Source organism: Lepidochelys kempii, chromosome 21, assembly GCF_965140265.1.
Source record: "Lepidochelys kempii isolate rLepKem1 chromosome 21, rLepKem1.hap2, whole genome shotgun sequence".
Classification (NCBI taxonomy): Eukaryota; Metazoa; Chordata; order Testudines; family Cheloniidae; genus Lepidochelys; species Lepidochelys kempii.
In genome coordinates this window covers 73,149-145,237 of record NC_133276.1, presented here as the reverse complement: position 1 = coordinate 145,237, position 72,089 = coordinate 73,149, and the positions used below count along the sequence as shown (strand labels likewise).

Sequence of the window (72,089 nt, the reverse complement as noted above, 5' to 3'; positions counted from 1 at the left end):
TTGCAAGGGGTGCTTTTTAGTTGGAGTATTAGAGGCGTAATGGGGGGAGGGTTCGGGACGGAGCGCCACCGTGTGGCAGACGCATAAAGAATAGCCTACGTGACATTGCCCACTGAGATGGTAACTTATTTGTTTTTCCTCCTTGTGCTCGGTTTAGAACCAAGGAAAAAAATCAGACTTCAGAATTTCCTCCCCTCATTGGATGGAAAGTGAGCGAGAGCGACCAGACACTGAGCATTGTTGATGCCACGCAAAAGCCGTCCAATTGGGAAAGGAACAGCCACCATCGTCGGTGAGATAAGTGTCTGTTTTGGTGACTGCTCTGCTCATGGCCCACCTTGCTCCTGGTAGGGACATCCTGTTAGCTGGGGCTGGCTTTGTAAGAAAATGTTCCTGACTAGCTGGGGTTACGAGGGAGACAAGGTCCCCATTTTCAGGGGCTGGTCATTTCTCTGGCCAGGAGCAGTGTATCCTCTGCAGCAGAAGGTTAGATCGAGGAGGATGACTCCAGGTGATGAGATGCTTACCTTCCTCCCATGTTTCTTCTTTCTGTCTCTCTCTCTTCTCTAGTGTGTTGGCCAACTCTCTGACTCTCTCTCCTCTCCTCTCCTCTCCTTTCTTTGTGCTGTCTCCCTTCTTAAGACATGGGCAGGCGTGCTAGGTGTTCATCCCCACAGGCTATGTCTCGGGAGCCACGGAGAAATAGGAGGGGACGAAAATCATGCAGGGCAGTGAATGCAAGAGTGGAGCGGTGACTGTTGGTGTTAACTCGGTCTCTGTTCTTCGAGTGGGGCCGATATAGATGGGATGGAAGAGTGAGGCAGGGCTGAGGGAAAGATTTCCAGCACCAAGAGAGCTTTGTATTGTGATGGCTCATGCTTGGTTTTTGCAGCTGCTCTTGCAGAGGACTTGTGCAGGAGCTCTAGCCGGAGGAGAAAGTGGCAGAGGTGGACCTGAGCAGCTCGTGCATCCTTCCAAGGAGACACAAACAGTCCTTATGTTTCTGCCTTCTGCATAACTGGCTGTGAGTAGGAGGTCAGTGCTTTGAATTCCTCATCTATACTCGCTGTTGTTTCCTTCACAGGCCGTGTGCTTCCTTGTTGGGTACGAGGCTCTGGGATTAAGGCTGAGGAAGGGACAAGAGTCTCCTGAGCAAAGTGACTATTTTGGGTGCTGTTACAATGGGCGCCTTCTAGTTGCAGTTGTAAAGTAGTAACAGGAGATGGGTTGAGGGCGGAGCCATGGGATACAGGAGATGTGAAATGAAGAGACTATGTGACACTGCAGACGGAGATGCGAATTTTTTTTGTCCCGTCCCCCTGTCCCCCCCCCCATCGGGTTTCGTACCAAGGAAAAAGAAGTCAAGCCTCAGAGTCTACTGCCTTCATGCAATGGAAAGTGAGTGAGAGCAGGGAGCCTGTGATCGTTGTTTATGCTAGGCAAGAGCTGTCCGTCTGGGAGCCGAGCAGCCGTCACTCTCAGTGAGATAAGTGTCTGGTTCGGTGAGGTCTCTGCTCACGCCCCACCTGAGCCCAGGTAGGGAAGCCCCGTAAGGTAGGGCTGGGTTTGTAAGAAAAGGTTCCTGACTAGCTGTGGTTACAAGGGAGAAAAGGTCCCCATTTTCAGAGGCTGCTCATTTCTCTGGTCAGGAACGGTGTTGCGTCCGCAGCAGAAGGTTGCATCTAGGAGGATGACTCAGGTGGTGAGTTGCTTGCTATCCTACCATGGTTTTTTTTTTCTCTCTCTCTCTCTCTCTCGTGTATGTTGACCAACATGCGCGCGCGCGCTCTCTCTCTCTGTGCTTGCCTATCCTTGTGCTGTCTCCCTTCACAGGACATGGGCAGGCACTTTAGGTGTGCATCCCCACAGGCTATGTCTCGGGAGGCATGGAGGAGTAGGAGGGGACAAAAACCATGCAGGACAACGCGTGCGAGAGTGGAGTGCTGACTGTCAGTGTTAACTCGGTCTCTGTTCATTGAGTGGGGCCAGTGTATTCACTCCCTCATCGGATGGAAAGCGAGCGAGAGCAGTGAGCCCGTGAGCATTGTTGATGCAAGCCAGGAGCCGTCCAGTTGTCAGTGGACCAGTTGCTACTGTCAGTGAGATAAGTGTCTGGTTGGTGAAGGCTTTGCTCACGGCCCGCCTAGCTCCAGGTAGGGACGCCCCGTTAGCTGGGGCTGGGTTTGTAAGAAATGGTTCCTGACCAGCTGTGGTTATGAGAGAGACAAGGTCCTCATTTTCAGGGGCTGCTCGTTTCTCTGTCCAGGAACGGTGTCTCCTCCGCAGCAGAAGGTTTCATCGAAGAGGTTGACTCCAGCTGGTGAGTTGCTTGCCTTCCTCCCATGTTTTTCTCTCTTCTCTCGTGTGTTGGCCAACTTGCTCTCTCTCTCTCCTCTTGTCTTACTGTCTCCCTTTGTAGGACATGGTTAGGTGTGCATTCCCACAAGTGAGGTCTTGGGTGCCATGGAGAAGGAGGAGCGGACGAAAATCATGCAGGGCAGTAGAAAGGGTGCTGAAAGTACCTGAAGAGACAAAGGAACTGAGAAGGGGGAAGTCCAGGGCTGAGTCCAGACTAAGACAGGAGTCTAGTCTGTGAAGAGAAACAACTGGAAGTCTAAGCTGCAGAAACTCTTCACCTTGCCTAAAGACATTTAGGATGAGAAATTACTTCTTAAATCCAGTCTCTTTAAGATCTTTTGCTTAGTATGCATGTGTATTTGTATTTGCTTAGTAATCTGCCTTCTTCTGTTTGCTATCCCTTATAATCACTTAAAATCTACCTTTTTTTCTTCTTATTATTATTATTCAACCCAGTTTGTGCAACTTTCAATGCGGGGGTCAGGTCAAGTTGTGCATATCTTCCTCCACATTGAATTTATGAGCGTATGTTGTATAGATTTTGCAACAGCTCAAGACAGTATTATTTTGGGTGTACTTTCCAGAGGGGAACTGCATTTGAGTGCTGGGCGATTTCCTAGCAGAGTCTTCTTGTAGAGAGCTGTTTACAGACTCAGTGTGATTCTACAGCTGCTGCGTCCCTCCTTACGTGCGTGTGCTGCCAGAGGCTGGAGAGCCTAAGTGAGCAAAACACGGAGAGGGAGTCCAGGCTAGTGGAGCAGTCAGGCTCAGTGAAATCCCAGTACATCAGGTGGCATCCCAGCAGGGGGTCAAACCTCTCCCAGGGTGGGGCCCCTGAGAAAAGACCTCTGCATCTAACTGGGGCACGATAAACGTGCGGGAATCCTTTGTTGCCCTCTCAAGGAATTGTCAGGTGCTATGGAATCTTCCTGAAGTCCAGTAACTTCGTGGAGAGCAACTTGACTGTAACAAGAGATGCTTAGTCCTCAAGTGTCTCTTCCTTCTGTATCACTGGGTGAGCTTCCTTGGTCATGCCAGTCTCGTCGTCCTCTCTAAAGCAGGCCACATTCAGCAGAGGACGGGAGCAGGGGTCTGAGAGTAGCCCTCAGCCTTTGTCTGCTCTCACCAGGTAGCACCACCCACGGCATGTGGAGGGTCCAGGACTCTGCACAGCACTCCAGACTGACCTGCTACAGCTCAGGCTCCTGGGTCCTAACCTCAGCGCTCACTGCCCCCAGAGGGCTCTCTCTGTACGTTACCCCCCACTGGCCACCGGGTGTCACTCCTGCTCCAAGGCAGACACCCCCTGCATTGCTCCAGATGGCCACCGAATGTCACAGCAGTGCTGTGAGAGAGAGGTTTTGTGCATTACTTTGACAGGTCACCGTGTGTTACCATTGCTCTGAGGGAAATGCTTTGTGCATAACTGGGATTCGGCACCCATCCTCACTGTCCCTTCATAAAGGAAACGGTTTGTGCATTAGTGGATTGGCTACCCGGTGTCACTGGTCCTCGACGAAGGAAATGCTTTGTGCAATATCTGGATTGGCCACACAGTGTCAGTGTTGCTGCATGAGGGAAATTCTTTGTGCAATACCCTGAGTGGCCACCTAGTGTCACTCTTGCTCCTTGAGGGAAATTGTTTCTTGATTACACTGAGTGGCCACAGAGAGTCACTGTTTCAAACAACGCGACAAACTACACCGTCACACACACACACAACCCAAGACACCGATACACATGACATTGACACACACACAACATGACACACCACGTTGCGCGTCGCACTGCACGTTGTACATAGCACGCCGCACACGCACAACACATTGCGCACACACAACACAACCTGTCACATGACACACAAAAAGACACACAAAACGTCACACGACACAGACACACAACACTCAAGAAAACGCACACAACACGTCACACACACAACACATCATGACACAGAACACGACACAAAAATTACCCACAAATCACACACAAAACATGATACTGACACACAACACGACACAAAACATCACACACATGTTACACACACACACCACAAAACTCAAGACAAGACACAGCATGACATACAACACGTCTCAAACACAAAACATGTCACACGCACATAATACCGATACACACACACACACACACCCCTTGACACACAACACTCAAGGAAACACACACCCACCCCTTGACACACAACACTCAAGGAAACACACACCCACCCCTCGACACACAACACTCAAGGAAACACACACACACACACCCCTTGACACACAACACTCAAGGAAACACACACACACACACCCCTCGACACACAACACTCAAGGAAACACACACACACACACACACACCCCTCGACACACAACACTCAAGGAAACACACACACACACACACACACCCCTCGACACACAACACTCAAGGAAACACACACACACACACACACACACCCCTCGACACACAACACTCAAGGAAACACACACACACACACACACACACCCCTCGACACACAACACTCAAGGAAACACACACACACACACACACACCCCTCGACACACAACACTCAAGGAAACACACACACACACACACACACCCCTCGACACACAACACTCAAGGAAACACACACACACACACACACACCCCTCGACACACAACACTCAAGGAAACACACACACACACACACACACACCCCTCGACACACAACACTCAAGGAAACACACACACACACACACCCCTCGACACACAACACTCAAGGAAACACACACACACACACACACCCCTCGACACACAACACTCAAGGAAACACACACACACACACACACACCCCTCGACACACAACACTCAAGGAAACACACACACACACACACACACCCCTCGACACACAACACTCAAGGAAACACACACACACACACACACACACACCCCTCGACACACAACACTCAAGGAAACACACACACACACACACACCCCTCGACACACAACACTCAAGGAAACACACACACACACACACACACCCCTCGACACACAACACTCAAGGAAACACACACACACACACACACACCCCTCGACACACAACACTCAAGGAAACACACACACACACACACACCCCCCTCGACACACAACACTCAAGGAAACACACACACACACCCTCGACACACAACACTCAAGGAAACACACACACACACACACACACACCCCTCGACACACAACACTCAAGGAAACACACACACACACACCCCTCGACACACAACACTCAAGGAAACACACACACACACACCCCTCGACACACAACACTCAAGGAAACACACACACACACACACCCCTCGACACACAACACTCAAGGAAACACACACACACACCCCCCTCGACACACAACACTCAAGGAAACACACACACACACACACCCCTCGACACACAACACTCAAGGAAACACACACACACACACACCCCTCGACACACAACACTCAAGGAAACACACACACACACACCCCCCTCGACACACAACACTCAAGGAAACACACACACACACACCCCCTCGACACACAACACTCAAGGAAACACACACACACACACCCCCCTCGACACACAACACTCAAGGAAACACACACACACACACACACACCCCTCGACACACAACACTCAAGGAAACACACACACACACACACACACCCCTCGACACACAACACTCAAGGAAACACACACACACACACACACCCCCCTCGACACACAACACTCAAGGAAACACACACACACACACACACCCCCCTCGACACACAACACTCAAGGAAACACACACACACACACACACCCCCCTCGACACACAACACTCAAGGAAACACACACACACACACACACCCCCCTCGACACACAACACTCAAGGAAACACACACACACACCCCCCTCGACACACAACACTCAAGGAAACACACACACACACACACACCCCCTCGACACACAACACTCAAGGAAACACACACACACACACACACCCCCCTCGACACACAACACTCAAGGAAACACACACACACACACACACACCCCTCGACACACAACACTCAAGGAAACACACACACACACACACACCCCCCTCGACACACAACACTCAAGGAAACACACACACACACACACACCCCCCTCGACACACAACACTCAAGGAAACACACACACACACACACACCCCCCTCGACACACAACACTCAAGGAAACACACACACACACCCCCCTCGACACACAACACTCAAGGAAACACACACACACACACACACACCCCCCCTCGACACACAACACTCAAGGAAACACCCACACACACACACACCCCCCCCCTCGACACACAACACTCAAGGAAACACACACACACACACACACACCCCCCCTCGACACACAACACTCAAGGAAACACACACACACACACACACCCCTCGACACACAACACTCAAGGAAACACACACACACACACACACACCCCCCTCGACACACAACACTCAAGGAAACACACACACACACACACACACCCCCCTCGACACACAACACTCAAGGAAACACACACACACACACACACACACCCCTCGACACACAACACTCAAGGAAACACACACACACACACCCCCCCCTCGACACACAACACTCAAGGAAACACACACACACACACCCCCCCCTCGACACACAACACTCAAGGAAACACACACACACACACACACCCCCTCGACACACACACACCCCCCTCGACACACAACACTCAAGGAAACACACACACACACACACACACACCCCTCGACACACAACACTCAAGGAAACACACACACACACACACACACACCCCTCGACACACAACACTCAAGGAAACACACACACACACACACACCCCCTCGACACACAACACTCAAGGAAACACACACACACACACACACCCCTCGACACACAACACTCAAGGAAACACACACACACACACACACACACCCCCTCGACACACAACACTCAAGGAAACACACACACACACACCCCCCCTCGACACACAACACTCAAGGAAACACACACACACACACACACACCCCTCGACACACAACACTCAAGGAAACACACACACACACACACACACACCCCTCGACACACAACACTCAAGGAAACACACACACACACACACACACCCCCCCTCGACACACAACACTCAAGGAAACACACACACACACACACACCCCCCCCCTCGACACACAACACTCAAGGAAACACACACACACACACACACCCCCCCCCTCGACACACAACACTCAAGGAAACACACACACACACACACACCCCCCCCCCTCGACACACAACACTCAAGGAAACACACACACACACACACACCCCCCCCCCCTCGACACACAACACTCAAGGAAACACACACACACACACACACACACCCCCTCGACACACAACACTCAAGGAAACACACACACACACACACACACACCCCCCTCGACACACAACACTCAAGGAAACACACACACACACACACCCCCCCTCGACACACAACACTCAAGGAAACACACACACACACACACACACACCCCTCGACACACAACACTCAAGGAAACACACACACACACACACACCCCCCCTCGACACACAACACTCAAGGAAACACACACACACACACACACCCCCCTCGACACACAACACTCAAGGAAACACACACACACACACACACACACACCCCCCTCGACACACAACACTCAAGGAAACACACACACACACACACACACACACCCCCCCTCGACACACAACACTCAAGGAAACACACACACACACACACACACCCCCCTCGACACACAACACTCAAGGAAACACACACACACACACACACCCCTCGACACACAACACTCAAGGAAACACCCCCCACACACACACACCCCCCTCGACACACAACACTCAAGGAAACACCCCCCCACACACACACACACCCCCTCGACACACAACACTCAAGGAAACACACACACACACACACACACACCCCTCGACACACAACACTCAAGGAAACACACACACACACACACACACACACCCCTCGACACACAACACTCAAGGAAACACACACACACACACACACACACACCCCTCGACACACAACACTCAAGGAAACACACACACACACCCCTCGACACACAACACTCAAGGAAACACACACACACACACACACACCCCTCGACACACAACACTCAAGGAAACACACACACACACACACACCCCCTCGACACACAACACTCAAGGAAACACACACACACACACACACACACACCCCTCGACACACAACACTCAAGGAAACACACACACACACACACACACCCCTCGACACACAACACTCAAGGAAACACACACACACACACACACACACACCCCTCGACACACAACACTCAAGGAAACACACACACACACACACACACACACCCCTCGACACACAACACTCAAGGAAACACACACACACACACACACACCCCCCTCGACACACAACACTCAAGGAAACACACACACACACACACACACCCCCCCCTCGACACACAACACTCAAGGAAACACACACACACACACACACACACACCCCTCGACACACAACACTCAAGGAAACACACCCCCACACACACACACACCCCCCCTCGACACACAACACTCAAGGAAACACCCCCCCACACACACACACCCCCCCCTCGACACACAACACTCAAGGAAACACCCCCCCCACACACACACACACCCCCCCCTCGACACACAACACTCAAGGAAACACCCCCCCACACACACACACACCCCCCTCGACACACAACACTCAAGGAAACACCCCCCACACACACACACACCCCCCTCGACACACAACACTCAAGGAAACACCCCCCACACACACACACACCCCCCCCTCGACACACAACACTCAAGGAAACACCCCCCACACACACACACACCCCCCCCTCGACACACAACACTCAAGGAAACACCCCCCCACACACACACACACCCCCCCTCGACACACAACACTCAAGGAAACACCCCCCCCACACACACACACCCCCCCCTCGACACACAACACTCAAGGAAACACCCCCCCCACACACACACACCCCCCCCTCGACACACAACACTCAAGGAAACACCCCCCCCACACACACACACCCCCCCTCGACACACAACACTCAAGGAAACACCCCCCCACACACACACACCCCCCCCCTCGACACACAACACTCAAGGAAACACCCCCCCACACACACACACCCCCCTCGACACACAACACTCAAGGAAACACCCCCCCACACACACACACACCCCCCTCGACACACAACACTCAAGGAAACACCCCCCCCCACACACACACACCCCCCCTCGACACACAACACTCAAGGAAACACCCCCCCCACACACACACACACCCCCTCGACACACAACACTCAAGGAAACACCCCACACACACACACACACCCCCCCCTCGACACACAACACTCAAGGAAACACCCCCCACACACACACACCCCCCCCCCTCGACACACAACACTCAAGGAAACACCCCCCCACACACACACACACACCCCTCGACACACAACACTCAAGGAAACACCCCCCCACACACACACACACCCCCTCGACACACAACACTCAAGGAAACACCCCCCCACACACACACACACACACCCCCTCGACACACAACACTCAAGGAAACACACACACACACACACACCCCCCCTCGACACACAACACTCAAGGAAACACACACACACACACACACCCCTCGACACACAACACTCAAGGAAACACACACACACACACACCCCCCCTCGACACACAACACTCAAGGAAACACACACACACACACACACACACCCCTCGACACACAACACTCAAGGAAACACACACACACACACACACACCCCCTCGACACACAACACTCAAGGAAACACACACACACACACACAACACTCAAGGAAACACACACACACACACACACACCCCTCGACACACAACACTCAAGGAAACACCCCCACACACACACACACCCCCCCCTCGACACACAACACTCAAGGAAACACACACACACACACACACACCCCTCGACACACAACACTCAAGGAAACACACACACACACACACACACACCCCCCTCGACACACAACACTCAAGGAAACACCCACACACACACACACACACCCCCCTCGACACACAACACTCAAGGAAACACCCCCCCACACACACACACCCCCCCCTCGACACACAACACTCAAGGAAACACCCCCACACACACACACACCCCCCCCTCGACACACAACACTCAAGGAAACACCCCCCCACACACACACACACCCCCCTCGACACACAACACTCAAGGAAACACCCCCCCACACACACACACACCCCCCCTCGACACACAACACTCAAGGAAACACCCCCCCACACACACACACACCCCCCTCGACACACAACACTCAAGGAAACACCCCCCCACACACACACACACACCCCCTCGACACACAACACTCAAGGAAACACACACACACACACACACACACACCCTCGACACACAACACTCAAGGAAACACACACACACACACACCCCTCGACACACAACACTCAAGGAAACACACACACACACACACCCCCCCTCGACACACAACACTCAAGGAAACACACACACACACACACACACACACCCCCTCGACACACAACACTCAAGGAAACACACACACACACACACACACACACCCCCTCGACACACAACACTCAAGGAAACACACACACACACACACACACACACCCCCTCGACACACAACACTCAAGGAAACACACACACACACACACACACACACCCCCTCGACACACAACACTCAAGGAAACACACACACACACACACACACACCCCTCGACACACAACACTCAAGGAAACACCCCCCACACACACACACACACCCCCCTCGACACACAACACTCAAGGAAACACCCCCCCCCACACACACACACCCCCCTCGACACACAACACTCAAGGAAACACACACACACACACACACCCCCCCTCGACACACAACACTCAAGGAAACACCCACACACACACACACACACCCCCTCGACACACAACACTCAAGGAAACACCCACACACACACACACACCCCCCCTCGACACACAACACTCAAGGAAACACACACACACACACACACACCCCCCCTCGACACACAACACTCAAGGAAACACACACACACACACACACACACCCCCTCGACACACAACACTCAAGGAAACACACACACACACACCCCCCCTCGACACACAACACTCAAGGAAACACACACACACACACACACACCCCTCGACACACAACACTCAAGGAAACACACCCCCCCCCACACACACACCCCCCCTCGACACACAACACTCAAGGAAACACCCCCCCCATACACACACACCCCTCGACACACAACACTCAAGGAAACACACACACACACACACACACACCCCTCGACACACAACACTCAAGGAAACACACACACACACACACACACACACACCCCTCGACACACAACACTCAAGGAAACACACACACACACACACACACACACACCCCTCGACACACAACACTCAAGGAAACACACACACACACACACACCCCCCTCGACACACAACACTCAAGGAAACACACACACACACACACACACCCCCTCGACACACAACACTCAAGGAAACACACACACACACACACACACACCCCCTCGACACACAACACTCAAGGAAACACACACACACACACACACACACACCCCTCGACACACAACACTCAAGGAAACACAGACACACACACACACACACACACCCTCGACACACAACACTCAAGGAAACACAGACACACACACACACACACACCCCTCGACACACAACACTCAAGGAAACACACACACACACACACACACACACCCCTCGACACACAACACTCAAGGAAACACAGACACACACACACACACACACCCTCGACACACAACACTCAAGGAAACACACACACACACACACACACCCCTCGACACACAACACTCAAGGAAACACCCCCCCACACACACACACACACGCCCCTCGACACACAACACTCAAGGAAACACCCCCCCACACACACACACACGCCCCTCGACACACAACACTCAAGGAAACACCCCCCCACACACACACACACACGCCCCTCGACACACAACACTCAAGGAAACACCCCCACACACACACACACACGCCCCTCGACACACAACACTCAAGGAAACACCCCCCCACACACACACACACACGCCCCTCGACACACAACACTCAAGGAAACACCCCCCACACACACACACACACACACGCCCCTCGACACACAACACTCAAGGAAACACCCCCCACACACACACACACACGCCCCTCGACACACAACACTCAAGGAAACACCCCCCCACACACACACACACACGCCCCTCGACACACAACACTCAAGGAAACACCCCCCCCCCCACACACACACACGCCCCTCGACACACAACACTCAAGGAAACACCCCCCCCCACACACACACACACGCCCCTCGACACACAACACTCAAGGAAACACCCCCCCACACACACACACACACGCCCCTCGACACACAACACTCAAGGAAACACCCCCCCACACACACACACACACGCCCCTCGACACACAACACTCAAGGAAACACCCCCACACACACACACACACGCCCCTCGACACACAACACTCAAGGAAACACCCCCCCACACACACACACACGCCCCTCGACACACAACACTCAAGGAAACACCCCCCCCCCACACACACACGCCCCTCGACACACAACACTCAAGGAAACACCCCCCCACACACACACACGCCCCTCGACACACAACACTCAAGGAAACACCCCCCCACACACACACACGCCCCTCGACACACAACACTCAAGGAAACACCCCCCCCCCCACGCCCCTCGACACACAACACTCAAGGAAACACCCCCCCCCCACGCCCCTCGACACACAACACTCAAGGAAACACCCCCCCCCCCACGCCCCTCGACACACAACACTCAAGGAAACACCCCCCCCCCCACGCCCCTCGACACACAACACTCAAGGAAACACCCCCCCCCCCACGCCCCTCGACACACAACACTCAAGGAAACACACACACACACACGCCCCTCGACACACAACACTCAAGGAAACACACACACACACACGCCCCTCGACACACAACACTCAAGGAAACACACACACACACACGCCCCTCGACACACAACACTCAAGGAAACACACACACACACACGCCCCTCGACACACAACACTCAAGGAAACACCCCCCCCCCCCACACACACGCCCCTCGACACACAACACTCAAGGAAACACCCCCCCCACACACACACGCCCCTCGACACACAACACTCAAGGAAACACCCCCCCCACACACACACGCCCCTCGACACACAACACTCAAGGAAACACCCCCCCCACACACACACGCCCCTCGACACACAACACTCAAGGAAACACCCCCCCCACACACACACGCCCCTCGACACACAACACTCAAGGAAACACACACACACACACGCCCCTCGACACACAACACTCAAGGAAACACACACACACACACGCCCCTCGACACACAACACTCAAGGAAACACCCCACGCCCCTCGACACACAACACTCAAGGAAACACACACCCCCCCCACGCCCCTCGACACACAACACTCAAGGAAACACCCCCCCCCCACGCCCCTCGACACACAACACTCAAGGAAACACCCCCCCCCCACGCCCCTCGACACACAACACTCAAGGAAACACACCCCCCCCCACGCCCCTCGACACACAACACTCAAGGAAACACCCCCCCCCCCACGCCCCTCGACACACAACACTCAAGGAAACACCCCCCCCCCACGCCCCTCGACACACAACACTCAAGGAAACACCCCCCCCCCCACGCCCCTCGACACACAACACTCAAGGAAACACCCCCCCCCCCCACGCCCCTCGACACACAACACTCAAGGAAACACCCCCCCCCCCACGCCCCTCGACACAACACTCAAGGAAACACCCCCCCCCCACGCCCCTCGACACACAACACTCAAGGAAACACCCCCCCCCCCACGCCCCTCGACACACAACACTCAAGGAAACACCCCCCCCCCACGCCCCTCGACACACAACACTCAAGGAAACACACACACACACACGCCCCTCGACACACAACACTCAAGGAAACACACACACACACACGCCCCTCGACACACAACACTCAAGGAAACACACACACACACACGCCCCTCGACACACAACACTCAAGGAAACACACACACACACACGCCCCTCGACACACAACACTCAAGGAAACACACACACACACACGCCCCTCGACACACAACACTCAAGGAAACACCCCCCCCCCACGCCCCTCGACACACAACACTCAAGGAAACACCCCCCCCCACGCCCCTCGACACACAACACTCAAGGAAACACCCCCCCCCCACGCCCCTCGACACACAACACTCAAGGAAACACCCCCCCCCCCACGCCCCTCGACACACAACACTCAAGGAAACACCCCCCCCCCCACGCCCCTCGACACACAACACTCAAGGAAACACCCCCCCCCCCACGCCCCTCGACACACAACACTCAAGGAAACACCCCCCCCCCCACGCCCCTCGACACACAACACTCAAGGAAACACCCCCCCCCCCACGCCCCTCGACACACAACACTCAAGGAAACACCCCCCCCCCACGCCCCTCGACACACAACACTCAAGGAAACACCCCCCCCCCACGCCCCTCGACACACAACACTCAAGGAAACACCCCCCCCCCACGCCCCTCGACACACAACACTCAAGGAAACACCCCCCCCCACGCCCCTCGACACACAACACTCAAGGAAACACCCCCCCCCCCACGCCCCTCGACACACAACACTCAAGGAAACACACCCCCCCCCCACGCCCCTCGACACACAACACTCAAGGAAACACACCCCCCCCCCCACGCCCCTCGACACACAACACTCAAGGAAACACCCCCCCCCCCACGCCCCTCGACACACAACACTCAAGGAAACACCCCCCCCCCCACGCCCCTCGACACACAACACTCAAGGAAACACCCCCCCCCCACGCCCCTCGACACACAACACTCAAGGAAACACCCCCCCCCCCACGCCCCTCGACACACAACACTCAAGGAAACACCCCCCCCCCCCACGCCCCTCGACACACAACACTCAAGGAAACACCCCCCCCCCACGCCCCTCGACACACAACACTCAAGGAAACACCCCCCCCCCACGCCCCTCGACACACAACACTCAAGGAAACACCCCCCCCACACACGCCCCTCGACACACAACACTCAAGGAAACACCCCCCCCACACACGCCCCTCGACACACAACACTCAAGGAAACACACCCCCCCCACGCCCCTCGACACACAACACTCAAGGAAACACCCCCCCCCCACGCCCCTCGACACACAACACTCAAGGAAACACAACACTCACAACAGGTCACGCAGACAGGACGTCACACATGCCCCACTGGACGTCACATGTCGCGCATTGCAAGCATGTCGCACACCGTGTGTAGGATGTCACACACAAAACATGACACTAACACACAAACACACACCTCATATGACACAAAACAGCATGAAACGCAACACACAACACATGACACCAACACACAAACACACAACATCTCACATTACATGCAAAACATCACACAACACAACGCACACAACACTACAAAAAAGATCACACAGAAGACACGACACCAACACACAACACCTCACATTACACGCAAAACGTCACACAACACGACACAAAAGGTCACAGAAGACCCAACACACGACACCGACACACAACACGCAAAACGTCACCCAACAGAACGCGCACACAAAACATCACACATAAAACATGAAACACGACACCAACACACACACGGCACGTCGCAAATGGCACTCTCAGCATGTTGCACAATGTGTCACGTTGCACGTCAAGCACAACACGTTGCATGTCACACTCAGCACGTTGCGTGTTGAACGTCATGCACAATACGGACGAAACACAACGGGACATACCACACAAGTCACATGCAACACACGACACTGACACAAACACACAACCCCTCACCCAACACACACAAAACGGCACACCACACCCACACAAGATGACACAAAAAATCACACACGACCCCGAAACACACACAGAACATGACACACAATACCTCACATGACACACAACGGTACACAATACGCACACAACATCACACACATGGCACGTCGCACGTCATGCACAAGTCACACTTTGCACCAACACACACAACATCACACACAACACCGAAAATGGTACACAATATCACACACCCTCAACACAAAACACAGAACATTACACACAATGTCACACACACGACACTGACACACACACAACATACATGAGACATCGCATGTCGCAAATGGCACACACAGCACGTCACACATCACACCTCGCACGTCACGCACAACACGTTGCATGTCACGCACACAATGCATCGCACACCCAGCACCTCGCACGTCACGCACAAGATGTTGCATGTCATGCACACAACGCATCGCACACCCAGCATGTCGCACATCACACCTTGCACGTCACGCACAAGATGTCACACGTTGCATGTCACGCGCACAATTCGTCGCACGCACATCACACATCACATCTCGCACGTCACGCACAAGATGTCACACGTTGCATGTCACGCGCGCAACGCATCGCACACCCAGCACATCACACCTCACACGTCACACACAACACGTTGCATGTCACGCACACAATGCGTCGCACACCCAGCATGTTGCAAATCGCACCTCGTACGTCACGCACAACACGTCACACGTTGCATGTCACGCACACAAAGCGTCACACACCCAGCACGTCGCACGTCACGCAGAACACGTCGCATGAAACACAAAACAGCACACAACACACACAAGTCACACACAACACAGGGCACCAACACAAATACACAATACCTCACCCGACACACACAATGGCACACACACAACACGACACAAAGTATCACACACAAAACATTACACGCGCAACATATGGCACCGACACACACAAACAACCCACGGCACCAACACACACAACACGTGACACGACACACAAAGTGGCACACAAGATGCACAAAAATCACACATGACACCGACACACACATAACATGACACACAACACGTTAGACACACACACACTCAACACAACACTCAAGACAACACAAAATGACACATGTCGCACATGCTACGCACGTGAGATATGCACACACCCACGACACCGACACACACACCTCACAAGACACACAAAATTGCACACAAAACATCACAGAGAAAACATCACACGACCAACACACACGACACGTTGCACGTCATGCAGAAGTCACACTTCGCACACCTACAACATGTTGCACAACCTGTCACACACGACACACAAATCACACACAACACTCATGACACAAAATGTACACAACACGACACACAAAATGACACACAAAACATCACACACATGGCTCGTTGCACGTCATACACAAGTCACACTTTGCACCAACACACACAACATGACACACAACACCTCAAATGACACAGAAAATGGTACACAACACAACACACCCACAACACAAAGCATCACACACAAAATGTCACACAACACACGACACTGACGCACACACAACACACGAGACGTTGCATGTCGCGAATGGCACACAGCACGTTGTACGTCGCACATATGTCACGCGTCGCACTTTGCGCGTTGCATGTCATACATCACGCACAATACGTCGCACATTGCATGCAACAACACAGAGCATGTCGCACATTGAATGTCACACACACAACACGTTGCACATCACACGTCGCAAGGTGCACATCATGAACAACATGTCGCATGAAATACGAAACGGCACACAACAGAACACACAAAGGTCACACAATACATGACACCGACACACAAACACACAACGGCACAACATGACACAAAACATCACACACAACACAGAACACTCAAGGAAACACACAACACACAGAACACGACACACACATGTCTCACGACACACAAAGCAGCACACAACACGACACGCACAAATCACAACACCGACACACACGACCCAACACACAACACGTCACACACACACTCAACCCTCAAGACAACACGCAACACACGACCCGACACACACACACAACAGGACACACAATACCTCATACCACACACAAAACAGGACATGGAAAGCATCACATACAACACACACACACACACACAACAAACACACATGACATGTCACACTTCGCAAATGGCACACGTCATGCGTCACGTCAACCAAAACACGTCGCATGAAACACAAAATGTCACATGACACACAAGTCACAAACAACACCCGAAACTGACACACAAGCACACATCTCACACGACACACAAAATGGCACACAACACGACACACACAAGTCACAAACAACACCCGAAACTGACACACAAGCACACATCTCACACGACACACAAAATGGCACACAACACGACACACACAAGTCACAAACAACACCCGACACTGACACACAAGCACACAAAATGGCACACAACACGACACACACAAGTCACAAACAACACCCGACACCGAAACAGACACACACAAGCACACATCTCACACGACGCTTAAGGCAACACACAACATGACACACAACACGTCTCACAAAGAATATGACACACATCACGTCTCTCACACACACACATCAGGTGACACCGACACACAACACTCAAGGAAACACAACACGACACACACGTCACACAACACACACATCGGCACACAACACTACACACAAATCACACAACACCAACACCCACAACATGTCGCACAAATTCAACACAGTACTCAAGACAACACACAACACGTAGAACACGACACACCTCACACACAATGAGACACACAACACACAACCCGACACACACAATGAGACACAACTTCACACACAACACATGACACCAACACACACAACACGTTTCAAACACAATGTGACATATGTCACACATACAGAAACACATCTCACACATGACACGGACACACTCAAGGAAACACACAACATGGCACACAACACGTCACACGAGACACAACGGCACACAAGACACATTGACACACAAACTCACAACACGACACACAAAACGGCACGCAAGACATGCTGACACACAAACTCACAAGACGACACTCAAGACAACACACACAACACACAACATGTTATGTGAATGGTGGGGTTGTCACTGGGCAGCAGGTGCAGAGTTGGGGTCTCTTGCTCTTTCAGGAGCCGGTGACTTTCGAGGGGGTGGCTGTGTATTTCACTGAGGAAGAGTGGGCTCCTCTGGACCGCACTCAGAGAGCCGTCTACAGAGACGTCACGCAGGAGAACTATGAGAATGTCACCTCGCTGGGTAAGGATTCCTGTCCCCTCGGTTCTTAGAAGGGGAAATGAAGAGTTAAGGTTCACATTGCACCCTCAGTTTTGCCTTGTTTCAGCAACACCCCTACAGGCCAATGACACACAGACTTCGCACTCGACCCTCCCCGCTACAGAACGCTTTGGGAGCAGAGCACAGGCGCAGGACAGCACAACCGCTAACACCGTCTCTTTGTTAAGGCAAAACTTGGGATTAGGTCTGATCTAGGGAACAGAAGCTGCCTACCCCTGGCCTGCACTCAGACACTGAGCCTACTGCGCACAGTCCATCTCAGACTTCCATAATGTCACCAACCCTTTACCCTTCCAATGAGGATTCCTTCCGAGTCAGTGCCTTCACTTACCCCTTACTGAGCCCCGGAGACCCCTAGCAGGTACAGCACCAGCCTGCTGACAATTCTTGTGGCAAGAACATGCCTTTGTGCGCCTTTATTGATGCTACCTACACCGCTCAGCACTGAAATGAGGACTACCTGTTCCTTACAGTTTCACGTGCTCCTCTCTTCGTGGCACAGCTCTGCCCAGCTGCTCCAACTAGTCCCTCCACCGTTCATTTAAAGCTGCAGCTGGTACAGTGCACACTGCTGGAGTGAATGGGGAGAAATGCTGCTGTTCAAATCTGAGGAACGTAAAACACCCAATGGCATGTTCTTAGTCCTTCTTTCTGTTAATAAATTTTTAGGCTGGGGGAGACTATTTGACCTCCTGTGTTATACAGGCTGTGGAGTTTCATCCAGTTACCACTGTAGTACGCAGAATTCTTTGTTTTTGACAAAAACATCTTGCAGAAAGGCATCCTGTCCTGACTTGAAGACTGCAAGAGATGGAAAATTTGCCCCTTCCTTGGGTAGTTTGGTAACCTTGGCACCACCCTTCCTGACCTATTCCCAGTGATATTTTCCAGCTCCAGGGCTAGGGGGTAGGGGTGGAGTTAAGGTTACATTGCAGGGGTGGTGTGTAGTTTAATTCTTCATTTCCTGGTTTTCAGAGGTTTTATTTTTCACCACTATCCACATGCTGGAAGGGCACGAGGTAGGACTAGGCATCCTTAACTGTGCTTAATGTACTTTATGGGCCTTTAATTTCCTTGTTTTTCTTTTTCATGTACTTTTTTGCCACTGTAACTATGTTGACACTACAGTTTTTGCTGCAATTTATGTCAGGTGGGGATGCAATTTTTGACATCGCTAACTGACAGAGCAATGGGCTCAGAGTTAGTTCCAGCACCTCAGGTGACAAGAGGGTCTCTGTGACCCAACCCATCACAGGGGGGGCTGGTGAGGGGTAGGAAGGGAAGCATTCAGGGAGTCAGAGATTGTAGCACTTCACTGAGGCTGCTTTTGCTGAAGTCTTTAATGACCAGTCCCTAGGCAAAGCTCAGAACCAGCACTCCATCCTCCTTCTCCTTGACCTGTCAGCTGTCTGATACCACTGACCATGGTCCTCGTCTTGAAATTTGATCTTCCCTTATCCTCTTCTGCTTAGGGTTAGGGTAGGGAGAAGTAGTAACTGGCTTGTTCTGCAGCATGGGATGTTTATTTTGGATATTAGGAAAAACTTTCCAACTGTGCATATAGATAAGTACCGGAATACGTTACCAAGAGAGGTTGTGGAATCTTGGTCACTGGAGGTTTTTAAGAAGAGGTTAGACCAATGGTCTATGTATACTTGGTCCTGTTTCAGGGCTGGAGGATGGACTAGCTGACATCTTGAGGTCCTTTTACCCCGTGCGTTTCTGTGATTTTATGGTTCATTATCCTAGCCCTTCACTTTGACCTTGTCTCCCTCTGGAGAATGGCGGCTTTATTTAGTAGGGTTTTTTTTAATGAAAAATATGCATGGGTCAGCTTCCCTCTCAATCTGCTTTGTTAGCCACTGAGTGTGAAGGAATGAATTCCCCTTCTGGGATGGGGATGTGATTCCTGTTGAAGTAGCATAGGCCTGTTTCCATTTACATGGAAACATTATCAAGGACTATCCACATATGTATGAAGCACACTGGACAATGGAAGTTTCCTGGAGGTTAATGTGTAATGACTAGGTCCAAGGGAAGCAGAACACGGGAACACAACTGCACTGCACTTTGGGACACAGGTACAAAGGTACAGACTGGGCTTAAATTTGCTGCTATTCAGGGCAAAAAAACAAGGCAACACAGAGAGAGAGAGAGAGGTTGCAGATTGGTCTGGAGCTCAGTCTCTTAAGCCTGAGCTGCAGTGTCTACACCAGTGGTCTGTGTACCCCTGGGGTACGCAGAGGTCTTCCAGAGTTGCTATGGAAAAATCACTCGCTAAGTCAATACAAAGTAAAATTTCATACGACTTGCTTATGCTGATCTATATACTATGCTGTCATAAGAATAAAGGGAAGGGTAAGCACCTTTCTGTATACAGTGCTATAAAATCCCTCCTGACCAGAGGCAAAACCTTTTCACCTGTAAAGGGTTGTTAAGCTAAAATAACCTCACTGGCACCTGACCAAAATGACCAGTGAGGAGACAAGATACTTTCAAAGCTGGAGGGAGGGAAACAAAGGGTTTCTCTATCTGTGTGATGCTTTTGCCGGGAACGGATCAGGAATGCAGTCTCAGAACTTCTGTTAGTTAGTAAGTAACCTAGCTAGAAATGTGTTAGATTTCCTTTTGTTTAATGGCTGGTAAAATAAGCTGTGCTGAATGGGATGTATATTCCTGTTTTTGTGTCTTTTTGTAACTTAAGGTTTTGCCTACAGGGATTCTCTATGTTTTGAATCTGATTACCCTGTAAGGTATTTACCATCCTGATTTTACAGTGGTGATTCTTTTACCTTTTCTTTAATAAAAATTCTTCTTTTAAGAACCTGATTGCTTTTTCATTGTTATTAAGATCCAAGGGTTTGGGTCTGTGTTCCCCTGTACAAATTGGTGAGGATTTTTATCAAGCCTTCCCCAGGAAAGGGGGTATAGGGCTTGGGGGGATATTTTGGGGGAAGACGTCTCTAAGTGGACTCTTTCCCTGTTCTTTGTTTAACACACTTGGTGGTGGCAGCATAGGGTTCAAGGTCAAGGCAAAGTTTATACCTTGGGGAAGTTTTTTACCTAAGCTGGTAAGAATAAGCTTAGGGGGTCTTTTATGCAGGTCTCCACATCTGAACCCTAGAGTACAGAGTGGGGAAGGAACCTTGACATATGCACTGAAATGTAAGTACAATATTTATATTTCGATTATTTATTTTATAATTATATGGTAAAAATGAGCAACTCAGTAATTCATGGTGTGCAGTGACACTTTTGTATTTTTCTGTCTGATTTTATAAGCAAGTAGTTTTTAAATGAGGTGTAACTTGGAGGTACGCAAGACAAATCGGACTTGTGGAAGGGGCACAGTAGTATAGAAAGACACCGGTCTACACAGCTGTTTTTAATGGGCTAGCACCTACAGTGGAGCACCATAGGGAGGCACATCTCAAAGAACCATCATTGATGCACAAGTTGAGTAATTTCTTCTTTTGCTGTTACCTGATCTCACTGGTCGTCTTTACCCTGGGCAGGATTTCCAGTTTCCAAACCCGATGTCATCTCCCAGCTGAAACGAGGGGAAGAGCCGTGGGTCCCAGATCTCTGGGGCTCAGAGGAAAGAGAGATCCTGAGAGGCAGCCGCATGGGTGAGGGATGATTAAACCTACTCAGTGCTTGAAGGAAACAGCTGGGATTCCCAACAAAGACCTTGTGAGATCTCTGGGTTCAGGGTGGTCCCCAGCAGGTGTCATATCCTCAGGGCAGATACTGTTCTTGGCTCCCTACCCATCCTAACTCCTGGCAGTAGTTCCCTCCCGAAGCTCCTTTCTCCCTGGGGCGTGTTTGGATGGGAACTGGATTCAGAATTGATCCCCTCCTCTTGCCCCTTTGGGGAAGAGTTTGGGGAAATTCAGTCCCTGTTTTTTTTCCATCTTCAGCTATTCTCTTGGTTTGTTCCCCCCTTTTCACTTCTGGTTTCTGAGGTTTTTCTTTCTCTGTCCTAGCAGGTGATGGGATGGTGAGAGAGACCATGGAGCAGAATCCTCAGCAGGAAGATGAGCAAGCGGAACTGCATGAGGCGTTATTGCAAAGATGCACAGGGAGTGTGTCCAGGAGTTGTGAGCAGGGAAAAGGCTCTCAGGGGCAGCACAGGCCAGAAAAGCAGCAGGGAAACCAGCCAGTGCAGAAAGTTGGAATATCTGTTAACTATCAGGGAACTCACAAAGGCCTCAAGGAAACCACGGCCCAGCAGAGAATCCTGACGGGGGAGAGAGATAATACAGGCTTTGAGTGCGGGAAAAAGTTCAGGAGGCACTCACACCTTATTTGCCATCAGAGAATCCACACCAGATTAAGATCCTATGGATGCTGTGAGTGTAGGAAAAAGTTCAGGAGGCGCTCACACCTTATTACACATCAGAGGAGCCACACAGGAGAGAAACCCTATGAATGCTGTGAGTGAGGGAAAACCTTCACTGAGCGCTCAACCCTTATTCGCCGTCAGTGGATCCACACTGGAGAGAAACCCTATGAATGCTGTGAGTGCGGGAAAACTTTAACTCTGAGATCAGGCCTTATGCATACTGTGGAAAGTGTAGTATGCATCCAATGAAGTGAGCTGTAGCTCACGAAAGCTTATGTTCAAATAAATTGGTTAGTCTCTAAGGTGCCACAAGTACTCCTTTTCTTTTTGTGAATACAGACTAACACGGCTGTTACTCTGAAACCTATGAATGGTGTGAGTGCAGGAAAAGTTTTACTCGGAGCTCAGGCCTTATTACACATCAGAGGAGCCACACAGGAGAGAAACCTTATGAATACTGCAAGTGCGGGAAAACCTTCACTGAGCGCTCAACCCTTATTCACCACCAGAGAATCCACACAGGGGAGAAACCCTATGAATGCTGTGAGTGCGGGAAAACCTTTGCTCAGAGCTCAGGCCTTATTACACATCAGAGGAGCCATACAGGAGAGAAAACCCAATGAATGCTGTGAGTGCGGGAAATTCTTCCATCGCAGCTCTTCTCTTATTTATCACCAGAGAAGCTGCAACGGAGATAAACACCATGAAAATCTTGTCTAGGGCTCAGAAAAGATTTTTTTTTCCTTTTCCTAATTCCCAAGTAGTGAACTTTAAGGCAGCACTTGTGGCGTCTCAGCTCCTTCAGGTGAGTTCTCTGCTTTTCCCTTTTGCAGCTCACCCTTCCTTGGAGTGAAGCCCACAATGTTTTTTATCAGCTCCTTTGTTCTGTGTCATGGAAGTGTGCATCCCTCCAACAAGAATGCCCATCAGTCCCAGGTGGGGAAGCCAGGAGTGACCTTTACTAGGTACATGGAGGTTAAATCTACCTGGGCCTTGACTCCGCTAGGCTTTTCCATGGAGTTAGCTAGATTGAATTACCAATCCTGATGTAAAAACGCAACTATGTTTTCAATAAAGAAAATAGCCCATGTAGTGGCCAGGGTAACGCAGCAAATTTCTAAGGGGGGAGCTTTTCTTGACCTGCTGCTCACAAACCAGGAAGAATTAGTAGGGGAAGCAAAAGTGGATGGGAATCTGGGAGGCAGTGACCATGAGTTGGTTGAGTTCAGGATCCTGACACAGGAAAGAAAGGTAAGCAGCAGGATACAGACCCTGGACTTCAGGAAAGCAGACTTCGACTCCCTCAGGGAACGTATAGGTAGGATCCCCTGGGGGACTAACATGAAGGGGAAAGGAGTCCAGGAGAGCTGGCTGTATTTCAAGGAATCCCTGTTGAGGTTACAGGGACAAACCATACCGATGTGTCGAAAGAATAGTAAATATGGCAGGCGACCAGCTTGGCTTAAAGGTGAAATCCTAGCGGATCTTAAACATAAAAAAGAAGCTTACAAGAAGTGGAAGGTTGGACATATGACCAGGGAAGAGTATAAAAATATTGCTCGGGCATGTAGGAATGAAATCAGGAGGGCCAAATCGCACCTGGAGCTGCAGCTAGCGAGAGATGTTAAGAGTAACAAGAAGGGTTTCTTCAGGTATGTTGGCAACAAGAAGAAAGCCAAGGAAAGTGTGGGCCCCTTAATGAATGAGGGAGGCAACCTAGTGACAGAGGATGTGGAAAAAGCTAATGTACTCAATGCTTTTTTTGCCTCTGTCTTCAGGAACAAGGTCAGCTCCCAGACTGCTGCGCTGGGCATCACAACATAGGGAATAGATGGCCAGCCCTCTGTGGAGAAAGAGGTGGTTAGGGACTATTTAGAAAAGTTGGACGTACACAAGTCCATGGGGCCGGACGAGTTGCATCCGAGAGTGCTAAAGGAACTGGCGGCTGTGATTGCAGAGCCATTGGCCATTATCTTTGAAAACTCGTGGCGAATGGGGGAAGTCCCTGATGACTGGAAAAAGGCTAATGTAGTGCCAATCTTTAAAAAAGGAGGATCCTGGGAACTACAGGCCAGTCAGCCTCACTTCAGTCCCCGGAAAAATCATGGAGCAGGTCCTCAAAGAATCAATCTTGAAGCACTTACATGAGAGGAAACTGATCAGGAACAGTCAGCATGGATTCACCAAGGGAAGGTCATGCCTGACTAATCTAATCGCCTTCTATGATGAGATTACTGGTTCTGTGGATGAAGGGAAAGCAGTGGATGTATTGTTTCTTGACTTTAGCAAAGCTTCTGACACGGTCTCCCACAGTATTCTTGTCAGCAAGTTAAAAAAATGTGGACTAGATGAATGCACTATAAGGTGGGTAGAAAGTTGGCTAGATTGTCGGGCTCAACGGATAGTGATCAATGGCTCAATGTCTAGTTGGCAGCTGATGTCAAGTGGAGTACCCCAGGGGTCAGTTCTGGGGCCGGTTTTGTTCAATATCTTCATAAATGATCTGGAGGATGGTGTGGATTGCACTCTCAGCAAATTTGCGGATGATACTAAACTGGGAGGAGCGGTAGATATGCTGGAGGGCAGGGATAGGATACAGAGGAACCTAGACAAATTGGAGGATTGGGCCTGTCAAGGTTCCTCCCCCACTCTGAACTCTAGGGTACAGATGTGGGGACCTGCATGAAAAACCTCCTAAGCTTATCTTTACCAGCTTAGGTCAAAACTTCCCCAAGGTACAAAATATTACCCCCGTTATCCTTGGACTGGCCGCTACCACCACCAAACTAATACTGGTTACTGGGGAAGAGCTGTTTGGACGCGTCCTTCCCCCCCAAAATACTTCCCAAAACCTTGCACCCCACTTCCTGGACAAGGTTTGGTAAAAAGCCTCACCAATTTGCCTACGTGACTACAGACCCAGACCCTTGGATCTTAAGAACAATGAACAATCCTCCCAACACTTGCACTCCCCCTTTCCTGGGAAATGTTGGATAAAAAGCCTCACCAATTTGCATAGGTGACCACAGACCCAAACCCTTGGATCTGAAAACAATGAAAAAGCATTCAGTGTTTTACAAGAAGACTTTTAATAAAAAATAGAAGTAAATAGAAATAAAGAAATCCCCCCTGTAAAATCAGGATGGTAGATATCTTACAGGGTAATTAGATTCAAAAACATAGAGAACCCCTCTAGGCAAAACCTTAAGTTACAAAAAAGATACACAGACAGAAATAGTTATTCTATTCAGCACAATTCTTTTCTCAGCCATTTAAAGAAATCATAATCTAACACATACCTAGCTAGATTACTTACTAAAAGTTCTAAGACTCCATTCCTGTTCTGTCCCTGGCCAAGACGACTACAGACAGACACAGACCCTTTGTTTCTCTCCCTCCTCCCAGCTTTTGAAAGTATCTTGTCTCCTCATTGGTCATTTTGGTCAGGTGCCAGCGAGGTTACCTTTAGCTTCTTAACCCTTTACAGGTGAGAGGAGCTTTCCCCTGGCCAGGAGGGATTTCAAAGGGGTTTACCCTTCCCTTTATATTTATGACACGCCCCCCAAATCTCAGCTAGGGTGAAACACTGGCTGGGATTTCTTCCTGGAGCTCTAGGAAAACAGAGTTAATAAGACACATGCATCTCTAAATATACTACCAAGTACATAAAGACTAACAATATTTTCCACATCTCAAGGACGATTTTAACCAGTTGATTCTGGGAAACTTTCACGGGAGAGTGCATCAGCCACTTTGTTAGAAGCTCCTGAGATGTGTTGGATGTCGAAATCAAAATCTTGGAGAGCTAAACTCCACCGAAGAAGTTTTTTGTTAGTTTCTTTGACGGTGTGAAGCCACTTTAGTGCAGCATGGTCGGTTTGCAGGTGGAAACGCCGTCCCCAAACATATGGGCGTAGCTTTTCCAGAGCGTAGACAATGGCATAACATTCTTTTTCAGTGACTGACCAGTTGCTTTCCCTCTCAGACAGTTTTTTGCTGAGAAACACTACAGGGGGGAATTCTTGATCAGGTCCTTTCTGCATTAAAACTGCTCCCACACCACGCTCGGATGCATCTGTGGTTACTAGGAACGGTTTGTCAAAGTCTGGGGCCCTTAGTACAGGGTCAGACATGAATGTCGCTTTAAGCTTGTTAAAGGCCTTCTGACACTTTCCGGTCCACTGAAGAGCATTTGGCTGTTTCTTTTTGGTTAGGTCTGTCAGTGGGGCAGCGATTTGGCTGTTGTGCGCGCGCCTTGGGCGATTTGTGGGCGTGCCGGGGGCGATTTGTGGGCGCGCCGGGGGCACTCCGTGCATGCTTTTTGTGCGCCGTGCGCGCTTTCTGTGTGTCATTTTGCGTGCCATTTGATGTGTTCTGTGTCAACTGTTGCGTGCGTGTGACGTACGTGAAACGTGCTGTGCCACGTGCAACGTCTTGTCTGTGTGTGTCGGTGTCGTGTCATGTGTGACGTGACGTGTCGTGTGTCTGGGTCGTGTGATGTGACGTGTCATGTGACGTGGTGTGTGACGTGTCGTGTTTTCTTGAGTGTTCTGTTTAGTGTGTGTGTGACGTGTCCTGTGAGAGTGTGGTGCCGTTTTGTGAGTTGTGTGTGTGTGTGATTTGTGTGTCCTGTTGTGTGCCATTTTGTGGGTCGTGTGACGTGTTGTGTTTGTGTGAGATGTGTTGTGTGTCGTGTGCCCTTTGTGTGTCACGATGTGTGCACCATTTTTGTGTGTCGCGTTGTGTGAGGCGGTGTGTCATGTTGTGTGTGTCGCTGTCGTGTCGTGTGAGGCAGTGTGTCGCGTTGTGTGTCTTGTGAGGCGGTGTGTCGTGTTGTGTGTGTCGCTGTCGTGTGTGCCGTTTTTGTGTGTCGTGTGTGCCGTTTTTGTGTCGTGTTGTGTCGTGTGAGGCAGTGCATCATGTTGTGTCGCTGTCATGTGTGATTTGTGTCGTGTTGTTTGCTGTTTTGTGTGTCATGTGACGTGTTGTGTGTGTGACGTGTTTTGTGTCGGTATCATGTGCCGGTGTCATGTGCGGTGTTGTGTGTCGTGTTGTCTGCTGTTGTGTGCCATTTTGTGTGTGACGTGTTGTCTGCCGTTGTGTCGTGTGACCCATGTGTTTGTGTATGTGCGACGTGAGATGCGCAACATGCCTGCGATGCGCGACGTGCCGCGTGTGAGACGTGCGATGTCTTGTGCGATATACGACATGCGGTGTACAACCTGTTATGTGCTGGGTGTGCCACCTGCAACGTGCTGTGTGCAACGTGTTGTGTGTGTGCGACGTACATGCGACATGTGCCACATGCGACGTGTGTTGTGTGTGATGTTTTATGTGCTGTTTTCTGTCATGTGACGTGTTGTGTGTGTCGTGTTGCGTGCGTGTGCCACGTACATGTGACACGTATGTGCGATATGTCATGTGAGGTGTCGTGTCGTGTGTGTGTGCCGGTATCGTGTGTCATGTGAGGTGTCGGGTGCGATTTTTGTGTCGTGTGTGTGCGCTGGTATCGTGTCTCATGTGAGGTGTCGTGTGCCGTTTTGTGTGCCGTGTGAGGTGTCGTGTGTCGTGTCGTGTGCCGTTTTGTGTGCCGTGTGAGGTGTCGGGTGCCGTTTTGTGTGCCATGTGAGGTGTCGTGTGTCGTGTTGTGTGATGTTTTCTGTGTCGGTATCGTGTGTTGTGTGTGATTTTTGTGTTGTGTTGTGTGCCGTTTTGTGTGTGTCATGTGAGGTGTCGTGTGTCGTGTTGTGTGCCATTTTGTGTGTCATGTGAGGTGTCGTGTGTCGTGTTATGTACCATTTGATGGGTTATTTAGTTACAGGGGTATACACAATGCAACTCTTTGCTATAACATTGTAACAGGACACAGATAAGTGAAAACAGTGCAAATAACATTCCACTAGTTTTCAGGAGGTTTAAACACCCCATACATTTGTACATTTAACAATTATTTTGCTCTATACTAATACACACATCAATTGGCCTGAATACACTCTGACATAAGCTGCTCTGCCAGCATCACACCTTGTACAAACATTACTGCAATAGTGTGTAGGGCAGCGTGACCTCGGGGGCCTGTGAGCTGGTTTCAGGGGGTCTGCAGGACCCCACAGCTGAAGCACAGAGCCCCCACACCTCCCTCAGGGCAACAGCCCGGAGCCCCAATGCTCCCCACTCCTCAGGGTAGAACCCCAGAGCTGCCCCCCTACCACAGCTGGGTCCTGGAGTTTTTGTAGCATGTTGAGTGGGGGAGGGGGAGTGAAGTGCTCTAGCGAGGTGGGTCACCTTTTTTATAGGGCACAAGTGCCGGAAATCCTTCCTCCTATGCCTATATTTTATTCCTCACCCACAATTGTGCATACTGATGACACGTATATACGCACGTTAAGTTTCCTTGTGATGTTCCTGTTAAGCCTGTGGGTACCACCTTAAAAAAAAACCCTATGCCATTCTTCATTATCTGTTGGTCTAGACAAAAGGTTATAGACTTATGTGTGAATACTTATTTATTTAGGTAACAAGATATAGGTTAACTTTATTTTTCTGGGTAAATGGTCTTAATATAGATATGTTAACTGTCCTTAGCTTAACATACAGCATATGGCCTTTAGGTCTCTTGCGTTACAGCCAAGCTTACTTTAATATAAATCTCTAAACCTATTACAATAAACCAAATACTTAGACATATACGAAAAAAAATATATCTATGCAAGCAAGCAGGTTAGTCCTATTGGCTACACGACTCAGAATCAGGACAAGAGATTCTCCCATTGCATTCTCTTCTGAGCCATTCAAACCTCCTTCACTCATTAGTTTTGAGTCATATTATTTACAAAAGTTCTAGTATTGTCGTAACGGAAAAAACCAAAAAACAAACAAACCAGCCAGCCTCCCCATCTGCAAACAATCCCATCTCAGTAGGAAAAGTCCTACAACAGGCTTTGCCAACAGTTGGAAACTGGGATTTAAACTCCAAATGATCTCACTGTATTTCAGAACCATTCAAATTCCCCATCCAGGTCTGTGATACTTTCATCTCAGACCCTAAATTACTGTTTTAGGAGCAAAGAAAACAAACTGTGATCCACAAACAAAGGGCTGAGAACCCTGAATCATAGGACACATTGAGCGCTGGAACTGTAGAAAGTGGAGAAGATCAATTCTACATGGCTTAAAAAGAGGAAACGCTGCTGGGGTAATTCGGCAGGTGGGACTCCCTCCGACTCATCACTTCACTTGTCACAGAGGTTGAAAACACACACTCTTCCCCCCACCCCCCAAGTCACAGAGTCACCAGGCGATGCTCTGGAACTACTCCATATGAAGCCAGTCAGGACTCTGGGGGAGCATGTCTCCTCTCTCTCAGCACACTGTCACTAGGGCAAGAAGCTTACACAACTTCGACCTTCCTGGGTCTGACCTCGAAGTATTCAGCATCCCCTTCCACACCGTGTGCTTCCCGCAGCGAGTCCGCCCGGATGGGACTCCTGGGGAAGCCAGAGGGCCCTGCCCCCCAGTGACTCTCAACCAGCCGGTAAAAAGAAGGTTTATTATTCAACAGGAGCATGGCGTACAACAGAACTTGTTAGCACATAAATCAGTGACTTTCGATCAAGTCCATCTTGGGGAGTCGTGGGCCAGATGCCCTGGACTCCCTCTCTTCCAGTTCCCCCAAGCACACTGCCAGCTTCCAGCAACCCAAATTCAGACACCCCCATTGCTCCTCCTCCTTGTCTTTGTCTCGCTTTCTGGGCAAAGAGTCACCTGGTCACACCCCATTCCTGGGTCTCAGGTTACGAAGGGCACCGTGTGACAGGTTCAGTCACAGAGACCCCCTTGGGACTGTTACGTGATGTGCTGAAATGACCTCTGAGCCCGTTTTACCTACCAGCTTGGGACTTCCAAAACCCTGTCTTGTTGAGCCAGACATGCTAGCCTGCTGCAACACAGCCCCAGGGTCTGAAGCATGCCCCCAAAGCTGCAGGCTTTAAGTGAAAACAGCTCAGCAGCTTACTTGTCTCCAGCACCCAGACAACAAGTTCCCAATGGGATCCAACCCCCAAATAAATCCATTTTACTCTGTATAAAGCTTATACAGAGTAAATTCATAAATTGTCCACCCTCTATAACACTAATAGAGAGATCATAGAATATCAGAGATGGAAGGGACCTCAGGAGATCATATAATCCAACCCACTGCTCAAAGCAGGACCAATCCCCAATTTTTTTTTGCCCCAGATCCCTAAATGGCCTCCTTAAGGACTGAACTCACAACCCTGGGTTTGGCAGGCCAATGCTCAAACCACTGAGCTATCCCTCCCCCAGATATGCACAGCTGTTTGCTCCACCAGGTATTCATCACTTACTCTAGGTTTATTAGTAAACAAAAATGATGTTAAGTATAAAAATCAGGATTTAAGTGGTTTCAAGTAATAACAGACAGAACAAAGTAAGTCACAAAGCAAAATAAAGCAAAAACACGCAAGTCTAAGCCTGATACATTAAGAAACTGATTACAGGTAATATCTCACCCTCAGAGATGTTCCAATAAACTTCTTTCACAGATTAGACTCCTTTCTAGTCCAGGCCCGATCCTTTCACCAGGTAGTGTTAGTTCCAGCAGACATCTCAGGTGGTAAGCAGGGGATTTCTCATGACTGGCCCCCTTTGTCCTGCTCCACCCCCTTTTATAGCTTTGGCACAAGGCAGGAATCTTTTGTCTCTCTGCATCCAAAAATCTTTTGTCTCTCTGCATCTGTAGATTTGGCTGTATCACTGGGTGAGCTTCCTTGGTCATGCCAGTCTCGTCGTCCTCTCTAAAGCAGGCCACATTCAGCAGAGGACGTGAGCAGGGGTCTGAGAGTAGCCCTCAGCCTTTGTCTGCTCTCACCAGGTAGCACCACCCAGGGCATGTGGAGGGTCCAGGACTCTGCACAGCACTCCAGACTGACCTGCTACAGCTCAGGCTCCTGGGTCCTAACCTCTGCGCTCACTGCCCCCAGAGGGCTCTCTCTGTACGTTACCCCCCACTGGCCACTGGGTGTCACTCCTGCTCCAAGGCAGACACCCCCTGCATTGCTCCAGATGGCCACCGAATGTCACAGCAGTGCTGTGAGAGAGAGGTTTTGTGCATTACTTTGACAGGTCACCGTGTGTTACCATTGCTCTGAGGGAAATGCTTTGTGCATAACTGGGATTCAGCACCCATCCTCACTGTCCCTTCATAAAGGAAATGGTTTGTGCATTAGTGGATTGGCTACCCGGTGTCACTGTTCCTTGACGGAAGTGCTTTGTGCAATACCTGGATTGGCCACACGGTGTCAGTGTTGTTCCATGAGGCAAAACATTTTGTGCATTACCCTGAGTGGCCACCCAGTGTCACTGTTGCTCTGTGAGGGAAGTGCTTTGTGCATTAGTGCAAGTGCCCACGTGGCGTCACATTTGCTCCATGAGGGAAATTATTTGTGTTGTTAAGGAAAAGTTAGCATATGTGACTCCATTTTCGTTTGGGGCCCACCATTGTCTAAAAACAAGCACATCATGCACCAGGAGGAGTGTTCCTTTGATACTGCATTCCTGTGAAAACCCTCCCCCTTGTTTCCAGCCTGTCTCGACTCCCGGTTTCTGTTCTTTGTCTGTTCCTAACTCCCTGCCTCCTGGCCTTGAGGTGAGCCTCCCATCCTGAGAAGAAAGGCTACTGGTGCATTGCTTTAGGACCATGTTGTGTAGCTGAAGTAATGGTCTAGCACGGGGAATGTACCTAGCAGGGATAGGTGGTAGATAAGGGAAGGGTTTGTCTATTGGCTAAGGTTTCCGATGCATGAGGGCAACATGCTTTGCTAAAAGGTATATAATCTCTGTATAACCTGCATTCGGGGTCCCCTCCTGACTAGCAGGGGGGCACCACCCTTGAGTGTAATAAAGTTAGTATCTTTGGGAACTCTGCAGTTGTGGACTTTGTTAGTGTGCCTTAGCCGAGACTCGAACTGTGCGTGACCTTTCGGGTATAATTCGTAGCAGTTCCTGTGCGTGATCTGTCCTGTATAATTTGCAGTAGTTCCTGTGCGTGACTTGTCGGGTATAATTCGTAGCAGTTCTTGTGCGTGACCTGTCGGGTATAATTCGTAGCAGTGTATTACTCTGAGTGGCCACCCAGTGCCACTGTTGCTCCGTGAGGCGAATGCTTTGTGCATTACCCTGGGTGGCCACATAGTGTCACTGTTGCTCCATGAGGGAAATTGTTCATGCATTACCCTGAGTGGCCACGTAGTGTCACTGTTGCTCCATGAGGGAAATGCTTTGTGCATTACCCTGCGTGGCCACCTAGTGTCACTATTTCTCCATGAGGTAAAGTGTTTATGCATTACACTGACTGGCCACCCGGTGTCACACACAGAATGCGTCATGCACACAACACGTCACACGTCGCTCTCGCAGATCACTCGCACGTCACACACCGCATGTCGTACGTCACACACAACAGGTCGCATGTTGCATGTCACAAACACAACACGTCACGCGCACGTTGTACGTCGCTCGTCATGCAGAAGACGTCGCACGTTGCATGTCACACATACAACGCGTCTCACACACAGCATGCCACACGTTGCACCCCGCGCGTCACGCACAAAACATCGCATGTTGCATGTCAAACACACAGCAGTTGCACATCACGCACAAGTCACATTTTGCACCTTCACCCGCACAACTCATCACACGTGCACATGCACACACAACACGTCACACAGACACATGACAGCACATCACATGACACACAGAACGGCACACATGACATACAAATCACACACAATACACGACATGTACACACACACGAAATGACACACATCACACACAAACACACACGACACGACACACGTCACACATGACACACAACATGACAGACAGCGCAGACAGCACATTGCACGTCGCACGTAAAGCCCAACATGTCGAACATTGCATGTCACACGCAGCACATCGCATGGCACACAACACATCGCACACGCAGCACGTCGCATGGCACACAGAACATGTCGCACACATAGCACGTCACATGTAATGCCCAACATGTCACACGTTGCATGTCACACACACATGTTGCACACGCAGCACGTCACACATTGCATGGCACATGCCGCACGTCACACACACAGCACGTTGCACGTACGTTGTGCATTGCACATGACGCACACCATGTCACACACAGAACACATCGAACAACACACAAAACAGCACAGAACACGACACAAAAATGACACACAACACACATTGACACAAACAACACATCACACATACACAAACACCCCTCACACACACAACACGACACACAGAATATCTGTCACACACACGTTTCACGACAAAAGGGCACAGAAGACACAAGACCGACACAGAACACGTCACATGACACACAAAATGGCACACAACACAACAGACAAAAATCACACACAACACGAGACAAAACGGCACACAACACAACAGACAAAAATCACACACAAGACAGGACACTGACACACACACACAAAATGGTACATAAAAGACACACAAAACATCATAGATGACACACGACATCGACACACACGCAACGACATGACACCGACACACACACGCAACGACACCTCACGCGTCGCACACAGAGTATGTCGTACGTCACGCACAACACATCACACGTTGCACACACAACACGTCGCACACACAGCATGTCACACAGACAACATTTGGCACGTCGCACGTACACAGCATGTCACGTGGCACGTTGCAAACGCAGACCCAAGACTTCGCACGTGGTACACACAGGACGTCGCACACACATCGCATCACACATTGTACAGAGCATATCGCACATCGCACACGCACATAACATCGTACACGCACACAGCACGTCGCACACACAACACACACAACCCGTCTGACACACCAAACACGACACACAACCCATCTCACACAAACATGACACACAACACGACACACACACACAACACGACACACACATACCAACACCTGAACATGACACACAACACGTCACACTTTTCACAAGACATCACACACAACACGACACACAACACGTCACAAACAACACGCCACACTTTTCACAACACGACACACAACACGTCACAAACAACACGCCACACTTTTCACAACATGACACACAACACGTCACAAACAACACGCCACACTTTTTTCACAACACGACACACAACACGTCACAAACAACACGCCACACTTTTTTCACAACACGACACACAACACGTCACAAACAACACGCCACACTTTTTTCACAACACGACACACAACACGTCACAAACAACACGCCACACTTTTTTCACAACACGACACACAACACGTCACAAACAACACGCCACACTTTTTTCACAACACGACACACAACACGTCACAAACAACACGCCACACTTTTTTCACAACACGACACACAAACACATCATACTCACACACACAACAGGACACACAACACGCCACACTTTTCACAACACGACACACAAACACATCATACTCACACACACAACAGGACACACAACACGCCACACTTTTCACAACACGTCACACATGCCACCCTTTTCACAACACGTCACACAACATGTCACAGACACACAGTGGCACACATGACACAAATCATACACACCACGACACGCCTCACACGATACAAAATGGCACACAGACACACAAAACACACAAGACACAACACCGACACACACACATGCAACATGACACAAACACATCACACACACACAAACACACACAAGATGGCAGAACACAACACACACACGACACCTCACGAGTCGCACATTGCATGTGGCACACACAGCACGTCGCATGTTGTATGTCACACACACAAAACATGTTGCGTACAACACGTGGCATGTCGCACACATGTCGCACGTCACCCACAAAATGTGACATGTCGCACGTCGCACACACAACACGTGGCACATTGCAACCCGGACCCAACACGTGGCACATCGCACACACAGCACACTGTGCGCCGCACGTTGTCCACAGCACGTCACATGTCGTATGTCATGCGCAGATACAGCACATTGCACTTCGCACGCACACGCAGCACGTCACACACACAAACCCCACACACAACCCGTCTTACACACAAGACGTCACACAAAACTGGACACACAACACGTCACATAAAAGGGGACACACAAAACAGCACACACAACACGTCACACGACACACAAAACGGGACACACAACACATCACATAAGACGGGACACACAAAACAACACACACACACACAACACGTCACACGACACACAATGGCACACAACATGTCACACGACACACAAAACTTCACACACAGACACTAGACGACACACAACACATGGACAAGACGACCCCCACACACATGACACGACACAACACTCGAGATACACAACAGACAACACGTCACACGACACACACACAACAGACAACACGTCACACCCACAGAACGCTACACACAGAAAGGCACACAAGACAACACACACAACACAACACACATGTCAGGCACAACAGGACAGACAAAGGCACACAACAACACACACACAACAGGGGACACAACACGTCAGACACACACAACAGGACACACAAAACATCACACCCACAACACCAACACACACACACACAGAGAACACGACCCACAACACGTCACACACACAGAGAACACGACACTGGCACAGACACACGACACACAGACACACACAGAACACATCACACAACCCGCCTCACACAATCACACACACACAACACGTCACACACACAACACACAGACACACGCACAACGACACACAACACGTCATACACACACGCTGGACGACGCACACACTACAGCCACACAACCCGTCACACACACACATAACACGGGGGCTGGACTGTCGGTGGGGGGGATTAAAAAATGACCCCCGCAGTCACTCCCTGTGCCGGGTTTCTGCCCCCCCGCTTAGCCCCCGCTCCCCTGTCCCCGCTTCCAGCTGTTTGACCCCCCACGCTCCGCACAGTCAGTGTCTGCCCCCTGCCCAGATTCCGCCCCCCGCCCCGCAGGGGAGTTTCGGGCCAAGTCAGGGCAGAGTGAGGGCGCAGCGGCTTCAGCAGATAGTACTGAGCATGCGCCCTCCGTGCTCAATGTGCATGTTCAGTCCAAGCCAGCACGCGCGGGGGCCCATCGCCGGCAAACCCGCCTCCCGGGTCTGACCCTTGTCACGGCGTCTGATAGGCCAGGTGCGGAGGGGTCTGTATGAAGGGGGCGGTCTGTACGAGCTGGGCCTGAGAGTTCAGCAGCGCCCCAGAGCAGGCTGGGAGATGTAGTTCCTGACGCACCTCAGACTGGAAATGACGTTGCCCGAACCGACGGGCGGAGGCCGTTAACGGTGCGCGTGAGGGCGCCCCACTCGCTGATTGGCGGAGAGACCACAGGGTCAGCCGCGCAGAGAGAGACTCCCGGAGCCGGGGGAGGGGCAGATGGTGAGAAGCAGGGGATCGGGGGGGGCTGGAAAATCAGCCGGGGGGGGCAGAGGGTGTGAAGGGCGGGTTAGGTGGGGGGGTGGAAAACTGTTGCTGTGAATCCCTCTCAGCACATGGGGAGCGAGGTTCGATTCCCCGCTGCAATCCGTTTAAAAGGAGTCTGGTCCCCTTCTGCCTGAGCCACGTTTCTGGTCTCGCTGAGACGCGTGTTGATCCGGAGTCACTGCAAGGCAGAACAGGGAGTGACTCCAAATTAACATGGGGGGCAGATACGATATGGGTGTGTCCCTCTGGGGAGGGGGTTTCAGTTGTTGCGAAAGGGGGGAAAGTTACTCAGTTTCTCTTTCTCTGCTCAGGATATTGGGGTGAGCTTCCTGGTTCAGACGCTGCTGCCTCAACTGTGATCTGGGAGCCCAGGCTGAGCAGCTGCTGCTCTCCCAGCGGGATCGGGGCTGGGGAGTGACCGTGAGTAAAGCTTCCTCTGTGCCCAGCCAAGGTGAGGATTTTCTCCAGCTGTAATTAGCCCCATAGGTCAACCCAAGGCTCTGCCCACAACAACATCTGAGCCAGAGACTCCAGGTGATTGATAGAGACCTCAGGGAACGTGCAGGGAATGGGCATGAAAGTGACTCTGCACAAACAGCCCCTCCTCACCCCATGTCTCTCCTCCCTTCAGCAGTTGCAGGAGCTGATCCAGCGACAGGAGAGCGAACCCCCAGGATTGGCTGCCAGCCAGAGACAGGGGAAGGGAGACACAAGGAGAGAGAGAGAGAGAGAAAAGGGCAGTGGGAGAAATAATTGGGGGGAGAGATTACCAGATTTCTGACAGGCCCATGCACACTTATTGCCGCATCCCTGGGCAGATTCACTTTGCTATGAACAAGGTGAGGTGCAGGGGGAGGAAAAACCAGCTCCTGACTCTCCCTGTACCCCCTGCTGTAGGAGTGTGCTGCCCTTGGGACAATGTCAGGGGGAATCCCCCAATGTCACTCCTTTTGTTCTGCTCTTCTCTCCCATTCGGTTCCCAGACTTTGTTACTGGGAGGGTTTCAAAATGTCTCGGTGGTTTAGTGCTAGTGAGTGGGGCCGGTCAGTGCTGTAATCAAGTGACCAAACATTTCCCCAGCATAGAATCGTAGAACGGTAGGGCTGGAATGAACCATGAGAGGGCATCTAGTCCAGCCCCAGCGCTGCAGTGTTTGTCCAACCTGTCCTTAAAAACCTCCAATGATGGGGATTCCACCACCTCTCTTGCTAGTCTATTCCAGTGCTTAATTATATTTTTTTCACAATTGAGTCACGTGGTTGACTCAGATTCAATTTGTGATCCACTATAACCCCCGATCATTTTCAGTAGTACTACCTCGTAACCAGCTATTACCCGCTTCGTAGTTGTGCATTTGGTTTTCCTTCCCTAAGTCTAGTACTTTGCACTCGTCTTTATTGAATTTCATCTCATTCATTCAGCCCACTTCTCCAATTTGTAAATGTTACCTTGAATTCTAATCCTGTCCTCCAATGTGCTTGCAACTGCTATTATCTGCATATTTAAACAGCATGCTCTCCAGTGAGTTTTCCAAGTAATTAGTGAAAATATTGAATATATCGGATCCAGGACTGGCCCCTGGACACCCCAATGCATACATCCTCTCAGTTGGATAGCGAACCACTAATGATTCTTATCTGAGTACAGCCTTTCAACAACATTTTCACCCATTTTATAGCTCTTTCATGTACACCACATTTCCCTTGTTCACTATGAGAATGTCATGGGGGCCTGTGTCAAAAGCCTGACTAAAATCAAGATATGTCGTGTCTACAGTGTCCAGTATCCCTGTGAAAGCAGAACATTAGATTGACTTGGCATTATTTGTTTTTGCAAATCCATGCTGGCTCGGCTAATTCCTTGAGTGCCCTAAAATGAATTTTATGGCTGACTTTAACATATCTAACGTGTACATATTTTTAACTTGTTCTTTCCCTATTGTGGTTTCTGTTTCTTTCTCCTGTTGGTTAATAATAATTAAGACCCTACCTGAATCACAGGATGATCTTCAAATAATTGCAGCTGAGTTTAAAGGAGGCTTGGAAAATTGCAGAAAAGTAATAATGGACCTTTATTAAATGCTGTAATTTGGAAAAGCCACAGCAGACCTATATGTTTAAGAAAAATCTGCTGGAATAATATAAACAATCAACTATTACATTACGCCTGTGAATTTTTTTGGTAACCAGACAATTTGGTGCAGCTACAGGGCCATAACTAGGGTGGGGTGAGTGGGACAGAAACCAAGGGTACAAAGTGGAGCTGGGGAGTAGAAAAATGGGGCAGAAAAATGAGTGCGGACATTTGCGTCACAGACCATGAAATCTGGTCTCCGGCTGCCCAGCTCTGAAGGCAGAGTGGAAAGCAGCAGCTGCCGACAGGTTGCCTAGCTCTGAAGGCAGCGCTGCCACAGAACAGAAGTAAGGGTGGCAGTTCTAAGCCACCCCTACTTCTCTGCCTTCAGAGCTGGGCACCGGCCAGCATGCACCGCTCTCTCACCACCCAGCTCCAGGCAGTGCCGCTGCCAGCATCAGCTCAGGAGTAAGGTTTCAGAGTAGCAGCCATGTTAGTCTGTATTCGCAAAAAGAAAAGGAATGTTATAATTCTTGACGTCTGATTTGTGTCCATTTATTCTTTTACGTAGAGACTGTCCAGTTTGACCAATGTACATGGCAGAGGGGCATTGTTGGCACATGATGGCATATATCACATTGGTAGATGTGCAGGTGAACGAACCTCTGATAGTGTGGCTGATGTGATTAGGCCCTGTGATGGTGTCCCCTGTATAGCTATGTGGACACAGTTGACAAATTTCAAAAACCAGTTGGAGAACACTTCAATCTGTCTGGTCACTCGATTACAGACCTAAAAGTGGCAATACTTAAACAAAAAAACTTCAGAAACAGACTCCAACGAGAGACTGCTAAATTGAATTAATTTGCAAACTGGATACAATTAACTGAGGCTTGAAAAGAGACTGGGAGTGAATGGCTCATTACACAAAGTAAAACTATTTCCCCATTGTTTATCCCCCCTGCCTCCCCCCACTGTTCCTGTTCTTGTCAACTGCTGGAAATGGCGGAGCCTGATTATCACTACAAAAGGTCCGTCCCCGTCCCCCCCGCCTTCCTGCTGGTAATAGCTCATCTTAAGTGATCACTCTGGTTACAGTGTGTATGGTAACACCCATTGTTTCATGTTCTCTATGTATATAAATCTCCCCACTGTATTTTCCACTGAATGCATCCGATGAAGTGAGCTGTAGCTCACGAAAGCTTATGCTCAAATAAATTTGTTAGTCTCTAAGGTGCCACAAGTACTCCTTTTCTTTTTTCAGGAGTAAGGGTGGCAATACCATGGTAGGCTTGCAACCCCCTTTTGGGTCTGGGCCCCTAGTTTGAGAAACGCTGTGGAGAAATAACACTTTTTCATGAACATAAGAATGGCCATACTGGGTCAGACCAAAGGTCCATCCAGCCCAGTATCCTGTCTACCGACAGTGGCCAATGCCAGGTGCTCCAGAGGGAGTGAACCTAACAGGTAATGATCAAGTGATCTCTCTCCTGCCATCCATCACTCCCTCTGACAAACAGAAGCGAGGGACACAATTCCTTACCCATCCTGGCTAATAGCCATTAATGGACTTAGCCTCCATGAATTTATCCAGTTCTCTTTTAAACCCTGTTATAGTCCTAGCCTTCACAACCTCCTCAGGCAAGGAGTTCCACAGGTTGACTGCGCTGTGTGAAGAAGAACTTCCTTTTATTTGTTTTAAGCCTGCTGCCCATTAATTTCATTCTTGTATTTTGGGAACAAGTAAATAACTTTTCCTTATTCATCTGAGAAGTGAGCTGTAGCTCACGAAAGCTTATGCTCTAATAAATTTGTTAGTCTCTAAGGTGCCACAAATACTCCTTTTCTTTTTACGGATACAGACTAACACAGCTGCTACTCTGAAACTTTTCCTTATTCACTTTCTCCACACGACTGATGATTTTATATACATCTATTATATCCCTCCTTAGTCTCCTCTTTTCCAAGCTGAAAAGTCCTAGCCTCTTTAATCTCTCGTCATACGGGACCTGTTCCAAACCCCTAATCATTTTAATTGCCCTTCTTTGAACCTTTTCTAAGGCCAGTATATCTTTATTGAGATGAGGAGTCCATATCTGTACACAGTATTCCAGATGTGGGCACTCCGTGGATTTATGTAAGGGCAATAAGATATTCTCCGTCTTATTCTCTATCTGTTTTTTAATGATTCTTAACATCCTGTTTGCTTTTTTGACTGCCACTGCACACTGTGTGGATGTCTTCAGAGAACTATCCACGATGACTCCAAGATCTCTTTCCTGATTAGTTGTAGCTAAATTAGCCCCCATCATATTGTGTATATAGTTGGGGTTATTTTTTCCAATGTGCGTTACTTTACATTTATCCACTTTAAATTGTTGCCCAATCACTTAGTTTTGTGAGATCTTTTTGAAGTTCTTCACAGTCTGCTTTGGTGTTTAGTATCCTCTGCAAACTTTGCCACCTCACTGTTTGCCCCTTGCTCCAGATCATTTAAGAATAAGTTGAATAGGATTGGTCCTAGGACTGACCCTTGGGGAACACCACTAGTTACCCCTCTCCATTCTGAAAATTTACCATTTATTTCTACCCTTTTTTCCCTGTCTTTCAGCCAGTTCTCAATCCAAGAAAGGATCTTCCCTCTTATCCCATGATGACTTAATTTATGCAAGAGCCTTTGGTGAGGGACCTTGTCAAAAGCTTTCTGGAAATCTAGGTACACTATGTCCACTGGATCCCCCTTGTCCACATGTTTGTTGACCACTTCAAAGAACTCTAGTAGATTACATGATTTCCCTTTACAGAAACCATGTTGACTCTTGCCCAACAATTTATGTTCTTCTATGTGTCTGACAATTTTATTCTTTACTATTGTTTCAACTAATTTGCCCGGTACAGACGTTCGACTTACAGGTCTGTAATTGCCATGATCGCCTCTAGAGTCCTTTTTAAATATTGGCGTTACATTAGCTATCTTCCAGTCACTGGGTGCAGAAGCTGATTTGAAGGACAGATTACAAACCATAGTTAATGGTTCTGGAATTTCACATAGGAGTTCTTTCAGAACTCTTGGGTGAATGCCATCTGGTCCCAGTGACTTGTTACAGTTAAGTTGATCAGTTAATTCCAAAACCTCCTCTAGTGACACTTCAATCTGTGACAATTCCTCAGATTTGTCACCTACAAAAGAAGGCTCAGGTTTGCGAAACTCCCTAACATCCTCAGCGGTGAAGACTGAATCAAAGAATTCATTTAGTTTCTCCGCAATGACTTTATCATCCTTAAGTGCTCCTTTTGTATCTCGATGTCCAGGGGCCCCACTGGTCGTTTAGCAGGCTTCCTGCTTCTGATGTACTTAAAAAACATTTTGTTACCTTTTGAGCTTTTGGCTAGCTGTTCTTCAAACTCCTTTTTGGCTTTTCTTATTACTTTTTACACTTAATTTGGCAGTGTTTATGCTCCCTTCTATTTACCTCACTAGGATTTGCCTTCTGCTTTTTAAAAGATGCCTTTTTATCTCTCGCTGCTTCTTTTACATAGTTGTTAATCCACGGTGGCTCTTTTTTTTTTAGTTTTTTTGTTATGTTTTTTATTTTGGGGTATACATTTAAGTTGGACCTCTATTATGGTGTCTTTGAAAAGTGTCCATATAGCTTGCAGGGATTTCACTCTAGTCACTGTACCTTTTAATTTCTGTTTAACTAACCCCCTCATTTTTTCATAGTTCCCCTTTCTGAAATTAAATGCCACAGTATTGGGCTGCTGCGGTGTTCTTCCCACCACCGGAATGTTGTTATATTATGATCACTATTTCCAAGCGGTCCTGTTATAGTTACCTCTTGGACCAGATCCTGTGCTCCACTCAGGACTATATCGAGAGTTGCCTCTCCCCTTGTGGGTTCCTGTACCAGCTGCTCCAAGAAGCAGTCACAAGAAATTTTGTCTCTGCATTTCTTCCTGAGGTGACATGTACCCAGTCAATATGGGGAGAATTGAAATCCCCACCATTATTGAGTTCTTTATTTTCATAGCCTCTCTAATCTCCCTTAGCATTTCATCGTCACTATCACTGCCCTGGTCAGGTGGTCAATAATAGATACCTACTCTTATATTCTTATTAGAGCATGGAATTAGTATCCATAGAGATTCTATGGAACATGTGGTTTCATTTAAGATTTTTACTTCATTTGATTCTACATTTTCTTTAACATACAGTGCCGCTCTTTCCCTCCCTCCCGAGTACGACCTGCTTTGTCCGTCCAATATATTTTGTACCCCGGAATGATTGTGTCCCATTGATTTGTCCTCACTCCACCAGGTTTCTGTGATGCCTATTGTATCAATATCCTTCTTTAACACGAGATGCTCTAATTCACCCATCTTATTGTTTAGACTTCTAGTGTTTGTGTACAAGCACTTGAAAAACTTATCACTGTTTATTTGTCTGCCCTTTTTTGATGTCAGATTCTTTTATATGTGAATGCTTCTCGTCTGATCTGACCCCTACTTTATCCTCTTCCATCCTCTCCTCCTGACTAAAAACTAGAGAATCTCTATCACTCGACTCTCCTCTAAGAGAAGTCTCTGTCCAATCCACGTGCACCTCTGGAGCCATCGGCTTTCCCCATCTCTTAATTTAAAAACTGCTCTACAGCCTTTTTAAAGTTTAGTGCCAGCAGCAGTCTGGTTCCACTTCGGTTTAGGTGGAGCCCATCCTTCCTTTGTAGGCTCCCCCTATCCCAAAAGTTTCCCCAGTTCCTAATAAATCTAATCCCCTCCTCTCTACACTATCGTCTCATCCACGCATTGAGACTCTGAAGCTCTGCCTGCCTACCTGGCCCTGCACGTGGAACTGGAAGCATTTCTGAGAATGCCACCATAGAGATCCTGGATTTCAGTCTCTTTCCTAGCTGCCTAAATTTGGCCTCCAGGACGTCTCGCCTACCCTTCCGTATGTCATTGGTACCTACATGTACCAAGACCACCGGGTCCTCTCCAGCACTACACACAAGTCTAATCTAGATGCTTTGAGAGATCCACAACCTTCGCACCAGGCAGGCAAGTCACCATACCGTTCTCCTGGTCATCACAAACCCAGCTGTCTATGTTTCTAATGATCGAATCTCCCATTACTAACACCTGCCTTTTCTTGATGACTGGAGTTCCTTCCCACGGCGAGGCAACCTCAGTGCAAGAGGATACCCCAACACTATCTGGGAGGAGGGTCCCAACTGTGGGAAGGTTTCCCTCTGCTCCTGTTGACTGCTCCTTCCTTGGGCCTTTCATCCTCCTCAGCAGCACAGAGGCTGTCTGACCAGAGGTGGGACAAATGTACAGTGTCCCGGAAAGCCTCATTAACATACCTCTCTGTCTCCCTTAGCTCCTCCAGTTCCGCCACCCTGGCCTCCAAAGCCTGTACGCGGTCTCTGAGGGCCAGGAGCTCCTTGCACTGAATGCACACATACGCCACCTGCCCACCTGGGTAGCATATGGGTTACTCACTACATAAGTAGCACATTTTTGCTGGTGTGTAACACATCCATGAAGTTCACTATTTATGCCATGACCAACCCTTGAAAACTGTTTGATTCCCCCTCTCCCCTCCCCCATGATTTAAGTAGTATCCTACTTATTGCCTTCTATGTCCCTTGTTGTCAGACGCTACCAGTGTAGTGCTCTGCTCTTGTTCGATGATGATAACAGTCGGCCGTGTGTGTTTGTGTTCCCTCTGTGTGCTGCCCCGGCTCTGCTCAAATAGCTGACACAGCAGACCCTGAGAGAACCCCCAATGACCACAGATTCTGATAAGGCATGAAGGCACCCAGCCAGGTTGATTGTCAAATGAAGCACAGTAATTTCCCGCAGACTCTATAGGACATACTACGAATATGTGCCCCCTGACATTGACCAGCTTAGTCAGTGGCAGGACTCTCCACTGCCCCCTAGGCCGGACAAAGATGTCCACTCAGGGATGCATTCTTATGCACAGGTACAAGCAGGTTACACATCGCTCCTGACACAGTGAGGTACAGTCCCTCAACGCATTAGGATGCTGCCTCGCCCCGGTGCGTGTTCGTTCGAACAAACAAGTCTATCCATCATATTGTCCTTTTGACCCTGTCTTTAGGATGGGTCTGCCTGTTCCTTATTATCTCTGTGGAATGTTCTAGTACAGGGGGTTCTGGTGCCATCCTGGCACATGTACATATTATTAGTGTTTATATGTGTTTACGTGCTTTTAGCAGCTTCTCCTTGCCAATTTCTGTGAGCAGAGCCTGCCTCTAACTCACAGCACAACTTTGCTTCATGTTAGCGAGGTCTTGACCATTCCTTTAGTTCAGGCCTTAGGCCTCAAACCTGGCCTCTGATACAAGGATTTGTGTGTCAGGGACCCATCTTACTACATCCCTTGCTAGGTGTAACTTATTTTGAGAGTTAATCTTTCTGATTTTGTCCCCACATGCTCACGGTGCTCAATGAGAGTGTGTGTGTGTGTGTGTGTGTGTGTTCGGTGGCGGGGAGGAACAGTAACAGAAAATGTGGAAATGGCAGAAGTGCTAAATAGCTTTTGTTTCAGTGTTCATCCAAAAGTTTAGTAGCAATTGGACATCTAACTTAATGAATGCCAATGAAAATGAGGTAGGGACAGAGGCTAAAATAGGGAAAGAACAAGTTAAAAATTACTTGGGTTGGATGTCTTCAAGTCACCAGGGCCTGATGAAATGCACCCTAGAATGCTGAAGGAGCTGACTGAGGAGATATCTGAGCCATTAGCGATTATCTTCAAAAAGTCATGGAAGATGGGAGAGGTTCCAGAGAACTGAAAAAGGGCAAATCTAGTGCCCATCTATAAAAAGGGGAGTAAGGACAATCCGGGGAATTACAGACCAATCAGCTTATTTTAATTCCCCGGAAAGATAATGGAACAAACAAATAAGCAATCAGTTAGCAAACATCTAGGCGATGATAAGTAACAGCATGGATTTGTCAAGAGCAAATCATGTCAAACCACCCTAAAAGCTTTTTTTTTTTTTTTTTGACAGGGTAACAAGCTTGTGGATAGATTGGAAGCGGTAGATGTGGTGTATCTTGACTTTAGTAAGGCTTTTGATACTGTCTTGCATGACCTTCTCATAAACAAACTAGAAAAAAAACCCTGAGATTGAAGTACTATTGGGGGGGTGCATAGCTGGTTGGAAAACTTTCCCCAGAGAGTAGTTATCAGTGGTTCACAGTCAAGCTGGAAGGGCATATCAAGTGGGGTCCCACCAAGATCAGTTCTGGGTCCGGTTCTGTTCAATATCTTCATCAGTGATTTAGATAACGGCATAGCGAATACACTTATAAAGTTTGTGGACGACACCAAGCTGGGAGGGGTTGGAAATGCTTTGGAAGATAGGATTAAAATTCAAAATGATCTGGACAAAATGGTCTGAAGTAAATAGGATGAAATTTAATAAGGACCAGTACAAAGTACTCCACTTAGGAAGGAACAATCAGTTGCACACACACAAAATAGGAAATGACTGCCTAGGGAGGAGAACTGTGGAAAGAGATCTGGGGGGTCATAGTGGATCAGAAGCTAAATGAGAGTCAAAAGTGTAACCCTGTTGTAAAAGAAGCTTACTATTCTTTCTGTCTTTCCTTCCCATTGGGATAGTTTGCTGTTTCTCATAGACAGCATTAACGGAGCAACGGCCAGCTCTCCTGAGCATTAGTCTTCTTAGAATCTTATTCCCATGGGACTTCACTGTGACAGGTTTGGGTCGTTTGGGGTGTCACCTGATGTGCTGGGGTGCCACTGAGGCAGCCTATTCTACCAGCCTCGGTGTCCTTTACCTGGCTGGGTTAGGCTCACAAGCCTCTTCCAGCCAAGCACATGGGCAGGGCCATGCCCAGCTGCACAGAAAGACTGAGATCCACTCTGGAAATACTCAGCCTTAGGGGCTTGCCCCAGCACTCTGGTGCCCACTCCCTTTAAGCTGTACAGACTCAAAGGTTTTATGAAATTTGCCCCCTCTCTCAATGTGGAGGGATATATGCACAATTTCTTGCCCCCTGTAGGTAGAAATGACATAAACTGGGTTAAATTATAAAAAAGAATAAGTTTATTAACTACAAAAGGTGAATTTTAAGTGAATATAAGAGAGAGAACAAATCAGATTACTGACCAAATAAAGCAAAATACGCAAGCTACGCTCAATATACTTAAAAAACAGGTTACACAATGTAATTTCTTACTCTAAATGTTATTTTAGGCGTATCGTAGGTGTGTATCATTTTTGTAATTGAAGTTATGAATATTGGCTCTGTACTGTCTGTAGTTCAAACTTGTGCTATGCTTCTGGGTGACACCACAGAGAAGTTGGTGTCAGCTCTACCTAGCCTGCTTGATGGCCCATTAAGGACCATCAGCTATACAACTGACCTACTGAGAGAAGGCAGACATGCCTTGGGACTCAGCAAGATATGCAGGGACATGCCTATGGACAGAACTCTGAGGTGTTTCCGTGCCATGTGATGGACAGCTTGTCTTTGGAACAAAGAAAGGAAGACCACATTTCAAGAGAATATAAAAAACTGCTGCAGCTCCTCCATCTTGTCTTCAGTCCTGCTTCTTACCTCTGGAGGGACTTTGCTACACTGAAGCTTTGAACCAAGGACTGAAAGACCCATCCGAGCTGTGGATGTACTCCAGAGACTTGATTTGAACCTGCAGTTTATTCTATCGTTGCTCCAAGCCTGAACCAAGAACTTTGCCGTTACTGTATGTCATTGATTCCATTTAACCAATTCTAGCTCTCATCTCTATCTTTTTCCTTTTATGAATAAATCTTTAGATTTTAGATTCTAAAAGATTGGCAACAGCATGATTTGTGGGTAAGATCTAACTTGTTTATTGACCTGGGTCTGGGGTTTGGTCCTTTGGGATCGAGAAAACCTTTTTTCTTTTACTGGGATATTGGTTTTCATAACAATTTGTCCCCATAACGAGTGGCACTGGTGGTGATATTGGGAAACTGGAGTGTCTAAGGGAATTGCCTGTGTGACGTGTGGTTAGCCAGTGGGGTAAAACCAAAATCTTCTCTGTTTGGCTAGTTTGGTTTGCCTTGGGCTGTAACTGCCCTGCTTGAAGCAATTTGTCCTGAATTGGCACTCTCAGTTGGGTCCCTCCAGAACCAGCGTCGTTACAGCCCGTCCCTCCGGTTACTACATCCCATCTTCTGAAGCAAACAGATGTCCCCAACACATTCCAAGAACTTATTGGACACTTTGAGTTTGTTTTGAATTCCTTTTCTAACAGGTGTCTGGGAAGTTAAAGTCCCCTCCCCATTACTAATAGTGTTTTGAATATTTCTGTTATTTGCATGGTAGAGTCGAGATCATCAGTCTGCGGGGAAAGAGCCAGGGGGAATTGTGATGTGACGTTACTGTCCTGTTCTGATACGTCCCCTTCTTGCCCTGACAGACTGCAGCGTTATGTCCCGTCCTTCCAGGAACCAGGAAAAGGAAATGGCTGCCATGGATCCTGTTCAGGTAGGGGTCATCGGGGAGTTGCTGGTGGGGCTCCTGCTGGCAGGAGAAGGGCAGTAAATACATAGGAGATGGGTGCTTCTGGGGTGGTCGGGGAGGTGGGAGGGGCAAAGAAATACACAGGGTGGAGAAAGGCAGGGAGACAGGGTGTGACAAACCTGCTGGGATTTGTTTACGGTGGGGCCTAGATTCGAGCAACAGTCCCATGGGGTTTGTGAGTGGAAATTCCCTAATTTGTCAAGCAGAAAACACACATACCCCGGACTGGGCTGGGGAAATGTACCAGACTCCAGTACTGGAGTCTGAACCTACTAGCCAGAGGGCAACCCCCAGTGAGGCCTGGGAAAGACACCCCATCCCTTCCCATCCAACTGCTGGCACTGGGGAGGGGGTTGGGATTCCTACCAGGGGACTGGCTGTCCCTGGACCCTCCTGGGGGCTCTATCTTCTGTATCCACTTCTGACTGGTAGGTGAAGACCCTAGCCATCTCTGTCTGGTAGAAGGGGTTGGGGCTCTCTCTCTTTCTCCCCTCACCCTGATGCCTCCTGGCTGCTCTGATGTGGAGGGGGTGGTTTCCTGCCTGCCTGCCTCCCAGAGATTCCATGTGATTGACCCTCCTCCCCTGTGAATGGTGGGGTTGTCACTAGGCAGCAGGTGCAGAGTTGGGGTCTCTTGCTCTTTCAGGGGCCGGTGACTTTCGAGGAGGTGGCTGTGTATTTCACCGAGGAAGAGTGGGCTCTGCTGGACCCCACTCAGAGAGCCCTCTATGGAGAAGTCATGCAGGAGAACTATGAGAATGTCACCTCGCTGGGTAAGGATTCCTGTCCCCTCGGTTCTTAGAAGGGGAAATGAAGAGTTAAGGTTCACATTGCACCCTCAGTTTTGCCTTGTTTCAGCAACACCCCTACAGGCCAATGACACACAGACTACACTCGACCCTCCCTGCTACAGAACGCTTTGGGAGCAGAGCACAGGCGTAGGACAGCACAAACGCTAACACTGTCTCTTTGCTAAAACAAAACTTGGGGTTAGGTCTGATCTAGGGAACAGAAGCTGCCTACCCCTGGCCTGCACTCAGACACTGAGTCTACAGCACATCTCAGACTTTCATAATGTCACCAACCCTTTATCCTTCCAATGAGGATTCCTTCTGAGTTGTTGCCTTCATTGAGCTCTGGAGACCCCCTAGCATGTACGGCACCAGCCTGTTGACAATCCTTGTGGCAAGAACACGCCCTTGTGCACCTTTATTGACGCTGCCTACACCACTCAGCACTGAAATGAGGACTATCTGTTCCTTCCAGTTTCACGTGCACCTCTCTTCAGGTCATAGCTCTGCCAGGCTGCTTCAACTAGTCCCTCCACCATTCATTTAAAGCTACAGCTGGCACAGTGCACGCTACTGGAGTGAATGGGGAGAAATGCTGCTGTTCAAATCTGAGGGACATAAAACACACAGTGGCATGTTCTTAGTCCTTACTTCTTGTTAGGGGCTTATTCCTTCACCCACTTACTTCCCTGGTCTTTTTCGCATGAACAGAGAGCAACAATACCCAAAGTCCAAAGGTGCAAACAATTCAATGTTTATTGGGGTGAACTTCCAGCAAGCATGATTCCAGTTTCCTTCCTTAGTGTCCCCCTTCCCAGCTCTGACATCATAGAGCCTTACCTGTGTCCCTGTTCCCATTCCCCCCCCCTTAGCAAAACATGATTCCAATTTCCCCACCCCTATTCCCTTTTCCCCCACCCACTCACTTCCTGATTGACTGCAGACTATATAGTAAAACTTGAGTTCTGCTTAGCTATATCTTAACCAATCATTTTCCTGAAATTTAACTAACCAATCCTAACATATTGTAACATGATTATTTAACCAATTATATCCCACCAGCTTAATTGGTTTATACCCAGCAAAATTAATTATACAGCAGACAGGAACAATCAGAGAACCAGACAGAGATTATGCAGACAAACAATAGGGAAATGGGGACTACAGTGATGGAACAAAGACAGAAATGAGGATTTCACATCCCAGCTATTGATAAGTGAGATCTTGCCAGACAAGATGCTATCAAACTAAGTTTTCTTTTACGTCTTCAAGGCACTTTCCTTTCTCTGGAGGCGATAGGCATGAGCAGGACAGGATTGTATTCCTAACAGCCCAATAGCACCTTATTTCAATGTGACTAGTTTGGAATGTGAGGGTGTGACCATTTACTTCCCAGCTTATGGCTGCCTCTGCTGCTTAGCCAAAGGCCTTAGCCTAAGAACAGGGCCTCAGACTGTCACAGAAAGAGAAGGCTCTTACACTGGCAGACAGTGATTTTGATTCTTTCTTTTATATCTCTATAACTAGCCAAGTGATAAGAACAGACCTAAATTCTTAGAGTATAGGCCTTTACAGATAGCCCTGAACATCTATATCCTAACACTTCTGTCAATCAATAAATTTTAAGGCCAGGGGAGACTATTAGGTCATCTAGTCTGACCACCTGTGTACCACGGACCGTGGAGTTTCATCCAGTTACCATTGTAGAGCGCTGAATACCTTGTGTTTGATGAGAACATCTTCCAGAAAGGCATCGTGTCCTGACTTGAAGCCTTCAAGAGATGGAAAACTGGCCCCTTCCTTGCGTAGTTGGTTAACCTTTGCCCCACCCTTACTGACCTATTTCCAGTGACGTTTGCCAGCTCCAGAGGTCGGGGGTAAGGGCAGAGTTCAGGTTGCGTTGCAGGGGTGGCGTGCAGTGTTTTCCCCAGGAATTGAAATTAGAGGGGGTGTTAGAATATTCTGGGGGGTAAGGGCTGATGAGGGTTGAGACTGTGAGGGCGAACATGGGCTGTATGGCACCATAGTAAAAACTGAAAAATGTTTCATGACCATTTTATTAGATTTAACTCCTGTTTTAAAATCATCACACAAATTCAAGTTGTCTATTCAGTCCTGCTACAAAGCACTACATCTGTCTTGGTTTCTTGTTGTAATTTTGCACTCTTTGGTGTCATCTTGTGTGTCTGTTACTTCCAGGCCTTCACGATATGCTCATGGTCAGGCAGAAAGCGACTTCTTTCAGAACACAAACTTTGATTCATTGAGGAAAAAGAACGCTCAACTTTAGCTGTTGTGACTGGGAGTAGCAAGAGAAGAATTCCTACTTCTTTTATCCCAGGAAACATAGCACAAAGATGGGGTTGAACCACTAGTGATGAGAAAGAAGTTGAAGTTAAATCTTCATTAATTCATCATATGATATGGCCTTTGCAGTGTGTATAGGAGAGATTAGGGATACACTTTTCCCTGAGCAAAGCTTGTACTCCACCATGTCTTCCAAAGACGTTTGTAGCTCCATCAAATGCACAAGCATCCATCTGTTTGGGGTTCAGTTTACAAGCATTTAACTCTTCTAAGATGTCACAGATGCAGCTGATGAGTCTTCTATAATTTGAACATCTAGAATGCATCGACTGGCCTACCACGGACATCGAGATAACATATGCAATGACCTGATGCCTATTTGCATTGGTGCTTCATCAGCCATGTGTGCACATATTTTGAATATGGTGAGAGAGTTCTTCACTTTTTCAACTGCTGAGTCTTTCACTGTTGCACTGCATGCTTCTAGAGAGTCCGCTGAGTTTTTTCAGAAAGAGAAGTGAGCATTTGCCAGTCTTGTTAATCCTGAAGGTGGACACTGGTTTCAAACAAGTGACAATGCACTTAACACTGGCCTTAAGTTTGTAGTGTGTGGTATCTCTTACTTAAATAGAAAATATGGTGCAACAGCTATGTTGGTTCAAATAAACTGAGTTGTGTCTCAAGCATTCTTAAAAGCCTCATTAAATTCTTCTAAAATGGGCTTTGACAGTAACTGGCTTATAAGGCTTTCTGCATGTTGATGCAGTCCCGAGGCATGGTGTTTTGCAGCCTTTTCATATAGGTTGTCACAATTGGCTTAGCTGATCAGTCTGGCAAACCAGGCTTCTCCACTTTTACTATATAAATCCATGGTATGCCCATATCTTGAATACCTCATGCAGATCTGGTCACCCCATCTCAAAAAAGATATATTGGAATCGGAAAAGGTTCAGAGAAGGGCAACAAAAATGATTAGGAGTATGGAACAGATTCCATGTGAGGAGAGATTAAAAAGACTGGGACTTTTCAGCTTGGAAAAGAGACGACTAAGAGGGGATATGATAGAGGCTTATAAAATCTTGACTGGCGTGGAGAAAATGAATAGGGAAGTGTTATTTATCCCTTCACTTAACACAAGAACCAGGGGTCACCCAATGAAATTAATAGACAGCAAGTTTAAAACAAACACAAGGAAGTATTTCTTCACACAGTGCACAGTCACCTGTGGAACTTTTTGCCAGGGACGTTGTGAAGGCCAAAATTATAACATGGTTCAAAAAAGAACTAGATAAGTTCATGGAGGTTAGGTCCATCGATGGCTATTAGCCAGGATGGGATGCTACACCATGCTCCGAGTGTCCCTACCCTCTGTTTGCCAGAAGCTGGGCGTGGACAACAGGAGATGGATCACTCTATGACTCTCTGAAGCACCTGGAATAGTCACTGTTGGAAGACAGAATACTGGGATAGATGGACGATTGGTCTGACCCAGTACTCCATTCTTATATAAAAAATAATTATTATAATCAAAAAGTTTAGTTCAGAAACTCCCCAGATAATGACCTCTTGAGATAATGACCTTGGCAAATAATGCATTTTAAAAATCTTGGCCTACTAGGAAATGTATATTTATATAAGTTTCCCAGTCATAAATCTAGCATTCTGGAACGAAGTCACTAAAATGTAGTCCAATGCTCTGGCCACTGTTTGTTGTACCACTGGTCATTCTACCACTCTGTCTCCAATGGCCCTGCACTGTCACCTTCTGCCATCTGCCACTGTGACCTCTGTGAGTTGGTCTCTCACGGTTCCGCCAGCTCTCAGTGATTTCAGCTCTTAATGCGGGAACCTTGCTGCTCGTGCAGGCTGGGCTTTCTCTTCTACAGCAGGTCTAAGCACTTCGACCTGATTCTCAATGATTTCAGCTCTAGTGGTCATTTAATAAACCAAAAGACTCTCTATGAAGCCTAATCAGCTCTCTCTCTAAACAGGAGAGAGGGACAGGTCAACTAGTGCCTATAACTCTTAAGCAGAGCCCACACCACCCAAAACACCTGTCCCCACCCTCTCTCTCTTCACTGGGATCTGGCATCCAAACCTCCTGCTTAGGGAGTGCAGTTCAGTTGAGGGTGACCAGTGCTTAATTTGTAATGAAAGAGGTGTCAGGGCTCAAGCAAGTTTGTTACTTTCATAACGGATGTGACAAGCCCAGAGGTCCCAGGGCTCTGAACAGCCGAGCCTGGAGGTGCTGGGGCTCAGTCCTGGCAAGCCCTAGCACAAATTAAGCACTGAGGGAGACCCCCTCAGTCAGGCAGGCTCAGCACAGGTCTGCTGCCCTTTACTCCTACAATGCGGAGAACAATATTTTATGACCCCCACATTGAATACTACAGGGATTTGTAAGCCAACACCAGCCAAAATTGATCAGTTGGGCAGCACAGCTCTGTCTGCTGGATACCTAGGCAGAGTAGGTGTGTTCATGTAAATACAGTCTGGTCCTGAAACCTTTACACCCACCCCTGGCTCATCACTAGCTGTCAGGGGAGAGCTCATTCAGATCTTGCTTACAAATCATAACCTTAAATTATAAGGTAGGCCAACATTGCTGAAACGAATGTGCTGACATTGTCATAAATAATAGCCGTGTGAGGAGGCTAGTCTCTGTTCATATTTTCCAAACCCATTGTGCTTTCTCAGGGACAAGTATTTTCTCATATACTGTGTATGCTTTTAAAGTGCGTATTAATGTTTGAATTTCAATTCAGATTTCCAACCAACAACTAAGTTGGCAACACTGCATGAAACAGGGTGCGGGGGGTCTAGGGAAATCACTGGTGGTGTGTAGTTTAATTCTTCATTTCCTGGTTTTCAGAGGTTTTATTTTTCACCACCATCCACATGCTGGAAGGGCACAAGATAGTGCTAGGCATCCTTAACTCTGCTTAATGTACTTTATGGGCCTTTAATTTCCTTGTTTTTCTGTTTAATGGACTTCTTTGCCACTATAACTGTGTCGACACTACAGTTTTTGCTGCAATTTATGTCGGGTGGGGATGCGATTTTTCACATCGCTAACTGACAGAGCAATGGGCTCAGAGGTAGTTCCAGCACATCAGGGGACAGTCCCAAGGTGGTCTCTCTGACTCATCCTCCTGTGACGGGTTCTGGTGGGGGTAGGAAGGGAAGGATTCAGGGAGTCAGAGATTGTAGCACTTCACTGTGGCTGCTTTTGCTGAAGTCTCTAATCACCTGTCCCTAGGCGAAGCTCAGAACCAGCACTCCATCCCCCTCCTCCTCCTTGACTTGTCAGCTGTCTGACACCACTGACCATGGTCGTCGTCTTGAAATCTGATCTTCCCTTATCCTCTCCTGGTTAGGGTAGGGAGAAGTAGTAACTGGCAGGTTCTGCAGCACGGGATGTTCAGGTTGGATTTTAGGAAAAACTGTCCTACTGTGAGTATAGATAAGTACAGGAATATGTTACCAAGAGAGGTTGTGGAACGCTGGTCATTGGAGATTTTTAAGAAGAGGTTAGACCGATGGTCTGTGTATACTTGGTCCTGCCTCAGGGCTGGAGGGGATGGACTAGCTGACATCTTGAGGTCCTTTTACCCCTGAGTTTCTGTGATTTTATGATTCATTATCCTAGTCCTTCACTTTGACCTTGTCTCCCTCTGGAGAATGGGGGCTTTATTTAGTAGGGGTTTTTTTTAATGAAAAATATGCATGGGTCAGCTTCCCTCTCAGTTTGCTTTGTTAGCCACTGGGTGTGAAGGAATGAATTCCTTTTCTGGGATGGGGATGTAATTCCTGTTGAAGTAACATAGGCCTGTCTCCATTTACATGGAAACACTATCAAGAACTGTCCGCATAGTATGAAGCACACTGGACAATGGAAGTCTCAAAGACTGGACGTTAATGTGTAATGACTGGGTCCGAGGGAAGCAGAAAACGGGAACACAACTACACTGCACTTTGGGACACAGGAACTAGGGTATAAACAGACTGGGCTTCAGTTTGCTGCTCTTTGGGGCAAAAAGACTGAGACAAGGCAACAGAGAGAGAGATGAAATCAAGGAGGCTTTGAAAAAGCCAGGCAGATGAAACTTCCAAAATGAATGTAGAGTTCAGTTTTGCTTTCCCAAACTGACCAAGGGATCTGTAAATCCCGTGTTCCCGTTGCCTAAGCAATGCAGTCTGATTCTGAAAAGCCTCTCTTGTGTTGCTGAAAATACCTGCTGGCTGCAGCACTCCAGGAGAGACCATGTTTATGAGGAATCTGAAATCAGTGGGACTCGCTGAGGTGTCATCATGACACACACAGATGCTGCCTCCAGAATGGCCTGTGTCAGAGTGGTGGAGCTGTGGGGATCGCCCTTTCGAAAAGCAAAGCCTCGGAAGTAGCACCTATTGGGATGTCTGTGCTGCCTCTGGGAGAGACCCTCCCAGCCTGGGTACCCAGACTGGCCTTGGCGGGCTGTATATTATTGCGTATATGTTGCAGATTGGTCTGGAGCTCAGTCTCTTAAGCTTGAGCTGCAATGTCTACACCAGCGGTATATGTACCCCTGGGGTACGCAGATGTCTTCCAAAGTTACTATGGAAAAATCACTAGCCAAGACAATACAAAGTAAAATTTCAAACGATGACTTGCTTATGCTGATCTATATACTGAAATGTATGTACAATATCTATATTTTGATTATTTATTTTATAATTATATGGTAAAAATGAGCAAGTCAGCAATTCACAGTGTGCTGTGACACTTTTGTATTTTTCTGTCTGATTTTATAAGCAAGTAGTTTTTAAATGAGGTGTAACTTGGTGTAATTTGCAAGACAAATCGGACTCGTGGAAGGGGCACAGTAGTGTGGAAAGACACCGATCTACACAGCTGTGTTTAATCGGCTAGCACCATAGGGAGGCACATCTCAAAGAAGCATCGTTGGTGCACAAGTTGAGTAATTTCTTCTTTTGCTGTTACCTGATCTCACTGGTCGTCTTTACCCTGGGCAGGATTCCCAGTTTCCAAACCCGATGTCATCTCCCAGCTGGAGCGAGGGGAAGAGACGTGGGCCCCAGATCTCTGGGGCTCAGAGGAAAGAGAGATCCTGAGAGGCAGCCGCATGGGTGAGGGATGATTAAACCTACTCAGTGCTTGAAGGAAACAGCTGGGATTCCCAACAAAGACCTTGTGAGGTCTCTGGATTCAGGATGGTCCCCAGCAGGTGTCATATCCTCAGGGCAGATACTGTTCATGGCTCCCTACCCATCCTAACTCCTGGCAGTAGATTCCTCCCGAAACTCCCTTCTCCCTGGGGAGTGTTTGGATGGGAACTGGATTCAGAATTGATCCCCTCCTCTCGCCCCTTTGGGGAAGAGTTTGGGGAAATTCGGTACCTAGTTTTTTTCCATCTTCAGCTATTCTCTTGGTTTGTTCTCCTCTTTTTCCCTTCCGGTTTCTGAGGTTTTTCTTTCTCTGTCCTTGCAGGTGATGGGATGGTGAGAGAGACCGTGGAACAGAATCCTCAGCAGGAAGATGAGCAAGCGGAACTGCATGAGGCGTTATTGCAAAGATGCACAGGGAGTGTGTCCAGGAGTTGTGAGCAGGGAAAAGGCTCTCAGGGGCAGCACAGGCCAGAGAAGCAGCAGGGAAACCAGCCAGTGCAGAAAGTTGGAATATCTGTTAACTATCTGGGAACTCTCAAAGGCCTCAAGGAAACCACGGCCCAGCAGAGAATCCTGATGGGAGAGAGAGATAATACAGGCTTTGAGTGTGGGAAAAAGTTCAGGAGGCACTCACACCTTATTCGCCATCAGAGAATCCACACCGGATTAAGATCCTATGGATGCTGTGAGTGCGGGAAAAAGTTCAGGAGGCGCTCACACCTTATTACACATCAGAGGAGCCACACAGGAGAGAAACCCTATAAATGCTATGAGTGCGGGAAAACCTTCGCTCGGAGCTCAGCCCTTATTCGCCATCAGAGGAGCCACACAGGAGAGAAACCCTATAAATGCTGTGAGTGCGGGAAAACCTTTGCTCGGAGCTCAGACCTTATTACACATCAGAGGAGCCACACAGGAGAGAAACCCTATGAGTGCTGTGAGTGTGGGAAAACCTTCACTGAGCGCTCAACCCTTATTCACCATCAGTGGATCCACACTGGAGAGAAACCCTATGAATGCTGTGAGTGCGGGAAAACTTTTACTCGGAGCTCAGGCCTTATTACACATCAGAGGAGCCACACAGGAGAGAAACCTTATGAATGCTGCAAGTGCGGGAAAACCTTCACTGAGCGCTCAACCCTTATTCGCCACCAGAGAATCCACACAGGGGAGAAACCCTATGAATGCTGTGAGTGCGGGAAAACCTTTGCTTGGAGCTCAGACCTAATTACACATCGGAGGAGCCACACAGGGGAGAAACCCTATGAATGCTGTGAGTGCGGAAAAACCTTCACTCGGAGCTCAGGCCTTATTAAACATCAGAGGAGCCACACAGGAGAGAAACCCTATGAATGCTGTGAGTGCGGGAAAACCTTTGCTTGGAACTCAGGCCTTATTACACATCAGAGGAGCCACACAGGGGAGAAACCCTATGAATGCTGTGATTGCGCGAAAACCTTCGCTCGGAGCTCAGACCTTATTCGCCATCAGAGAATCCACACAGGGGAGAAACCCTTTGAATGCTGTGAGTGTTGGAAAACCTTTGCTCGGAGGTCAGAGCTTATTACACATCAGAGGAGCCACACAGATGAGAAAACCCTATGAATGCTGTGAGTGCGGGAAATTCTTCCATCGCAGCTCTTCTCTTATTTATCACCAGAGAAGCTGCAAGGGAGATAAACACCATGAAAATCTTGTCTAGGGCTCAGAAAAGATTGTTTTTTCCTTTTCCTAATTCCCAAGTAGCGAACTTTAGGGCAGCATTTGTGACATCTCAGCTCCTTCAGGTGAGTTGTCTGCTTTTCCCTTTTGCAGCTCACCCTTCCTTGGAGTTGAAGCACAGTGTTTTTCATCAACTCCTTTGTCCTGTGTCATGGACGTGTGCGTCCCTCCAACAGGAGTGCCCATCAGTACCAGGTGGGGGAACCAGGAGTGACCTCTACTCGGTACATGGAGGTTAAAGCTACCTGGGCTTTGACTCCACTAGGGTTTTTCATGGAGTTAACTAAATTGAGTTAGTGATCCTGATATAAACACAACTATGTTTTCAATAAAGAAAATAGCCCATATAGCGTCCAAGGTAACGTAGCAAATTTCCTCACCACTGGACACAACCTCCATCGCTTTTCCTAGTCTAACCAAATTTGGAGCATCACTTTTATACTTTTCCTCCCACTGCAAAAGGAGGGGGCTGATTTTTGGAGGGAAGGATAGCTCAGTGGTTTGAGCGTTGGCCTGCTAAACCTAGGGTTGTGAGTTCAATCCTTGAGGGGGCCATTTAGGGATCTGGGGCAAAAATTGGGGATTGGTCCTGCTTTGAGCAGGGGGTTGGACTAGATGACCTCCTGAGGTCCCTTCCAACCCTGATATTCTGATTCTATGATTGTTAGTCACCAGGTTCCCCCATTAGGGACCGATTGCCTTGTTCCCAGTTGTTCCTACGTTGCCCTGGGTTCTGCTGAATAGCAGTTGGGTTTTGTACCATTTTTCTCATAAGAACATAAGAATGGCCAAACTGGGTCAGACCAAAGGTCCATCCAGCCCAGTATCCTGTCTGCTGACAGTGGCCAATGCCAGGTGCCCCAAAGGGAGTGATCCTAACATGTAAGGATCAAGTGATTTCTTGCCTGCCATCCATTTCCACCCTCTGACAAACAGAGGCCAGGGACACCATTCCTTACCTCATAGCCATTAATGGACTTAACCTCCATGAATTTATCTAGTTGTCGTTTAAACCCTGTTATAACCCTCTCCTTCACAACCTCCTCAGGCAAGGAGTTCCACAAGTTGACTGTGCGCTGTGTGAACCTGCTGCCCATTAATTTCATTTGGTGGCCCCTAGTTCTTATATTATGGGAACAGGTAAATAATTTTTCCTTATTCACTTTCTCCACACCACTCATGATTTTAAATACCTCTATCATATCCCCCCTTAGTCTCCTCTTTTCCAAGTTTAAAAGTCCTAGTCTCTTTAATCTCTCCTCATATGGGACCCATTCCAAACCCCTAATCATTTTAGTTGCCCTTCGCTGAACCTTTTCTAATGCCAGTGTATCTTTTTTGAGATGAGGAGACCACATCTGTATGCAGTATTCTAGTGTGGGCGTACCATGAACGTATATAGGGGCAATAAGATATTTTCTGTCTTATTCTCTATCCCTTTTTAAATGATTCCAACATCCTGATTGCTTTTTTGACTGCTGCTGCACACTGCATGGACATCTTCGTAGAACTATCCACGATGATTCCAAGATCTCTTTCCTGATTAGTTGTAGCTAAATTAGCCCCCATCATATCGAATGTAAAGTTGGGGTTATTTTTTCCATTGTGCATTACTTTACACTTATCCACATTAAATTTCATTTGCCATTTTGCTGCCTAATCACTTAGTTTTGTGAGATCTTTTTGAAGTTCTTCACAGTCTGCTTGGGTCTTTACTTTCTTGAGCAGTTTGTATTGTATTGTGACGAAGTGGGACAGTTCTTAATGTTTCCTCTGAATATTGTGGGGGTGCCTCAGTTTCCCCTATGCAGTTCTTAAGTATCTAGGTGGTGGGATAAGGGTGTATGATCATTGCAGAGCCCTAGAGGTGTGTGCAGGGGTGTGTCCCTGTTTCCTGGCAACTGGTGGCCTGGCCCTTCCCCCCTGCAAGGTGAGAGCTAAAGGGTTGAAGACAAAGAGATCAGGTAACCTCCTAGCCCGGGAAAGGGACAAAGAGGAGGAGGGGCTGGAGAGAGTTTCAGTTTGGGCAGGCTGGGAACATGGAGTGAAGTGCAGACGGGGTTGTCTGGCTCACTGCCCCCCAAAATGGACCCGGCTGAGGGGTCCTGTTCTCTGTACCTACAAGCTCTGTTTTAGACCATGTTCCTGTCATCTAATAAACCTCTGTTTTACTGGCTGGCTGAGAGTCACGTCTGACTGTGAAGTTGGGGTGCAGGACCCTCTGGCTTCCCCAGGACTCAGCCTGGGCGGACTCGCTGTGGGAAGCACACAGAGAGGCAGAGGATGCTGAATGCTCCGAGGTCAGACCCAGGAAGGTGGAAGCCATGTGAGCTTCTTGCCCTTCAGACAAGCTGCTCACAGAGGGGAGACTTCACCCAAGTCCTGACTGGCTTCGTAGGGAGCAGTTCCAGAGCATCGCCCCTGGACTCCATGACAAGTATCCTCTGCAAACTTTGCCACCTCACCGTTTACTCCTTGCTCCAGATCATTTAAGAATAAGTTGAATAGGATTGGTCCTAGGACTGACCCTTGGGGAACACCACTAGTTACCCCTCTCCATTCTGAAAATTTACCATTTATTCCTATCCTTTGTTCCCTGTCTTTTAACCAGTTCTCAACCCATAAAAGGATCTTCCCTCTTATCCCATGACAGCTTAATTTACGTAAGAGCCTTTGGTGAGAAATCTTGTCAAAGGCTTTCTGGAAATCTAAGTACACAATGTCCACTGGATCCCCCTTGTCTACATGTTTGTTGAGCCTTCAAAGAACTCTAATAGATTAGTTCAGGGGTGGCCAACCTGTGGCTCCGGAGCCACATGCAGCTCTTCAGAAGTTAATATGCGGCTCCTTGTATAGGCACCGACTCTGGGGCTGGAGCTACAGGCGCCAACTTTCCAATGTGCCCCCACTCCACCCCTACCCATGAGCCTGCTATGCCCTCGCTCCTCTCCCTCCCCTCCGAGCCTCCTTCATGCCACAAAACAGCTGATCGGGAGGGATGGGGAGGCGCTGATGGGCAGGGTAGCTGGTGGGCGGGAGGCACTGGGAGCAGGCGGGAGCTGATGGCGGGGCTGCTGACATATTACTGTGGCTCTTTGGCAATGTACATTAGTAAATTCAGTCTCCCCCTCAGGCTCAGGTTGACCCCTTCAAAGAACTCTAGTAGATTAGTTTCAGAGTAGCAGCCGTGTTAGTCTGTATTCGCAAAAAGAAAAGGAGTACTTGTGGCACCTGAGAGACTCACAAATTTATTTGAGCATAAGCTTTCGTGATTTCCCTTTACAGAAACCATGTTGACTTTTGCCCAACAATTTATGTCCTTCTATGTGTCTTACAATTTTATTCTTTACTATCGTTTCAACTAATTTGCCCGGTACTGACATTAGACTTACTGGTCTGTAATTGCAAGGATCACCTGTAGGGCCCTTATTAAATATTGGCGTTATATTAGCTATGTTCTCAATATAAATATATTCTCAATGTAAATATAACAGAGAAGGTGCAGGGATAGAGGGTGTCACGAAGTGTGGATTTTCCCTTGTTATGTTGTATGTGAGTCTTACTGTTGAGCCTATGTGAGTTTTACTGTTTTGCATGAATACTGCATGTGCCTCAGTTTTCCTGTGTGCTGCACCAATACCTCGGTGGTGGGAATAGGGATGTGTGACTTTGCTGAGACCTCTGGGGAGGTGAGGCTGCTCCAGCTGTGCTATGACCGGTGTGTGACATTGCAGTCTGTAGGCTTTATGGAAATATGCTTATTAATATGACAACTGGAATATGCTTTACGCTAAATACCCCTTGTATGGTGTCATTAGAAAGCTTATAATCTACTAAGTGTGTTCATCCTATTTGTTTGCATGTATTATTTCTATATCTGGAGCTAGGAGAATAAGCTATAAAATTGTATCACTGATGTAAACATATTAAGTAGAGGCCATTAAGTGTGTTCCAGAAACAATCAGTTGTAAATGGCCTTAGTTACTTGAAAGCTTTCCTGTGTACGTGTGGGCTAGCCCATGGGGAATGGAGACTAGGGGTCTTACAGTGACATGTGATGTGACCATGTCACCTGGTGCTGAAATCCATCTTAAATCTGGTACTTTTCCATTTAGAAGGAGGGGTGGGGACCCAGACAGACAAAAGATTCCCGCCTTGTGCCAAAGCTATAGAAGGGGGTGGAGCAGGACAAAGAGGGCCAGTCATGAGAAATCCCCTGCTTACCACCTGAGATGTCTGCTGGAACTAACACTACCTGTGGAAAGGTTTCAGAGTAGCAGCCGTGTTAGTCTGTATCTGTAAAAAGAAAAGGAGTACTTGTGGCACCTGAGAGACCAACAAATTTATTAGAGCATAAGCTTTTGTGAACTACAGCTCACTTCATCGGGGAGAGAATCTCCCCACTATATTTTCCATTGTATGCATCGGATGAAGTGAGCTGTAGCTCACGAAAGCTTACGCTCTAATGAATTTGTTAGTCTCTAAGGTGCCACCTTTTCTTTTTACTTGGGGAAAGGATTGGGCCCAGACGAGGAAGGAGTCTAATCTGTGAAAGAAGCTTATTGGAACATCTCTGAGGGGGGGAGATTACCTGTCATCAGTTTCTTAGGCCAGCCCTACACTAAGGGGGGGATCGACCTAAGAATACAGGAATAGCGTAGCTGAAGTTGACGTATTTAGGTTGACTTACCTCGGCGTCTTTATGGGGTGGCAAGTCGACTGCTGTCACTCCCCCGTCTACTCTGCTTGTGCCTCTTGCGGTGCTGAAGTACCAGAGTTGACGGGAGAGCACTTGGGGATCGATTTATCGTGTCTAGACTAGACATGATAAATCGACCCCTGATAGATGGATCACTACCCGCCCTTAATGTATTAGGCTTAGACTTGCATGTTTTTCTTTATTTTGCTGGGTGACTTACTTTGTTCTGTCTGTTATTACTTGAAACCACTTAAATCCTACTTTTCATACTTAATAACATCACTTTTGTTTTTTTTGTTTTTTTTAATATATATATATATATATATATATATATTTTTTTTTTATATGGCGATATACCTATCTCATAGAGCTGGGAGGGACCTTGAAAGGTCATCGAGTCCAGTCCCCTGCCTTCACTAGCAGGACCAAGTACTGTCCCTGACAGATTTTTTGCCTCAGATCCCTAACTGGCCCCCTTGAGGATTGAACTCTCAACCCTGGGTTTAGTAGGCCAATGCTCAAACCACTAAGCTATCACTCCCCCCCGTTTTCACTTAAAACCTGCAGCTTTGGGGCGTGGTTCAGACCCTGGGTCTGTGTTGCAGCAGGCTCGCGTGTCTGGCTCAACAAGATAGGGTTCTTGAGGTCCCAAGCTAGCAGGGAAAACAGGCTCTGAGGTAATTTCAGATGTCAGGTGACAGTCCCAAGGGGGCATCTGTGACTGAACCCGTCACACGGTGCCCTTTGTAACCTGAGACCCAGGAATGGGAAGCAACCAGGTGACTCTGCCCAGGAAGAGAGACAAAAACAAGGAGGAGGAGCAATGGGGGTGTCTGACTTCGGGTCGCTGGAAGTTGGCAGTCTGCTTGGGGGGACTGGAAGAGGGGGAGTCCAGGGCATCTGGCCCATGACTCCCCAAGATGGACTTGGCTGAAAGTCACTGATTTCTGTGCCAACAAGTTCTGTTCTACGCTGTGTTCCTGTCTAATAATAAACCTTCTGTTTTACTGGCTGGCTGAGCGTCACTGTGGAGCTCGGGTGCAGGGCCCTCTGGCTTCCCCAGGAGCCCCGTCCGGGCAGACTCACTGCAGGAAGCACATTGTGTGGAAGGGGATTCTGAATACTTTGCAGTCAGACCTAGGAAGGTCGAAGTTGTGTCAGCTTCTTGCCCTAGTGACAGTGTGCTGAGAGAGAGGAGACATGCTCCCCCAAAGTCCTGATTAGCTTCATATGGAGTAGTTCCAGAGCATCGCCTGGTGACTCTGACTTGGGGGGAGAGTGTGTGTTTTCAAGCTCTGTGACACCTGAAGTGGGGAGTCGGAGGGATTCGCACCTTCCGAATTAGCCCAGCAGCGTTTCCTCTTTCTGAGCCATGTAGACCTGATCTCCACTCTCTACAGTTCCACCGCTCAATGTGTCCTATGATCCAGGGTTCTCAGCCCTCTGTTTGTGGATGACAATTTGTTTTCTTTGCTCCTAAAACAGTAATTTAGGGCCTGAGATGGAAGTATCACAGACCTAGATGGAATAGCAGCCGTGTTAATCTATATTCTCAAAAAGAAAAGGAGTACTTGTGGCACCTTAGAGACTAACAAATTTATTTGAGCATAAGCTTTCGTGAGCTACAGCTCACTTCATCGGATACATTCAGACCTGGATGGGGAATTTGAATGGATCTGAAATATAGTGAGATCATTTGGAGTTTAAGTCCCAGTTTCCAACTGTTGGCAAAGCCTGTTGTAGGACTTTTCCTACTGAGATGGGATTGTTTGCAGATGGGGAGGCTGGCTGGTTTGTTTGTTTTTTGGTTTTTTTCCATTACGACAGTACTAGAACTTTTGTAAATAATATGACTCAAAACTAATGAGTGAAGGAGGTTTGAATGGCTCAGAGGAGAATGCAATGGGAGAATCTCTTGTCCTGATTCTGAGTCGTGTAGCTTATAGGACTAACCTGCTTGCTTGCATAGATATATTTTTTTTGTATACGTTTAAGTATTTGGTTTATTGTAATAGGTTTAGAGATTTATATTAAAGTAAGCTTGGCTGTATCGCAAGAGACGTAAAGGCCATATCCTGTATGTTAAGCTAAGGACAGTTAACACATCTATATTAAGATCATTTACCCAGAAAAATAAAGTTAACCTATATCTTGTTACCTAAATAAATAAGTATTCACACATATGTCTATAACCTTCTATCTAGACCAACAGATAATGAAGAATGGCATAGGGTTTTTTTTAATGTACCCACAGACTTAACAGGTACATCACAAGGAAACTTAACATGCGTATATACGTGTCATCAATACGCACAAACCTACTAGCCTATGGGGTAAGTGTACCCTAATAATTGTGGGTGAGGAATAAAATTTGGGCATAGGAGGGAGGATTTCCGGCACTTGTGCCCTGTAAAAGAGGTCACCCACCTCGCTAGAGCACTTCACTCCACTCCACTTCATCATTTTCACTTACTCTGTCTTACACTCACTCTATCTATTCTATCTACAATGGCTACTACTATTGGCAGGCTATACTTGTTCTTTTTAAACTTTTAAGTTTCAAAGGAACTAGGCTAAGCTTGGTTTCCCTAAGCTTTTATTCTTAGTTTTCTTTTATTAGGGTTTAAGTTAGTCAAGTAAACCCTAAGTTAGCTCTTAGCATTAGTTTTTCTAAGTTCTGCATCAAGAATTGAGAAACCTGAACTGCAAGACTGGACCTGTGTCTCTTACCCCCAGGTTATCAAGGAAGGGTGTGAGTGTATTGACCAAAGATTTGTAGCATATAGTACTATATTATCATATGTATCTTTTGAATAGCAGTAATGCAATTGTAACTTTGTAACTCTGGGTATTTTACCAGTTACTTACTATTATAAATTTTAATAAAAGCTCTTTAAGCCTATATCTGTCTCAGTGTGAGCTTTCTGTCATACCCCCGAGTGTCCTTAGTAAATTCCGTGAAGCCTAATTTGGAACAAAAACTTTTATCTTCTATTCAAACAAATTGGCAAGCCTAAAACCAATACTGTTAATATTGTTAATTAATAAGATAAAATAACATTAATTTAATTAATTTATTTTATATTAGCATACCCTAAATCAGGCCACAGTCATCATGTTTAACCTGCTCTAGAATTTCTAGTTATATGAAACTGGATGTATCTTGTGTGATGTGGGTTTTTCCTCTTCCAGGACATTTGGTCACAAAATCAGTTGTTTATTTTATTTGCCAGACTGTAGCTCAGATTTCCTGGGGACTTTGCGAAAGTGACTATTTACTGAAATAGTCATTTCTTATTTTATTTTTGCTTTTTCTCTGCTCCCTCCATGGTGACATGGAGAAACTTCAAGTGCAGTTCAATCAACAGGAGAGACTACTCCAAGCTATTGGACGTGCTACCAACTGTTTTGAAATCTCCAGTCTGAAATGGCGAACTAGACCACACCCCAGCTTGTGCAACTAACTGAAGTGACTGCACACAATCACACTGCTGCTCGATTTGTTTTAGGTCAGTATTGTCTCATGATCTGGGGAGAGAATTCCACAATAAGTAACAAAGAACTGGGCAAAAGGCCCATGTATTTGTTTCCCAAGGTAGTTTTGAAAGAGGCTCTCGTGACAGACTAACACCCATGTTCACACCCTACACCAGGGGTTCTCAACCTCTTTCTTTCTGAGCCCCCCCCAACGTGCTATAAAAACTCCAAGGCCCAGCTGGGGTAGGCAGGCAGCTCGGGTCTCTGAGCTACAGCTGCTGGGTCGTGGAGGCTCGGGGCTTTTGCCCTGTGGAGAGCATTGGGACTCCAGGCTTCTTTCCTGCGGGAGCCGTGGGGGCTCTGGGCTTCAGCCGCAAGGCCCTGAAGACCTCCTGAAACCAGCTCACAGACCCCCGGGGGTCACGCTGCCCTACACACTATTGCAGTAATGTTTGTACAAGGTGTGACGCTGGCAGGGCAGGTTATGTCAGTGTATTCAGGCCAATTGATGTGTGTATTAGTATAGATCAAAGCGATTGTTAAATGTAGAAGTGTATTGGGTGCTTAAATGTCCTGAAACACTATAACAGGATACAGTAAGTTAATAGCAAACAGTTACATTGTGTAAACCCCTGTCACTAAATAACCCATCCAACGCCAATGAAGGTTTTTGGAATGTAAAGGAAGAAAAGGTTCATTTCAAAACCAGTGGTCGTAAGAAGCACGATTCCTGGGGTGTTTGCACTGTTGTTGCACAGGGTGGGAATGGGGAACTGGCCTCTGCCTTAAAGCGGTGTCAGGCTTAGAGGGGCTGGGTTCAGAGCTAGAGTTTAGGGTTAGGGTGAGGATTGGGCTATGGTTTGGTTAAGGGGTTTAGGGTTGGTGACCAGGTTATAGGGTAAGGGTTCCAGTTTGGTTCAAGTTGGGTTCCAGGTAGGGGGTGGAGTTGGGGTTTATATTTTGGGGGGAGAGTTTGGCCAGCAGCAGCATAGAAGTGCGGGTGGCAATGGAGTGCCAACCAATAGTGATTTATAAGTAGGGGTTTTTAGGTCATTTTAGTGTCAGTAGGACCCTAGGGAGGGGTAGGTTCATGTTTGCTACAGGGGACTAAAGTGTTGGAGAAGGGGTGGCAAGTTGACCCATCATTGTTAAGCTAAGATTTTGTCATGGTTACTTTAATAAAAGTCATGGACAGGTCATGGGCATTGAATCTCTGTGATCATGTATAGAAAGATCTGTTTCTCCATGTGTATCTTCACAGCAGGATTGTTACATCACAAACTACTAAACATGTGGGAAGAGGGGGCAGGTTCCTCCCCTTTTCCTTCACTCTGAACCACCTGTACCGTGCTGGAGGGGAGATAGCCCAGGACTTCTGCAGGTCCCCTTTTGCCCCAGCTCTTTACTGAGATGTCACAGCAGGGGCAAGGCACTAAGCAGGGGGTTGGATTGAGGGGAAAGGGGTCCAGGGGTGCACTGTGAGAGATGTAGGGTGTCTTTGCCTACCTTGCTTCTTGGACTTTGGAGGTGGTGTGGGAGATGGAGCATTTTGTGCTGTCTTCCACCATGGAGTGAGGAGCCAGAAATTTCTAGCTGCTCAGGGGTGGGGGGGAAGCACAAGCTGCTCTGAGAAGTGCCCCCAGTGTGTGCAACAGCACGTCACCGAGGGAGCATCCCTGAGCTGTGCTGCCCGGGGGTGCAGCCAACCTCTCGATGAGGGGGATGGGTGACCCTCCCCCCAGGACTGGGGACAGTCGGTTACAGGGGGGCAGCCTTAGCCATTCTCCCCCTTGGCTTGTGTCTCAGTTTCCTCCTCTGAAACCATGTCACCTCCTGCTCCTACCTCACCCCAGGCACTAGATAAAGACCCCTGACCCCTCTCATTCCCTCTCCCGGGACACCTGCACCCCCCATCTTGCACCCCCCCATCCTCCTCATCCAAAATCCCCTCATCTACCCTTGCCCCTGCAACCCTCCTGCCCCTGCCCAGGTCCCCTCGGCGGGTCCTAAACCGACCTGCCCCCACTTCACCCCAGCTGGGCCTCACCCCAACTCCCCCTCCCAGCAGTGCAGGGAGCCCCAATCCCTCTGCTCGTCCCCCGGTCCCCTTCCCCCCCAAGCCACAGCACACCCATTGCCTTGTGCCCAGCTGAGGCCACTAGGGGTGCCACTCCATCCCTACACCCCAACCCCAGTTGCCAAGAAATTAACTTAAATGTTTTTCCCCATGTGCTGGGTTTAGGGAGAAGAAGTCACGCATCAGAGTCTACTGCCCTCATGCGATGGGAAGGGAGCCAGAGCGACAAGACCGCAAGAATTGTTGATGCCGGGCAAAAGCCGTCCATCTGGGAGCAGAACAGCCGCCACTCTGTGAGATAAGTGTGAGGTTGTGAGCAGAGCAATCACCAAACCAGTCTGGGTCCAGGTAGGGAAGCCACATTGACTGGGGCTGGGTTTGTAAGAAAAGGATCCTGATGAGCTGTGGTTACGAGGGAGACGAGGTCCCCAACTTCAGGAGTTGCTCATTTCTCTGACCAGGAGTCATGTGTCCTCCGCAGCAAAAGGTTGGATCTAGTAGGACGACTTACCTTCCTCCAATGTTTTACTTCCTCCCTCCCTCCCTCCCTCTCTCTCCTGTAATGTGTTGGCCAACTCCCTCACTCACCTCTCCCAGTGTCACTCTTGCAACATGAGGGAAACACTTGTGCATTCCCCGGAATGGCCACCCAATGTCACTGTTGCTCCATAAGGGAAATGCTTTGTGCATTACAGCAAGTGGCCACCTGGTTTCACTGTCCCTTGATGAGGGAAATGGTTTTTGCGTTACCTGGATTGGCTTCACTCTTGCTCCAAGCGAGAAATGCTTAGTGACCCCAGGTGGCCACTTGAAGTAATGCACACAGCATCTCCTTCAGTGCTCCCCACCAGGACCCATTCCATATCTTCCAACCTGCTCCCGCATCCCCAGGCTTGCCAACACTCCGCTCACCCCACCTCAAGCTGACCCCTTTACCTGGACTTTCCCTTGGCCCTCCTGATCCACCCCATCTGCTTCTCCATCTCAGGGCACCCCCAACATCCTCCATGACACCCCATCCCTACACCCCAACCCCCTCCAACCTAGTTCTCCATTGCTGGGCCCCACTTTCCCAGCTCCGCACTCCACCACGCCATCCACAGCCTGCCAGGTTTCCCTCTCCAATTCCTGTTCCCTCTCGAATCTGCCGGGTTCCCCTTCCCAGCCACCCTGGGGACCTCCAACCCCCGTCCACCCTGCCCTTACTCCAGAGGTGGGCAAACTACGGCCCGTGAGCCACATCAGGCCTGAGGGACCCTCCTGCCTGGCTCCTGGCCTGGGAGGCTAGTCCCCGGCCCCTCCCCTGCTGTTCCCCTTCCCCCGCAGCCTTAGTGCACTCCGCCGCCGGCGCGACAATCTGGGTGGCCACTGGTGCTCCAGGCAGTGTGGTAAGGGGGCAGGGAGCAGGGGGGGTTGGACAGAGGGCAGGGGATTTGGGGGTGGTGGTCAGGGGCAGGGGTGTGGATAGGGGTGGTCAGAGGGTGGGGAATG

General features: G+C 48.6%; 1 protein-coding gene, 1 long non-coding RNA gene and 1 pseudogene across 4 annotated transcripts in view; all 3 read left to right on the top strand.

Moving 5' to 3' along the window:
* The window catches only part of LOC140901245 (uncharacterized), a 2,955-nt gene extending 202 nt beyond the window's left edge, over nt 1-2,753 (top strand). The window contains exons 1-5 of one of the 3 annotated variants that reach the window (XR_012155810.1): nt 1-292; nt 893-1,035; nt 1,834-2,153; nt 2,267-2,320; nt 2,420-2,753. The exon at nt 1-292 is cut by the window's left edge and continues 202 nt beyond it. This is a non-coding gene — a long non-coding RNA (uncharacterized lncRNA). Of the gene's footprint in view, nt 293-892; nt 1,036-1,343; nt 1,703-1,833; nt 2,321-2,419 lie in introns of those variants that run through there. The other 2 variants (XR_012155808.1, XR_012155809.1) reach the window with 2 other exon arrangements.
* A 16,489-nt stretch (nt 2,754-19,242) lies between these two features.
* Nucleotides 19,243-25,055, top strand: LOC140901474 (zinc finger protein 436-like; annotated as a pseudogene).
* Nucleotides 25,056-38,530: 13,475 nt separating this feature from the next.
* Nucleotides 38,531-66,587, top strand: LOC140901439 (uncharacterized). Its single transcript, XM_073320294.1, is given in 8 exon segments — nt 38,531-38,665; nt 39,022-39,161; nt 47,827-47,881; nt 50,253-50,320; nt 51,003-51,129; nt 58,471-58,584; nt 58,946-60,216; nt 60,218-66,587. Coding segments are annotated over 5 exon segments (1,677 nt in total). The 5' UTR covers nt 38,531-38,665; nt 39,022-39,161; nt 47,827-47,881; nt 50,253-50,263; the 3' UTR covers nt 60,326-66,587.
* The last annotated feature ends 5,502 nt before the right edge of the window (nt 66,588-72,089 follow it).